The 72089-nt window shown below is 43.2% G+C and overlaps 4 protein-coding genes across 4 annotated transcripts; 3 read left to right on the forward strand and 1 right to left on the reverse strand.

The window, feature by feature from the left end:
* On the forward strand, positions 3598-6141 carry LOC8070433 (protein O-linked-mannose beta-1,4-N-acetylglucosaminyltransferase 2). The gene is made up of 4 exons (XM_002455247.2): positions 3598-3918; positions 3999-4064; positions 4177-4239; positions 4651-6141. The coding sequence occupies exons 1-4, from the start codon at positions 3807-3809 to the stop codon at positions 5814-5816; spliced, it is 1407 nt and encodes a 468-aa protein (XP_002455292.1). The 5' UTR covers positions 3598-3806; the 3' UTR covers positions 5817-6141.
* On the forward strand, positions 10052-13567 carry LOC8079052 (pectin acetylesterase 5). Its single transcript, XM_021455452.1, has 9 exons — positions 10052-10684; positions 10799-10974; positions 11176-11300; positions 11410-11470; positions 11591-11653; positions 11931-12008; positions 12374-12479; positions 12592-12740; positions 13224-13567. Exons 1-9 carry the CDS (start codon positions 10216-10218, stop codon positions 13362-13364), a joined length of 1368 nt encoding a protein of 455 aa, XP_021311127.1. The 5' UTR covers positions 10052-10215; the 3' UTR covers positions 13365-13567.
* LOC8079053 (UDP-glycosyltransferase 92A1) lies at positions 16583-18353 on the reverse strand. Its single transcript, XM_002457432.2, has one exon. The coding sequence runs from the start codon at positions 18256-18258 to the stop codon at positions 16804-16806; it is 1455 nt and encodes a 484-aa protein (XP_002457477.1). The 5' UTR covers positions 18259-18353; the 3' UTR covers positions 16583-16803.
* Positions 39889-45528, forward strand: LOC8070434. Its single transcript, XM_002455249.2, has 4 exons — positions 39889-40182; positions 40554-40610; positions 41122-41178; positions 44192-45528. Exons 1-4 carry the CDS (start codon positions 40041-40043, stop codon positions 45343-45345), a joined length of 1410 nt encoding a protein of 469 aa, XP_002455294.1. The 5' UTR covers positions 39889-40040; the 3' UTR covers positions 45346-45528.

The following is a 72089-nucleotide window of genomic DNA, read 5'->3' on the forward strand; positions in this document are numbered from 1 at the left end:
TCCGCGCGGGCGGAGCTAGAGTGGGCCGGCCTGCGGGCCGAATTCCGGCCACTCACTGCAGTGCTTTTCTTTTTTCTTTCTATGTAGTTTTTGTTTTATATTTGAATTTGTGTAATAAATCTTGTGTAGATCCAAAAATCATGGAAATTTTTGTGTAGATTCTATAAAATAAGTAGAACACAGGAAAAATATTAGATTTTATTTTATGCTAGTTTGCATGTATATATAAATTGCCTCTGTTTAATAATAAATAAATCTTCCATGATTTTTAATAATTTATGGGTATATCCAAAAATCATGAAATTTGACATGTGAACTTGTGTTACTGTTATCTAGCTTCAGGAATAATTTCAACTCTTTTTGATAAAGTATGATCTGTTCCATAATAAAGCTATTTAAAATAATTATAAAAGAAATAGAAATAATTAATTCCTTTAGGATTTGTGTGATGTTTTGGATTGATTGGCAACCAGTGGTTACTTAGCATGATATGCTCCCTGGTTATGGTTTATTTCCTATAAATGATCTTTGTTGTATGATGGTTTCACAACCTTGCTTAATGAAGATGATAAAACTTGCTTAGTAGTAATCTATGCTTTGATAGTTAGATTAGTTTGTTTCTATACCGTGAAGGTAAGTTGTACTCGAGGCAGTCATGTTTGATGTTATTATCCAAGAACATGTAACCTCTCTTTATCATGTCATGAGCATATAATTGATCATGCATATGCACCTTTACGTGTAGACTACGCTCCGGAGGAATCTAATCCTCAGTGGGTTGCTTCCGAGTTTGTGGATCCATCTGGTTTTGCTGAGTTGTCGGACTTCCCTTCCGGCCAAGGCAAGCCCCGGACATTAAACCCTATCCTTGTATTTTCATAAAGTTATTTATATTACTTGAGTTAATATGATGCATTAGGTGAATAGGAGTTGAGTGAATCCTATTTGCTGCATTATCTACCTTGATGATTTCAATATTAACCTTGATACCTGTTTTATGAAAATACTTAGTATGCTTAGCCCTGCTTATTAGATAGGTTTTCAAATGAGAAAGTTTGAAGGGTTGTTGTGGAATACTTTTATGATCAATGATGTTTCAACTTGAGACCGGTTGGTGGACTTGCTTTAAGAACGGAGTCTTAACGTAGTGTCTCCAACTGTGTCGATTAAAGACCGTTCCGTTGGTGGCCTGCTGTGATTGAGACCTTTGAGTACAGCCCACATGCGATGGTAAGCCTTACCTATAGCTATTCCGATACTTGAGAACGGCTAACCGCGTACTGGGAGTGGAGAGATGGCGAGAGTAGCGTGTACACACCTTACGGATCTGAGATGATCGGGAAACATCTAGATTGGCTGTAGGATGGTGGTGTACTGTACTCTCGGGTGACGCTGGACCCGTTCTTGTATGGGAGGATCTATAGAAAAAGTTGACATATGCAAGATTAAGTTCTACATATGTCGTGTGGTACTGAATCCCCAGCTGGGTTTAATCGATTCGAATCGCCGTGTTTCCTCGGATATGGAGCCTCAATCCTCACCCCATCATCGTAGTAATAAATGGAACTTTGGTATAAGAAAGAGGTGGTATGCTTATGAAAGTTTGATAATAGTTTTGGTTAGTTATAAATGATGATCTTGAGTTAAAACTTAAAAGTAGGTCTTACTTTTAGTAAGCTTTTATGCAAATGAAATGCTTTGATTCTGATAAAGCTTTTCCTTGAATCCCTATAACCTGCATACCTGAGTCTTCACCTCTTTTCTAGTCGGTTAAGTCTTGTTGAGTACTTTTGTACTCAGGGTTTATTTAACCCATGTTGCAGGTGAACCTTTTGATCAAACTTTTGATGGTCGTCGTTTCTTCACTCTTGTGGAAGAGAGTGATGATGATGAATCTGATGTGTGACCTTGGGCAAGTAAAGCAAGTTGTGTGACTAATGGTTTATGTAATATAAAGTTCCGAACCTTTTATGTACTAAACACTTATGGTTTGTAATCTTTGGTCTTAAGTTTCAATCTATGTTATATAACCTTTCCGCTTTTACTCTGATTTATCTTATCTATGAAATGTTGTAATACTGCAATGCTTAATGAGGGAATTCCTGGAATTAATGTAACGTGGATGATTCGGGTTTCCCGAGGACACCCGACAGACTCCTGGAGTCATTTGGAACTCGTGCACGCCGATCAGAAGTCCTTGAGACAATGATGGGTGTATGTGGGCCACTTAATTCAGGAGGTTCTGCCACACTTCTTTTATTTCCACCATGCGATTGTGCCCGTCGCTGCCGACCCTCACGCACCATGGCCTTCTACCCACCTGAATGGAGCCCTCTGCCCATCGCGACTCCTTCTCCCTACCTCCCATACAGCGGCAGATTCCTAGCTCGATGCAGCTGCATTTCGGCAGCGGCAGGGCCTCCCTCCTAGATGTCGGTGACCCGTGGTCAGAGCACCTCCCTCCCAATCGTCGGTGACCCATGGCCGGAGCACCTCCCTCCTAGACAACTGTGACCCATGGCCAGAGCACCACCCTCCTGATGCGGCCTCCCTCCCCAACTATGGTGCTTCGTGGCCGGAGCACCACCCTCCTAGATCCCAACCACCTCCCTGATGTCGGTTCCCCACGGTTGGATGCTAACCACGCTCCCCGACGTGAAGGCCCCACGGCTGGATCGAGCTCTTCTCGGTGTGCCTGACTATGGCAAGAAGAACACCAAAAGAGGATGACATATAGGTCTCACATGTCATTCTCTAGTAGAATGGATTTGGATGGCCTGTTGTAGTATTGCTTGAGACTATAATAGTACTCCCTCCATATCACTTTTAGAAGTCGTTACCCCTAGCACTTGTGTTGCCTGTCCGCACAGCTCGCCTGGCGTCTCCTCGGTTCCAGACGCCAACGACACCTTAGCATTAATGGCAGCAACGCCAACAACCCTCGCAGCAGTTCCAAGATGCCAGTAGCCCTCATAGTAGCGGTTCCAAGACGCCAGCAGCAAAAAATGTGTTGCCCAGGGGGTTGAACCCTACCCACTGGGTTCCAAAGCCGCTTAGCCAGTTGGACTAGTAATGATTCTTGTATACGAGATATCTGCAACCCTATTTAATAAGAGTAAATATGAAAAATTATTTCCTAATTAATAACACATTGGTAAGCACAATCATATTCTAAACGATTTCTAGTTCGAATATGGGGAGAGTATAAAAATGCTGGTTACCCAAATAGAAAAATATATAGTCTGTTTTAGGTTATATTGCTAGAGATTCTTAATTTCGTATCCGATCCGGTTTCTAGGGTGGGAGTATTTCTCTCCTCTCTCTTCCTTAAGACCTTCACACTGATTATTGTGACATATTTTATAGCTCACCTGTTACATGACCGCATTATACTCGCTCTTATATGCTCTTGCTATTCGTGCGAACACAACACCCTCTGTCAGTGACCACAAGATCATGCATACTGTAGGCTGAGACTTAATTAATATCCTAAACAGGGACGGCTCACTTGCAGAGATCGCATTAATGAAGCTTCGGAACAGCACTGCATCGGAGTTGACCCGGATGCTATAGAATTCCGAGCATTAGTACTTAATTAATAACAGGGACATTGTTCGAAAAAAACTAGTAGAGACGGCCTGGATCTCGAGAACCCTAAAGACTTGCTTAATTACCACCGTCTGGGTTTTAAGTTCTAGCCACGTACTGGGATCGGCCTGGAAAGAGACGACGACGACCACCACCACTAGCAGCAGCGGCAGGAGGAGGTGGCTGCTAGTGCTAGCTGAAGCTCCCCCCGGAAGAGCATGAAAAGCTTGGTGCACGGCCACGTCAACGTCGGCCTCATCGCCGGCGTCCTCTTCGTGCTCCTCACCTACCTCGTCGTCTCGCAGCAGACTGCCCTCAGCCGCCCCAACGGTAAGGAACCATTCGCACAATGTCACGGGGTAGCTGATTTTCTTAGTCAGTTTGCTTATTGGTTATTTCTTAATCTGCAGTTGTCACTACGGTATCACAGTGGCTATCGACTAATAAACAGCAGAATGAAGGTCCCGGTGAAACAGGTGAGCACTCTTTTACATACATACAGCATGGAGAAGACTGGGGCAGACAACGACTTGTAGCTAGTCATGGCCATCAACTGATGATTGTTGCTTGTTGTCGATTAATCTGCAGTTGTCACTACGGAAGAGCAACAGATCGTGGATAAACAGCTGATTCAAGGCTCAAGTGAATCAGGTAATCACCCGATCGAATTTTCGTGGTGCTCAATTTGGGACCGAGAGTTCAAGATCGTCATCGTAAAATGCAAACAAATTGAGCTTGTTTGTATATGGAAGTAAAAGTGTGGGAGACAGTGAACCGTGTCTCCCGATACTGAAATCAAAATTTAACTTGTATTTATCACGGCTAAATGGTCAGTAAAATTTTAGAGGTTCTGGCCTGGCGAAATAATTTTAGCAAATCTGAGTAGGAGCTAAGAAATTTTATCAGAATTGTGACGGATCTGACTTTTAACACGGCAAGGTCTCCATACTCTCTCTATAGAATATCTAGGCTAGAGTAAGATAACCTCAATTAATCAACCCCTTTTCACATAAGTGTTGAGTTAATCGCGGTGAATCTTGTGGTTTTCCTGCCGTGCAACAGAGAAGGTCAGCAACAAGGTGGTGTGCAGCACGGAGGAGCGTTTTTCTGACTACTGCGAACTCGATGGCGACGTCCGCATCAACGGCAAAGCCTGGTCGGTGGACATCGTGCCCCCGGGCTGGTCGTCGGAGCAGCGGCGGGAGTGGAAGATCCGGCCGTACTCGCGCCGGAGCGCGTCCAACGTCGACACGCTCAACGTGACGCAGCTGCAGGACCCGGCGTCCGCGCCGGCGTGCACGGTGACGCACCACGCGCCGGGCGTCGTGTTCGCGCTCGGCGGGTACTCGGGCAACGCCTTCCACGACCACGCCGACGTGCTCCTGCCGCTGTACCTGACGTCGCTGCGGTACGACGGCGAGGTCCAGCTCCTCGTCATCAACCGGGTGCAGCCGTGGTGGCTGGGCAAGTACAGGCTCGCCCTCCGGCGGATGTCCAAGTACGACGTGGTGAACCTGGACGGCGACGCCCACGTCCGGTGCTTCCCGCACCTCACCGTCGGCCTCCGCCTGCACATGGACTTCGGCGTCGTCCCCGAGATGGTTCCGGGGCAGGGGCACCGCCGCGTCTCCATGCCCGACTTCACCAGGTTCCTGCGCGAGGCGTACGCGCTCCCTCGCGGCGCGCCGGTGAAGCCGGGCAAGAATCGGCCGCGGCTCATGCTGATCCAGCGGCAGCGCACCCGGCGGTTCCTGAACGAGGCGGAGATGGTGCGGGCGGCGGAGGCGGCGGGGTTCGAGGTGGCGGTGACGGACCTGCTGATCGACGCGGCCGTGGACGAGCAGGCGCGGGTGGTGAACTCGTTCGACGTGATGGTGGGCATCCACGGCGCCGGGATGACGAACGAGGTGTTCCTGCCGCCCGGCGGGGTGCTCGTCCAGGTGGTGCCGTGGGGGAAGCTGGACCTGATGGCCAGGGTCGAGTACGGCGAGCCGGCGGCGGACATGGGGCTCAAGTACCTCTGCTACAACGTGACGCTGGAGGAGAGCTCGCTGCCGGAGCTGCTGGGGCGCGACCACCCGGCGATCAAGGACCCGGACTCCATCCACCGCAAAGGCTGGGCTGCCATGTTCGACATCTACATGACCAAGCAGGACGTTCGGCTCGACATCGAACGCTTCGCGCTCACGCTCGCGGAGGCCATGGACCACCTACGCAGCCTGCAGTAGTAGGAGCAGGCCACGTGTTGATCCCCGGAACTCGATCGTCTTGATTTTGCGTGAAGTCCGATCCTCGTATGGACATGGGGTGTAGCAACACAGCATTTTTTTTTTCGTTTTTGAAGATTAAATATCCCTACAAGTGGAGCAGTACAGAGATGCATGGTGGCCTATATTGATTCGCTAGAGTGACAGCAGAATGAATGGAACTGTTTGATCGGATCATTAATTACCCGACGACATGTCGATCGCATCGAGCACTAGAACTTTATTGTATACTGTACCATTTCGATATCTGATGTGGTTTGAAAATTCTAAATTTTGAATTTTAAAACCTAAGAATTTAAAACAAATATTCATGCTCTAAAGGATTCAAATAAAAAAATCTATTAACTATAAAGTTTTACAGCTCTATAATTTTGGTATAAATTTCTCTAGATTCTCGTATTCATACCCTTGTTTTGTATTGAAATTATGATTTCTGACTCTGTTTTTTAAAATCTTTGTGAATTCACTCTTGTGTTTTAAAGACAAAGCATCACGTTACCCCTACTCCGTCGCCACGCTAACTTATAAATAGTTGTTTCTGTGGTATAAATAGTTGTTTTACATTGCACCACTCAAGATGTCGTATTCTTTATATTAATTAAAGGATTATTATATGTGTAATGTAGCAGTATTGTTTTATTACGTAAAACATAGAATAATTAAAATTAAATTATCAATATTGATAAGGAGTATATAAAGTTTCTTGTCATAGAGTATTAATATAATTTAAAGTGAATTTAATATCGGCATGTTGTTTTTCAATGGACATATTTCTATACTTATTTTTACTTGTTTTATTTATGTGGACTCATGGTGGACCATAGCAGTATGTCTACTTTTAAGATAGTAGTGGTAGAAGTGTGTAGTTTAAAGGAAAATTATCAGTCGCGTCTCGCAGTCGGGGAGGGTTCGAGAGCGGCGGCCCGGAGTTAGAAGTCGCAACAGATACCGTGCATTGGAGTCCAAATTTGGAGAGGCCCGCGACTGAGACTCTGCGAGATGCGGCCGGTGGGCTGAAAGCTAGGAGTCGCCACGTCGTGGGGGTTGGCTGGGCTAGGTCTGAAGATCAGCTCCCGTAAAACTCGGGCTGCGGCCGCCGAAGGGGAGCGGAAGGACTTGTGTTGTGTTGGGGAAGGAGGCCGGCCTGGACGGACTAGGAGGAAGGCCGAAGGCGTGGGCCAACCGGCCGAGTGGATAAAGTAGGGGATCAAGCATCGGTGGGTTTTTTTTTTTTTAATTCTTCTTCTCTTTTAATAATAATAATAATAATAATAATAATAATAATAATAATAATAATAATAATAATAATAATAATAATAATAATAATAATAATAATAATAATAATAATAATAATAATAATAATAATAATAATAATAATAATAATAATAATAATAATAATGGAGCTCTTTACATGTATGGTCTCGAAAAAATATCTCTTTTTTATGATGTTTTTGAACTTACTTATTGACCTCAAAATAAAATTTTCTTTTTTCTATGACTTTCTGTTTATTTTATATACTTCACGGTGTTAAGTCAAAGGTTAAAAATAACCATTTTATCTTGCTCAAAGAAAGGAATAAACGACGAGGCTGCAGTAGAGCAGGCCACATGTTGATCTCTTGGAACTCCAATAATCATGGAGTGATGTAGGTTTGCGTGAAGTCCGATCCTTGGTATGGAGATGAGGTTTTTTAAGATCTATACATCCCTACAAACTAAGCGGTCACCTATACATGTCTCTTGTTTATGTAATCCTCACGCTCTCTACTGTTTGGTGGAGCCGTAGTACAGAGATGCATCGTTGGCCTATTGATTCGGTAGAGTGAACAAGGGCTCCTCCGTGACTATAACCACGTGTTTGGAGGATTGGGATTTAGTAACTTTACTCAAGCAAGTCACAATGTAACTTTTGCCTATGTATCCAACCGTGTGTTTGATGAGCTCCTCGCATCAGGGGTTGCCGCCGCACAACCTCGGATGGGCCGCCACTGTGAGGAGCTGCCACATGCGACCCTGGGTGAGCCGTCACACGACCGCCAAAGAGCCACCACACGAGTTCGAGAGACCGCCTCCACATGAGCGCCAGGGGCCGCCGTCGTGCGACTATCGAGGGGCCATCGTCGCAAGAGCTCCAAGGGGGCGCACAGAGGAGCAGGAGTGGGTTGTGGGCAATCTCACCAATGGCAGTGGAGAAGGTGCGGGACGGCGTGCAACAGAGGAGTCGTGGGGCGATGCAGTCTGTGGTGCGTGGCCACATGGGGCCTTTGGGCGGTTGTTGGGGGAAAGAGATAAGGAAGGAGGAAGAAAAAAGAAAAAAAACTAACACATGATCTCCACATGTGAGTTGGTGATCTTATTTTTCATATCTCTAAACCAAACAGAAAACGGGTTGATCCCATTCTTTCTCAACCCAACAGAAAATAGAGTCATCTTGTCCCACAAATCAGAGAGAAGACCGTCTCACTTCACCTTATCTCTCAACCAAACGTTACCTAAACAGTTGTGGATCTTGTGAGGGAGGACACTGTAACATCCCGACCTAAGGCTTAATAGGATACTCATACAAATAAGTTGTAACTTCTTTTCTGGAAGCCAATCTCCAAAGAACTCTAAAGTTAAGCATGCTTGGCCTGGAGAAATTTAGGGATGGGTGATTGACCGGGAAGTACTTCTCGGGTGTGCACGAGTGAGGACAAAGTGTGCAGAAAAAGACTGGTATTGGTCTGTAAGGGCTGACTATGTCCTAGAAAAGCTGCCAGATGTAAGCGGGTCCGGCCTCGTGGAGGCGGGACGTTACAGACATGGTGGTGGTGTGGATGCGGCGGATCTGGAAGAATTTGGTGGTGGGGCAACGAGGAAGGGGGGCAGGTCAGAAAAAATTATGCGACATCGTCTCATCATAAGTGCTGTGCCATATGGCCTAATCATGTTGCTACAGGTGGAGTCCTATCTCTAACTGTTGGGCGGACGTTGATGTAGGTGGAGCCTGTGTCAAACATGCAAAGATGTCGCATGGAGCCTCCCATGCGATGGTGTCGCATAAAATTGTTTTCCGCGGGCCGGGGTCGGGGTCCTCCGCCATCCACATGGGCTCCTCCGTGACTATAGTCGGCTTTTATTAAAATTTAAAAATTATTAACTATAAAGTTGTATATCACATTGACCTCTACAACTTCTGATATAATTTTTTTTATCTTCATCCAAGTCTATTTTTTATAAGACTTTTTTTTAGAAAATATATGATATTTATTACTTGACTATATTATCAGCTAGATTTGCCCTCTACGTTAAGAGCAAGTACAATAATTGGTTTGAAATCAAATTAATGATGATATGGAGAAGACAAGACGAGAGAGATGATAATCTGACTCTTATGCAACCACCAAGCTGGACACGAATGTATATAAAGTGGTGAGCGCAAATAACAAATGTTGTGGTAAGAAATAGGAAAGAGAAATTGTTTTATAGACAAATAAAAGACAACTATTATATAACTTGACTCTTGTAACTTGGCTTAGTCAAATCCTTTGATCTTGCTCGAAAGATGAATATAAAGATGCTTATGAACAACCTCTACTCAGGAGCTAGCGTAGCTACTTAGGTGTGTGTGGTGTGTGTATATATATATATAGAGGACGCACAATGTAGTTTATTGAAGATGAGAGTAACTACACGTACGTGTACAAAGGAATTTTCATATATATATATATATATATATATATATATATATATATATATATATATATATATATATATATATATATATATATATATATATATATATATATATATATATATATATATATATATATATATATATATATATATATATATATATATATATAAGACTTACGACATATAGCCGGTCCTTGCTTTGGTGATGAATGCTGACGACGCAAGAAGACTGAATAATGGAAATCACGAAACGAAACGAAGAAACAGACGGGCACCAACGGCCCACTAACTTATTATTATCAGCAAGTGACGACAGACGTCTGTTTGTAGTATATTTTCCAGGCCGGGAAGGAATGGACGTCAGCAATGAACCAAAAAAAAGAAATAATAAGCAGTGAATAATAATACTACTCCGATTTCCAACCGGCCGGCCGGCCGTCTCGATCTGGAACTCCATCGAGGTCACCACCATCCATTCGCGTCGCAGTTCAGAATCACATCCCGTGCATCCCATCGCACGCCACACCACACCACAACGCGTGGTTGCTAATTAATACCACCTCGTGTCTGCTTCTTAGTTCGCTTCTACTCCTACTCCATTATTCCATTACACCATAAAAAGTGCTTTTAGACCAGACACAGAGCCTGCTGGCGGCCAGGCCAACAATCCAGCTACCGATCGACGATGGCCACCACCGAACTCCGGTCGCCGCTCCTCCCTCTGCCGCCACCGCCGCAGCGCCAGCGACGAATAAGCGCTCGGGCAGCAGCGCTCGCCGTTTCGGCGACGGTGGTCGTCCTGCTCCTTCCCTTCCTGATCGCCAGCTTCGGCGGCACCACCAGCACGAGCAGACGGCACCCGCCCCGGCACCGATCATCCTCATCCTCATCCAACCTCGTCGAGCTCACCCTGCTGACCGCCGCTCAGGACAAGGGCGCAGTGTGCCTGGACGGAAGCCCGCCGGGGTACCACCTGCAGGCGGGCACCGGCGCCGGGTCAAGCAGCTGGCTCATCCATCTCATGGGGGGCGGCTGGTGCGACACCGTGCGCAGCTGCTCCGACCGCAGCAAGGGCTACCTCGGTTCGTCCCTCTACATGGAGAAACTGATGGACTTCTCTGGGATTCTCAGCAACGATCCGGCACAGAATCCTGGTATATCCGTATCTTTATCTTCTGTAGCTTTTTTTTCTTTGGCCAGTCGATGATTCCACTAGTTAATTAAATTGATTAATAAAGTATCTCTCTATGTATGTGTGTGATTGGCAGATTTCTACAGCTGGAACAGAGTGTTTGTTAGGTACTGCGACGGGGCATCATTTTCGGGGGATTCCCAGCTCGAGGCGGCTGAGCATGGGAACGGCACGCTCTTCTTCAGAGGCCTGCGCATCTGGGAGGCGGTCCTCGACGAACTCATGCAAAAGGGCCTCGCCCAGGCCAAACAGGCCAGTATATATATATATATATATATATATATATATATATATATATATATATATATATATATATATATATATATATATATATACACACACTACTTCATTTTGCTAATTTTCATTACAAGTGATTGATTTCATTTACTCGCTTAAGATGTTTGATGAACTCATCAATAAGCTAAATGCTCAATGCATCGCCTTTGGTTTCAGACCTTGCTCACAGGCTGTTCTGCTGGTGGTCTGGCTACGCTGCTGCATTGCAACGATTTTCGCTCACGGTTTCCTCCTGAGGTTACCGTGAAATGCCTCTCCGATGCTGGATTCTTTGTTGATGCGTAAGTCCATCGGTATCATACAAGCAAGATATCCACTTTGTAAACTGTAATTGAGTTTACTCGTACGAAGTACGAACTCAAATCTTGCCCTGCCACTGCGTGTGTGCAGAAAGGATTTGTCAGGGCAGCGCTCCATGCGGTCTGTTTACAACGGAGTTGTTCATCTTCAGGTGAGCGTCAGTCCTCGTCAAGTTCGTTCATGTTACTAAAGAAAGAATGAATCCTATCAGTGTGGGTGTGGTTTCAGCTAACTTAATGCATGTTCTTTCCGGTTTCTTATCTTCCACAAGAATGTTACTTCTACTAAAGTTTTGCCCAAGGACTGCCTCCTCGCAAACAAGGATCCCACACAGGTATTATATATATAATACTAATAGACCTCCCATTCATTAGAATGTATTCTTGTGTTGTTGTTGTTTTTTAAATGCATGTGAAATTTCTGTTTAATTCTTGGGTTCAAAAGAAGGCCTCACAGCATTATATCGATCTGCTTGGTTGGTAAGATATATCAATCATTAGTACTATATAGGAGTGACAATGTTGCTTGGCTGGTAAGATACTAAGATATATTATTCATTAATACTACTATATATAGTAGTGACAGTGTTGCTTACATGCCATGCCATGCAGTGCTTCTTTCCCGCGGAGCTTATTAAGAGCCTCAGCACGCCCACATTGATCGTAAACTCTGCTTACGACTCTTGGCAGGTACAGTAAGGCCTTGTTTAGTTCACCCAAAAAACCAAAAACTTTTCAAGATTTTTCATCACATCGAATCTTGCGGCACATGCATGGAGCACTAAATATAGACGACAATAAAAACTAATTGTACAGTTTACCTGTAAATCGCGAGATGAATCTTTTAAACCTAGTTACTCCATGATTGGACAATATTTATCAAATAAAAACGAAAGTGCTACAGTTCGAAAACCAAAAAGTTTTCGGAACTAAACAAGACCTAACTCTGTTTCTGTCACTCAAAGCTTTAGAATTACGAGAGCTCAAGTGAACAACCCCGACTGCTATCCATGCATGCTTGCATTTGGTTTTATTTCATCCGTGGCGTGTGGCAGGTACGTTTTGTTGTTGCGCCGGATGGATCGTCCCCCGATGAGTCATGGCGCAGCTGCAGAGCTGACGTTCGCAGATGCAATTCCTCACAGATACAAGTCCTCAATGGTTGTTACTGCCCTTTGATTGTGTCAATATAGTAACTATTGACTGTAATATTAGGGTTTTTCTGATCGAAGCCGCACCAAATACATCACTCTCGATCCTTGTCCGTTTGCAGCATTCAGGAAGGAGATGGTAGATGACCTTGAGGCTGCTGACGACAACACCAACAACAGCTGGTTCATCGATTCATGCTTCACCCATTGTCAGACTATCTTCGATGATTCAGGATGGAACAAACAGGTCGCCCCGAGGATCGGAAACAAGGTGAGGTGGAATTAATGAAGTGAATACCAGTGTGCATCTCTTTAGTTATTGCCTTGTTATTGATCGATGTATTAGAGTCTCTTTTACATCCATTAGTGTTTATAGATTAGCAGCTAACTAGATTCATAGCTAGAGACCTGTTAATAATAAATCAACTAACTAGCTAGAGAGTTGCTTATAGGTTCTATTAGGTACCAACTACTTCCTCTATTTCAAATTATAAGACTTTTGACATTTCTAGATTCATATGTATCTACATAATATATATCTAGGTGCATTCCAAAATATATGAACCTAGAGAAACCAAAATGTCTTATAATTTGGGATCAAAAAGCTCTACCCTGTTCGGCTGGCCGTAAAAGCAGCTAATATTGATTTGTTATGAGAGAAAAAATACTGCTGACTGGCCGTAAAATTTGTTAGTGGATTTAAACAGACTCTCTTGGATTGATACAATAACACGTCTTGATTTTCTTGGAGCAGACACTGAAGGAGGTAATGGGGGATTGGTACTTTGGTAGGAGCCCAAGCCCGGTGGTAAGACAAGTTGGCTGCGAGTATCCATGCAATCCCACAGGTTGCCAGCTTGCACAACAGAGCTCTTCTGCACGAACCAAAGAATAAATCATCTATATAGTAGTATAATATAACAACCCAACTGTCACACGCATTCTTGTATTGGGATGGATACATATATGTAAACGGACAATTCTAAAGATACAGATATATAGCACACACTACATGAGAACACTGAAAAATGACGGAAGGAAAATTGACTGGCTCTTGGCCCTGTTACTGATGATAAATAAAAAAGTGATGGACGACAACCAGTGTGTTCCTTATCAATAGCGAAAAGTGATGGATCACTTATAATGTCTTTGGTCCGAATCCGCGCTTGACAAACACCCATCACTAATGACAGGTAAAAGTGATGGATGGTGACTACATCCATCACTACTAATAGCAGTGATAAATTTTAGAAAGAGCTATCGCTTTTTCACAAGTAACGGTTCCTAGGGCAGCTCAAAAGTGACAGGTCACTATAACATTCACGCCTTTTTATTTTTTTAAAAAGTGAAAGGTTTTAGGTTATCCCCAACAATCTATCTCGGAGATAGCTGACGTTAGAATCTTGTTTTTTTGAATGAAAAGACGTTAGAATCTTGTTGATATGGAAGAGAGAGAAGGCTAAAGAAACTACGCGCTAGCAAGAATTCGTTGCTACACAATTTGTGTGCCTTGAGGGCACCTAGCACACCACGCCCCTCCGCGTCCCTCACTTCACTCATCTTCTTTGAAGATGCCATAAAAATTGAGAAAAACAGTACTAGTGTTGTTTAGGAGGGTGTCGGTGTTCGCTGCAAATAACTGTTCAGCGGATGAATCATTGTGTTATCTCTTTAACTGATGCAGATATCAATGATAACAAGCTAGCCATATTGTTGGGAACGCCCTTAGTGTTGTCTCTGCCTGGTGTGGTGGTGCAAGGCCAACACCGGTTGTGTTTAGGTGAGCAAGGTGAGCTCCTAGCATGTCATCTCCTCCCTAGCACACCATATCCACTCTCCTGTTTTTTCGAAACAGTGCGCTGCACATACTTCATTAAGGAGAGAAAAGTTCGAGCCAAAGCTACAAAGTAGATAAATTTGCCAAGATGGTTAGCTACACATCAGTCTGCAGTAGTGGTGAACACAGCTAGACCACGGAAGCCAGCTGCAATGCAATCGTATAGCTCGTCGAGCACGGCGGAGCAGACCTGGGCCGTCATGCGGGACAAGTCGTCGAACGTCCTGGCATTGCGCTCCTTCTAGAGGAGAGGCCATGACACAGTTCATAAGCTAGACAGGAGGCCGTGGCCTCTCCTCCTATAAGTTGGGTCTATTGTGATGGGGACAATGTGCCTAGAAACTTGATGCTCATTATGTATATGTTTAAACTAAAATTTTAGTGTTTGTGTGGGAATTGGAAGTCACCTTTGCTTTGGTAATATGTTCGGTCAAGGCCATGCATGAGCACACCGACGCTGTTGTGTCCGTCCTCACACGAATCCTCGTGCATGCCTGGTCAGCTCACTCCTCCATTTCAGCATGCCACAACTTCTAAGCAATAGAAAGGATGGCTGCGACACCTGGTGGTGCGTCTCCCAGATTCGCTACAATCATCCATCAAACTCTAAAGCTCAGCTATGCAATCGAAAAATAACCCCTCACAATGTTCGGATCGAAAAACATGAACAAACATAGATGAACCGAGACAGAAAATGAGAGGCACACAACATACTAGGGCCTGATTGGCTTACCAACAACGCCAACCGTGGTCACCGCCGATGTGGGGACGAGGCGGAGGGAGACGGAAGAAGGTGAGATAGCGAGAGAGCAAGTGAGTGAGCGAGTGAGCGGCGGCGAGTGAGCAATGTTGATGAATCTTAGCCCGACGGTGACACTCCCGCTTATATAGGATGGCCAGGACAAGCCACGGCCCACCACGACGCGCGAGGATGGAGCCAGCCCAAGCCCAGGTCACGGACGAATGACCAAATCGACTGTTCGACCGTAGCCAAACCCCGGTTATACGGCTGGCCAGCTTGGGCCTGGTCCCGGGGAAGGCACCCTGCTTGGCGTTTGTCGTTTATTTTCCAGAGATAAATGCATTGCAAGCTCACTATGTAATTCATTTAAGAGTTGTATTGGTACACTGCAAGTACTGAATGGATGGATCATGCATGTCGGGGTGGGGGGGGGGGGGGGGGGCAGATGCATGTATAAAATTTAAACTGAACGTTCTAGCATGTGATGCATTAATTGTCTTCTCTATTATTACAAATTTCTTATATTCTTGAGCCTTGTTTACCTCCACCTAAAAACCTAAAATTTTTCAAGATTTCCTATCACATCGAATCTTTAAATATATACATAGAGTATTAAATATAGATAAAAATAAAAACTAATTGCACAGTTTAGTCAAAATTTACGAGACAAAAATCTTTTGAGCCTAGTTAGTCCATGATTGGACAATAATTATCACAAACAAACGTAAGTGCTATAGTGTCACGAAATTTTTTCCTTCCACAACTAAACACGGCCCATGTTTACCCTGCAGTTTCATTTTCAGAGAGGAAACGGAGTTCTATCACCGACGAGAAAGGTAACTCATTCAGTTTCACTTTTTCACCGATATTGGGAATGCTCATCTGTGTGCCTTTTGTTTTCGAACTATGATCAAATGTTCATGGCATCATGATATTGACATCTCTACCAATAACTTCAGCAAAATTCTATCTTTATGTGTTTCCTACTTCACTTCTGTGTACGTAATGAAGTGGAAAGACTTCTTTCCTATTAAAGAGCTGAAGGAGCCACCATATTTCGATGCTCGGGCTGTATGTTACCCAAATTTGAAGACTATTCGTGATTATTTGGCTTGGAGACAAGTGGACTGTAAGCTACTGCAACTGCAATCAAAATTTTCTTGTATAGCAAATGAGACCTCCTATTTATATTGGGCAACATTTTTGCCCTGAAGTCCTACAAGAAAACTGCACCATTCCACCAAAGTTGTACAAGCCATGAAGTTTCGTTAACACAAAAAGAAAAGGGTGATCTATGTATGCATCAGAATTGAACAATAATTCGATTAGTCGACTGATATGCATATTCTTTGCTTGTGCCTTTTAGGCCATATAAATAATTAGTACAATACCTGCTTCTGGATGTTGGTGAAGTCTGGAAAAAGAGAACAAGAGGCTCAGCTGAAAGAAACTGCTTGCTCAACACAAATACATGCACTAAAAAAACTACCAACATATGATCATTATTGTTTGGAAAATTGACACATGATCAACATGTATGCCGCGGTTTGTAAATCGATCTGCAGGAAAAGCATATTCTTTTATTTCTATATTTTACAGAAGCTCAGCAACCATTGGTAAACACCTATAGCCTAGAGCTAGATCAATCTGTCTTTAGACATTTGCAGAAGCCGGCGAGCATAATTTAGCACCATTTGCAATGGCGCACAAGATTCCAGTAGTTTAAAGATCGAGCAATACACGAAGTTGTTCACTTCACCGGAGATTCATCGTCCGCAAGAAATCCTCCATCGCCTTCCTCGACGACCCGCTCCCCTCCTTCCAGGACACCTCCATCACCTCCTTCATCTCCCTCAACCGCCGCCGCATCTCTGCGGCCTTCGCCGTCTGACCCATCACCGTCTCCACCACGCCGGCGACCGCAGCGCTGCTTACCACAGTGTCCTCCACGTTCCCCCTCGCCACTTCCACGCACACACCCCACTCCTCGTCAAGCATCTTGGCGTTGTAGAACTGCTCGCTGGAGAGCGGCCAGCCCACGATCGGCACGCCGTGCGTCACGCTCTCCAGCACCGAGTTCCACCCGCAGTGGCTCAGGAAGGCCCCCGTCGACGCGTGCGCCAGGATCCTCACCTGCGGTGCCCACCCGCGTACAAGGAGACCTCGGTTGCCCGTGCGCGCCCTCTCCTCGAACTCGTCCGGCAGCCACTGGTCGGCCCGGAAGTCGTCGCCGTTGATGTCGTGTCCGACCGGCGGCCTGACAGCCCAGACGAACGGCCGGCCGGCTGACTCTAAGGCCAATGCCAGCTCCGTCATGTGCTCTGCTCGTATAGAGTTCTGAGAACCGAATGAGATGTACAGCACCGACGACGGCGGGTGCCGGTCCAGGAAGCTCACGATGGCGGCGTCCGCCTCCGTTGGCGTCGAGACTGGCAGGCCGGTGGCGCGCACGAGAGGGCCGATGGGGCAGACCGGGATCTTGAGGGTGCGCCGCAGCATGGCGAGACCGGTGGGCTCGAACTCCTCCACGGTGTTGATGAGCACCGCGTCCGTCTCATAGCCGAGAGGGACCTGCCGGCCGTAGAACCTCGCGCCGCGTTCCCTGACGGCGGGCGGGCCGGCCGAGAAGAGCTGCGAGCGGTGGATCACGACCTCGGGGTACTCGGGCAGGTGGACGCGGCCGGTGGTCGGGTCGGGCCGGACGGGCAGGTGGCTAAAGAGCGAGTGCAGGACGGCGGAACCGTACGCGCCGCAGGAGGCGAAGAAGGCGTGCGCGCACCCGCGGCGCCGGGCCACGGTCACCGTCCACGCCGTCAACGGGTCGGAGACGACGCAGACGTCGCGGCCACTGCCGCCGGCCGCGGCGACGGCGGCGGAGAGGTAGTCGTCGAACGCGGCCTCGAGAGCCTCGAACGCCTCGAGGAGGTCGAAGATGGCCATGGGCTGTATGGCGTCGGAGGATTCGCAGTCCGGAGGCAGGCCGTGGTCCGCCGGGGTGAAGGGCAGCGGGTGGAAACCGAGGAACGACGAGTTGGAGTTGGAGCGCGCGGTAGTCCGGAGGGCGGCAACGTTGCGCGGGGTGGAGACGAGGGTGATGGCAGCGTCGGGGAGAGCGCCGTGTAGGAGGCCGGCGAGGGACATGAACGCGGAGAGGTGGCCCTGACCGGGAAACGGGAACAGCAGGACATGCTTGGCGGGGGCGGCCATCATTGGGTCTTTGGGAGCAGCTAGCTTAGCTAGCTCTTTGGCTTGAGCTCCCGCAATGTTGAAAGAAGGAAGCGATGCTCCCTGCTAAAATGTCACAGTACATATAAATCGATTTCAGACTTTATTAGGCTGAAAAAAAAGAAATTGCTGAATTTTACCATTCTTTGAAGCAACGGTTATTGCATATATTTTAAGTTATAATTTTAGTTTTTTATAATTTATGTAGGAATAATTGTTCAAATTTTTATTCCGAAAATAAAAAAAACTGTTAGGCAAAACCACAAAGACCATTAATAATTACAATTATTTTTATAGTTAGATTAGACAAGGACAAAAATTTAATATGTCATTATACAAAGATAATAACTGATCATAAAAGTAACAATTTACTTGTACTAATTAGTTGTACAAGGATGTTGTCTAAAATTATTTTAAAATTTAAACACCTTAAATAACTATTTATGCGACGGAGACATTTTAGTTTGTGGCATAAGGCAAGCACTGCTACTAGAAACAATTTTACTTAGGCCTTGTTTAGTTCACCTTGAAAACCAAAAAGTTTTCAAAATTTCTCGTCACATCGAATCTTGTGGCATATGCATGAAACATTAAATATAGACGAAAACAAAAACTAATTACACAGTTTAGCTGTAAATCACGAGACAAATCTTTTGATCCTAGTTAGTCTATGATTAGATAATATTTATCACAAACAAACGAAAGTGCTACAGTACCGAAAACATTTCACTTTTGGGAACTAAACAAGGCCTTGTTCTAAGCATCGTACTGGTCCTTTCTCACTTCATGGAGATAAAAATGCAATTCTCATTATAGTTGTATTCTTTTATTGACAGCGTATATATAAAAAAAAAAATCTTCGCGGGTCCCCTAGAACAGCATAGTAGCAGGATATACCAATCACGCATTCATGATTCAGCAATAATCATGATTTGACCAAACCATGATTCTGGGCTGGCGTGATGCACTCGTTCCGTCTGACAAAATTAAAGAATGGTTAAATACATCACGTGGACCATTATACAAGTTTTACTTAGGCTTTGAAAACTTTTTGAATTTCGATACCGTAGCGTTTTCGTTTGTTTGTGGTAAATATTATCCAATCATAGACTAACTAGGGTCAAAAAATTCGTCTCGTGGTTTACAGGCAAGCTGTGTAATTAGTTTTTGTTTTCGTCTATATTTAATGTTTTATGCATGTGCCGCAAGATTCGATGTGACGAGAAATCTTGAAAATATTTTTGGTTTTCGGAGTAAACTAAATAAGGCCTTATTACTATAAGTTAATAATATTGACTGATCAACTAATATGGACTCACACGCATCACACTGTCAGACATGCCGATCTCCTCCTACGTTGGCCAAGTGCTCATCGCCAATGGACGATCGAGCTCGATCGCCCTCAAGGGGAGCAATCTGGCCAACGACGTAGTCATCTTCTTCGTCGTAGGAAACCGGGGCCCAGTTCACTCTACGCACGCAAACTTATCCTCCGGTGATTATTTGGTGATCCATCAACAATGGAGCAACTGCACGAGCACACGGTGGAGTGACTCGGCGTCACCGTGGCACGACGACGGGACCGGAGCGCGGTGGATTGAGCTGCTTCTGTTCGTGATCTTGAGCGGTGAGTATAGTATAGATGGTGCGATCCATATATGAGGCTTCGCGCGTGCACGAGACTGAACCCATACACGAAGAACCACCTCAAGCGATGGAGACTATTGAAAAAATCTTTAGGCCTTGTTTAGTTCACCCCAAAATCTAAAATTTTTTCAAGATTTCTCGTCACATCGAATCTTACGACACATGCATGAAGCATTAAATATAGACGAAAACAAAAACTAATTATACAGTTTGTCTGTAAATGACGAGACGAATCTTTTGATCCTAGTTAGTTCATGATTGAATAATATTTGTCAAATAAAAACGAAAGTGCTACAGTAGCGAAATCCCAAATTTTTTCGAAACTAAACAAGGCCTTAGCTTAAACGATGGACACTCTTGGATGCAGGGAGTATAACCGTTGTTGGTTGGGTGCAGCATTCTTGGTGGCCTAGTGTGGGACCCGGATCTCTAGATCGGTCAACAGTTGCTTGGCCTCTGGCGCTTAGCCATAGTGCTCCACCTGTGAATCATTTAATTCACTCGATATATATCCGATTAAAGGTCTCGTTTGGTTTCCTCTTATCAATTTTATTTAGTTTCTATCATATTAAATATTTGGATACATATATAAAGTATTAACTATTTACAAAATTAAAAAACACAACTAGAGAAATAATTTGCGAGACCATTTTTCTTAGGCCTTGTTTAGATCCAAAAAGTTTTTGAATTTTGACGCTGTAGCACTTTCTTTTTATTTAACAAACACTGTTCAATTATGGAGTAACTAGGTTTAAAAGATTCTTCTCGCGATTTACAGGCAAATTGTACAATTAGTTTTTGTTTTCATCTATATTTAATATTCCATGTATATGACGCAAAATTCGATGTGATAAAAAATCTTGAAAAGTTTTTGGTTTTTGGAGTGAACTAAACGAGGCCTAAGTCTAATTAGTTCATAATTGGACATTAATTACTATAGTTATAAATATGTTACAGTACCTATTAATTTAGTCTCTCCAACCAAACTCCTCATAAATATAGAAACCAATATAAAGACCTTGTTAAGTCAACGGTTCGCCACCGGGCTTGTCTAATTATAATTTTTTTTAAGATTATCTATCACATTACATCTTTCTTTGGACGTATGCATGGAAAATTAAATATAGATAAAAAATAACTAATTGCACAACTTTAATTTACGAGACGAATACTTTAAGCTTAGTGTTGGGAAGATGCTCTCCGCACTCCCCAGCAGTACGATGAATAGAGAACCTTCTCACTCGGTGCCGTGAGAGGTCTGAGCTCCGACGAGCAGCGGGCTCAACAGTAGGTGAACACAATGAATGCTCTCTCTCTTATTAATGGCGGTGTCACGCCCCTTATATAGGGCCTGGAAACCGACCTAATGACATTTACATAAATGCCCCGTGACGGTGGGGGAATATTCCAGTATATCCTTTCATCGCAGTCTACTGACCCTAATACACCTGCGTAATTTCACATTGCAAACCCTTCGTTCATCCTTTGACTGGGGCCTCAGCAGGTCGGAGGCTTGGATCCTCCGCCCAGTTGCGGATCCTCCGACGCTTTGGTGTCGGAGGTTCCGCAGCCCGGCTGGTCGGAGGTTGCTCGACCCGGCCACCCCGGGAGTTCCTCCTTAGCCTGGTCCAGTCGGAGGTTCCTTGGCCTGGCTGCGTTCTCCCGCCATCCTCGGACCCGGGAGGGTCGGAGGTTCCAACCTTTCCTCGCTCGTGGACCTCCGCCGGTGTCTCAGTCCCTGCACACACACTGCACGACCAGACGAGTCGTCAACATTAGCATTTCCCGTCGAAGGATATCCTCCGACGTTTCAGGCGTCGGAGGTTCCTCAGGTGAAGGATAACCTCCGACGCTACCAGGGGGAAGGATGCAGCTTTTCCCCAACAGTTCCCCCCTTTTTGGGCTAATGGCACTCCTGCGGTCCATGTGCTCAAAAACATGCTACGCTGCGGAGACTATGAGCATGGTTGCTGCCTTCCCCCCTGGTGCGCAGGATGTGTTTGTTAGCAGATGTTGGATAACTGTTTCTTTTACTTAGTCATAAATTTTCTTGGTTTCTTTATTTTGCCGGGATCCTCCGATCATTGCTGCTATGTTAGTCTGATATCCTACGCGCGTTAGATTGTGGAGGATTGCGGAGGATATTATTGCCGTTGGAGTTAGCCGTTGGCATTGACGAAGCGCAACGGTCTGGCCGATTCCTCCGCTTGTAGCCGTTGGGCGCGGGGAATCGCAACGGCCGCGCGGTCGCAGGCCCCCCCCTATAAAAGGGGATGCTGGGGAGCTTTGAGCTCTCACCCCTGCTGCTCATTGCCTGCACACCTTCCTTCGCTACATCTTTCTCTCTGAGCTGCTCGCGTGCGTTTTTGTTTAGTTCTAAAGTATTGTCGGAGGTTTTACGGTGGCTCAGCTTCCTCCGCCGCGTCCTTCGAGGTCAGATTTTTCTGGTCCTTTGCGCAATTTCCTTAGTGTGAGGTCCGGAGGTTGGCTGCGGAGGTTTGAGGAGTGGATGCTTGAGGTGGCCGCAGCTCGAGATCTGGAGGAGACGTTATCTGACGTCGAAGCTTCTGTTGGTGACTTGATCAGTGCGAAGGAGTTTGAGGAGATGGCGGCGATTACTTTTGAGTTCGGGCAGTCGACTGTGAGGATGGAGGATATCGCTGACATGGTTGAGGCTAGGTTTTTCAAGGATGGTCGGGCGGAGGCTCCTCCAGCGGGTCAAACGGTGCCTGCGCCTGGTGAAGGTTATGCGGTGGTTTTTAGGGATTTCTTCACCTGCGGGCTTCGGATGCCTCCATATCATTTCCTTCGCGAAGTGATGGAGAGTTTCAACGTGGAGCTGCAGCATTTCAGTCCCAATGGGATACTAACACTTAGCAAATTCGCCTGGGCGTGTGAATCCTACGGAGCCATGCCCCACATTGATACTTTCTGCTCGTATTTTGAACTTCAGCGTCAACCTAAGAAGGTGAAGGATGCCGAAGGTGTTGAGTGCATTGCGCAGTTTGGAAGCTGCGCGTTCATGCCGCGCCGCACAATGCCTGGGCCAAGGTGCGAGATCTCCTACTGCCAAAAGGGCAAGTGGGAGAAGGATTGGATGAGAGCCTGGTTCTACGTGAAGACCCCCGCTGCGTCGAAGACTTTAGATGACGGCAGCGTTGATAAAGTTTATCCTTACGCGTCGTTGATGAAGGAGCTGAAGCCTTTCTCGAAGGTTGATCCTTCGCAGGAGATGTCGGAGGAGCGACTGGCTTGTGATAAGGCATTTGCGCTGGCATGCCGATATTCCGGAGGCCGGGATTTGGTTGAGGAGATGGTCGCTGCTGACTACTGGCCCCTTGGCCGCAGGACCGATGAGTTCACCATTGAGATGGTGCAAGTCCCTGTGTTTGGTCCTCCGGAAGGTTTGCCGTTTCCCCGGTTTGGCGCGGGTATTCCGGAGGATGAGACCAAGGAGTCCTTCCTTGATCAAGTGGAGGTTTCCACTCGGAGGATCGTCGGGAAGATTTCGGAGAAGGAGTATCTCCAGCGGAGGTCTGCACTGGGCACGATGCCCCGCTTTAACCGAGTGTTTGAGGAATTGGGGATTGAATATGAGGATTACGTTGTTCCTCCGGATGTTTTGTTGGGGTTGGAGAAGAAGAAGGATTCCTCCAAGGCCGTTGCTGCGGCGGAGGCTAGGAAGAGGAAGGGTGGCGGCGCTGTGAAGCAACTTGCTAAGAAGCGCAAGGCGGAGGTTGTGTTGGAGACTCCTGTGGAGTCTTCCTCCGCTCGCTCTTCTGCTGCCGAGTCCAACTCGGTGGCTTCTGTTCCTGCGGAGGCTGCTCCTGCTGGTGGAGTTCCTGAGGTTGAGGCCTCACGCGCGGTCTCTTCTATACGTGCGCCTTTCACGTCCCTTCTTGGGGAGGAGTCTTCCGATGCGGAGGCTCCTGAGGCGAGTCCTGCGTGGGAGGCGAATCTTGTGGTGGCCGAGAGTCCTGCGCGTGAGGCCTTGGCTGGAGGAGGATCTCCGCCTAAGGAGGTTCAGGTGGAGTCCAGCGACGAAGCTGAGTCCGCCTCTGTTCGGAGGATCAGGAGGGCGGAGGCTCCCCTTCGTCCGGCTGGTGACGGTATTAATTCGTTGTACATGGGTAATGATTTTTTGTTGATTATTTGTTTTTCTGCAAGTTTTGATTGACTTGGTCTCATGTTTTTTGTTTATCTCTCAGCGGATGTTTTTGCTGGGCTGGCTACCGCGGAGGAGATGGCTAAAGGCGCCAGCGTTGCGCAGGAAGGACTTGCCGTTCCTCCGCCGCGTGAGCCTGCGCCTTCTGCGTTGGCCAACAGGCCTTCGCCTGCTGATGTTCTTGATCCCGGTGAGTTTCTTCTTTTTGGTTCAACAGTTTGGTTTGTTTTTTGGCATTTTATTCGAAGGTTTGTTTTTGTTATGCGCAGGTGCTTCTGATCCTTCGATCACAGGTTGGACTGATGCCTTGCGCGAGGTTCATTCCTTGGTCGGAGGTTCGTGTTCTGGCCTCCGCCAAAGGTTTTTTGTTTCTTACGATGTTTTTTCTTACTTGTTTTTGCTTTACAGATCGTTTTCGTCAGAAGCTCCGCGGCATGGACTTTGACACGCTCCTTCGCGTGCAATATGAGCACCATAGCCTTGTATGTTTGTGATTTGTTATATCTTCCTTCGCGGTTTTTCACTCGGAGGTTTGTTGTAACTATTTATTTTTGAGCAGGGTCATCACATGGCTGCCGCCTTGGAGGAGCGTTGCTCCCGGGAGGTTATCTGCCGTGATGAGGCGATTGGTGCTCTGAAGAAGGAGAACGAGACCTTGGAGGCTGAGAAGGCTCGTCTGTCGGAGGAGGTTAAGGAGTTTTCCTCCGTCAGGAAGGAGATTGATTCCCTGAGAAAGGAGAGGGATGACTATAAGGCTGGATCGGAGGTTCTGAAGAAGGAGAAGGAAGATGCCGAAGCTTCGGCGGCGGTCCTCCGCACAAGTGTCGCTGAGGCGGGGAGAGTTAGGGACTTAGCCCTGCAGCGAGCCGAGAAGGCGGAGGACATTGCTGAACGCCTTCGCAAGGAGCTTGACGCTGAGCGGACGTCTGCGGTTGAGCTGCAGACTCGCATACAGAAGGCGGAAGCGGAGGCTGCAGCTATTGTTGGGCTCTATGCCGACTCGCTCGCGAAGTTTGGGGGAAGCACCTCTGCTCCTCCGCCCGGCGGCGATGTTGGGGCTGCCCTCGCATGGCTGAAGTCTCATATCCGCATGCTCCCCGACTTTGTCGGAGGTGCTGTTGATTTTGGGGCTTTGGCCGCGGTTAGCTCCTTCGCTAGGCTTTTACGCCGCGGAGGTTGCTCTCACGCGGAGGGAGTCGCCAAGGAGGAATTTGCTGCGGCGGAGGACGTTGGCGAAGGCACCCCTAGCCTGCGCAAATCTGTCCGGAACTTTATCAGTTTGTTCTGGATTAGGTTTGGGCGGGATGAGGCGAAGAAAATGGCGGAGGATCGTCGAGCTGAGGTTTGTATTATTTGGTTATTTCTTTTTGTATTTTGCTTTGCTGCTTTGCGATGTTACTTAAGATGTGTATTTTGTAGGAGATTGCGAAGAAGAAGGCTAAGGTTGTAAAGGCCGGTCCTTCGCGTCCACCGAGGGAGACGTGTCCTCCGACCCAGGCTGAAGTGGAGGCTCGTGATGCTGGTGCCAAAGCTCCGGAGGGATCTGGTGCCAAGGTTTCAGAGACGCCCGAGGCTTCTGCTCCTCCTCCGCCTCAGGTGTGAGGCTTTTTAGTTTTTAGGTTTTTCTTAGCCTTTTTTGCGTCCAAGCATGTGACGCTTTTTTGTAAGTAAGGCCGGAGGTTTTGCTTTAATTTGTAAAGACTGTTGAAAATGTAATATATTAAGTTGTTTTCAGATAAGCCTTTGTTTTACACTTTGATCCTGCGCAGGTCTCTGGCGGAGGACCTGCGCAGGATCATTTCATTACTCCCCTTTCGATTTTTTACAAAGGGATTTATGTTTCTGGCGAATTGTGGGAGTACTGGCGAGTTGCCTTCCCTAACATGAGATTGGTGGATATGTTCGAGTTTGTTGGATATGATATTGATGGCGAAGGATCTGGATTTATCCAGTCGCTTGCGCGCCGAGGTTCATGGCCTCCGGCTTAGGTGGAGGTTTTTGTTTTTCTTTTCGTTTATCGTAGGTTTTGCTTGTATTTTTTGACATGATTTGATGTGTTTATGTAGTTGCCATATCCTATCCTTCGCATCTTTGGTGAGAGGGATAGGGTACGTTGGGTGGCGGAGGCTTCTGAGGATGTTGCTGAGCCTTTTCTTCAAGGTTTTCCGGAGGTTCGAAAGATTCGTTTGGCTTTTTGGTTTTATCCTTCGTTTGTGTTGGCTTTGAAGTTGTTATTTTCTGCGCAGGTTGTGAGTTCTGCTCCGTTGGAAGATCTTCCTTCGAACTTTGTCGAAGGAAGTTACGTTACCCCGGTGACGTTCAAGCGTGGAGATTTGTACGCGAGGGGTTATCTAATTGACTGGTGGCGCCATAAGTATCCTGCGCGTAGTATAGATGACTTAGTTGATTTCCTTGTTCGTGATTACTGTGATGATCTTAGGCTTTTTCCAGATTCGTATGTTAGAATTGTGCGAGGGTCTTAGAACCTTCGACGTTTTACGGTCGGAGGATGTTTCTCGTTTTTTGTTGTAAGCTTCTGTTATGTACATTGTATATGGTTAATAAAGATCAGACATTTTTACCACATGGTCTTCGCACCTTTTAATTTTGACAACCTTCGCGCTATAATTTGTACGTGACTCATAGATCCTTCGGTTGTTTAGTAGAAGGAGGATTTGTAAGTTGAACTTGTACAAGCTACCTGTAACCTTCGACTTTTTATGTGTCGAAGGATGATTTTATTCTTTTCTTGTAAACGAACTTTTGTAATGATTTCTTCATCAATAATAAAGTTTTTAAGTTTGATACAACCTTCGATCTCATTTTTATTACAACCTTCGCGCTACAGCATTTATATATTGCAACGTCACGGTGGTGTTGAGCATAAGGATCTTTGTGTTGCTGTGGCTTGCTTGTTCTTGATGCTTGATGTTGCGAAGGTGTTGTTGATTTTTTCTTGCGCGGAGGGTCGCCGCTTCTTGGCTTTAGAACCTTCGATTTTTTTTGGTGCGAAGGATCCTTCGCTGAATTGTGCTATTTTTTTCCTTTGCTCGACTCCCGTGGAGTGTTGTCGAGGAGAACCTTCGGCTATCTGAGTCAGAGGTTCTGAAGGGACGTTACGAGACTTCGTGCGATACCCTTCAGAGACCTCTGAGTCTGACTTCCATTGTTTCTGTTGTGGCTGTATACGACTTTGTGGTCGATGTTCATCACAACGCCGCAGTTCTAGTATTACGAAGCTTCGTGCGATACAAAGTTTTGTTGCTGTTGTGAGGCTAACTCCTGCTTCCATAGTGGCCTAGGATTTTTGCTTTTTGACTGCTAGGTTTGCACTCGATGATCGGTTCTTTGTATACTGATCCTGATTGAGGGTGGGGGGCAGGTTTAGTCTGGTTTTATAGGCTTTCGTGCATTTATTTTATGTACTTAGTTAGGTTAAAATTTATTTTCGGGTTATTGATGGTTGTTGTGGTAGTTGGTTTTGCTGTACCTGACTGAGGGTTATTGTAGTTTCGTTTTAATTTCACACTTTGTTTGTTGGGGGTCTGCTTAGAGTAGCAGGATACCTTCGACCTTATTTTGGTGAAGGTTATGTGAATTTTGTTGAGGTCTGTCTTGTGAATGTTAAACCTCCGCTGCCTTTTGGCAAAAATAATATAGTTCCTGATGCCTGATTTTCCTCAGGTCTTTGTCAGGTTTGAAGGTTTTGTTCCTTCTGGCCATGTTGTGATGCCTGAGGAGGACAGGACTTTTTCACTTTTTGGCCATGTTATCCTTGCTGCCCGGCTCTTGGCTAGGTCTTTTGCTAAGGATTTGGTGTTTTTTCACCTTTGAGGACGTTCCGAGCTTTCTTATCTTTTGGATGAAAGCTGCGGAGGGTCCTTGTGATCACGTGATGTTTTGTCGAATGCTACAGCCTCGTTGCTGGCTGTTTTTCGACTTTTTGGGCTTTGGTTCTGGGGTGGATTCCTCTTTATATTTCAGAGGTTTTTACATAGGTTCTGCCTCGTTAAAAACCTCACCTCCTGGTAGGAGTACCCCTGTGAGGAAAAGAGTGCAGACCTTGGAATGCGAAAAAGTAGAGAAAAAGAAAACAAGCGTATTTAGGGATGTGGATGCCGCCGCTTATTTTGCAGGGGTCATCCTTACACTCAAATGTAAAATCTACGTAGATTGTCGATGTTCCACGTGTGGGTGGAGGTTCTACCTTCGAGGTCTTTCAGGTAGAAGGATCCCGACCTGCCCGCTTGTATTGCTGTGTAAGGTCCTTCCCACTTGGGTTGCAATTTACCAGCGTTTGGGTGATATCCTTTTTTCCTGAGCACCAGGTCCCCATTTTGTATGTCTTTTCGTACTACCTTGCGGTCTCTCCAATTCTTGGTTTCTTGTTGATACCTGGTAATGTTCTCCACTGCCTCAAGTCTTATTGATTCTAAGGTTTCCTTGCAGTACTCTTCATCTTCAGCCAACTGCTGCTTCATGGAACGCAGGCTTTGATGCTTGATTTCTTCGGGCAACATTGCCTCTTCCCCATACAAGAGCTTGAATGGAGTGAACCCAGTTGTTCTTGAAACAGTTGTGTTATGTGACCATACAACTCTTGGTAGTTCTTCAACCCATTTCCCCTTGCGTAGGTTGAGTAAGGTCTTGGAGATTGCGGAGAATATTGTTCTGTTTGCTCTCTCCACGGCCCCGTTTGACTCTGGGTGATAAACAGATGCGAAAGCAATTTTGGTTCCTATGTGATGGCAGAATTCCTTGAAACTGTCTGAATCAAATTGCTTCCCGTTGTCAACTGTGAGCAAGCGTGGGACTCCGAATCTGCAGACTATGTTCTGCCAGAAAAATTTCCTGATTGTTTCAGAGGTTATGGTTGCCAGTGGCTTAGCTTCGATCCATCTTGTGAAGTATTCGATGGCCACGACGGCGAATTTGTTTCCCCCCTGGGCAGTTGGCATTGGTCCTACTAGGTCCATTCCCCATCTCTGCAACGGCCATGATGCTGGTATGAGCTGAGTTAGTGCTGAAGGTCCTGACTGAATTGGTGAGAAGGTTTGACAGGCTTTGCATGTCTTCACTATTTCTTCAGCATCTTTAATGTGAGTTGGCCAGTAGAAGCCTTGTCTTAATGCTTTAGCAGACAATGCGCGAGGTCCAATGTGAGACCCACACATCCCGGAGTGTATCTCTTGTAGGAGTTCTCTGCCCTCGTTTTGTGATATGCACCTCAGCAAAGGTTGGACTACGCCTTTCTTGTACAGGGTCCCGTCAAAGAAGGTGTAATTCCTTGCTCTTGCCTCCATCCTCTTGGCTGTTGCTTCGTCATCTACAGCTGTCTCGCCTTTGAGGCAATCAGCTATTGCCTGCCTCCAATCTTCGCTTTCTGTCAGCAGGACTGAGCGAAAGGCTTTTGGCAACGATTCGGTTGCGGGTGTTGCAACAATCTGGTGGAAGGTTCCTTCTGGCAAGGGGGTGTTGTTGGCTGCTGCTTTGGCTAGCTCGTCTGCCTCATAGTTTTCGGCTCTTGGAATGTAATGCAGAGTGAATCCCTTGAACCTTCTCTCCAGGCCTCTTACGACGGCCAGGTATCTTGCCAGCTCCGGGTTGTGTGCTAGGTATTCCTTCTCCACTTGCCCTGCCACCACTTGGGAGTCTGTTTTGATGAGTAGTGTCTTTGCTCCCGAAGCCTTAGCTTTGTTCAGCCCGAGGATGAGACCTTCATACTCAGCTATGTTGTTTGTTGCTTTGAATTCGAGTCGTATAGCAAACTTTAGTTTGAGTCCAGATGGTGCGATTAGAACGGCTGCCGCTCCTGCTCCCGCTTGACCCCAGGCGCCATCTGTATACAGCGTCCACGGCTGATCGATTACCTTCTCGTCGTTTTTGTTCGAAGGTGTCCAATCTGCCATGAAGTCAGCCAGGGCTTGGGATTTGATGGAGGTTCTGGGGACATAGGTGATATCAAACTGTGATAGTTCGGCTGCCCATTTTCCTATACGTCCGGAAGCCTCTTTGTTCCTAAGGATATCACCCAATGGCTGTGAAGTGGGCACTTTAATCTCATGGCTTTGGAAGTAATGCTTGAGCTTCCTTGATGCACACAGAACCGCGTATGCGATTTTTTCTATCTCCGTGTAGTTCAGCTTTGCTCCTGACAAAGCTTCGGATACGTAGTAAACGGGTCTTTGCACCGTTCCTTTAGTGTCGCTTGTCTCGTGCACTAGAACACCACTGACAGCGTGCTCGGAGGCAGCCACATACAATAGTAGTGGAGTGTCTGGTTCGGGCACTGTTACCACCAGGTTGGTTGCAATGTAATTCTTGAGCTGCCTGAAGGCCTCTGATTGCTCCGGACCCCATTCTGTTTTACCTTCTCCTCTCAGCACCTTGAAGAATGGGAGGCTTCGTTCTGCCGATCTTGAAATGAATCTGTTGAGGGCTGCTATTCGGCCGGTCAGTCTTTGCACTTCTTTCTTGTTTGAAGGTTCTGCCATTGACATGATTGCTTTTGTCTTGTCTGGGTTAGCTCTAATTCCTTCGGAGCTGATGATATACCCCAGCATTTTTCCCTTGCTGACCCCGAACACACACTTCTCCGGGTTAAGTTTCAGCCCGGCAGATCTAAGGTTGACGAAGGTTTCCTGCAGGTCCTTGATATGATCTTCCTTGCGCTTGCTCATGACGACAACATCGTCGACGTAGGCTATGATGTTTCTCTGTAACTGACTTCCTAGAACCTTCCCCATCATTCTGGAGAAGGTTGCTCCAGCGTTTTTGAGACCTTCTGGCATTCTGGTGTAGCAATACGTGCCGAATGGGGTCGTGAAGCTTGCCTTTCCTTCGTCTTCTTTTTTGAGCCAAATTTGGTGGTAACCGGAGAAACAGTCCAGCAGTGAGAATCTCTGACAACCAGCTGCTTTGTCCACAGAGGTATCTATCCTTGGCAAGGGGAAGGAGTCTTTGACACAAGCCTTGTTGAGATCCGTAAAATCTATGCACATTCTCATTTTGCCATTTTTCTTGGGGACCAGGACCACATTTGCCAACCATTCCGGGTATATGACCTCTCTGATGACCTTTGCGTCCAGGAGTCTTTGTACCTCTGCCTTCGCGGCTAAGGTTCTTTCTTCAGACATTTTTCTCTGTCTCTGCTTCTTCGGCCTCATCCTCGGATCAATGTCCAGCGAATGCTCTATTATGTCTCTGCTGACTCCTTGTAGGTCAGCGGCACTCCAAGCGAAGATATCTTGGTTCTTTTGCAACATGTCTAGCAATTCGAGTTCCTCCTCTCTACTAAGGGTGGCGGAGATGATGACCTTCTTATCTGGAACAGCTTCCTGTAGAGGGACACATTTCGTTTCCTCCTGATCAGCCAGGTCTGTTTTCCCCCTTGGCATGTCTGGTGGCTGGGAAGCTTCATGCTGCGTAGAGTCTACGGAGTTTATGTTCCGGAAGGACTTGTAGATTGCTTTCTCTATGTTTCTTGCCTCCTTTTGACTTCCGTGAACCGTTATCACTCCGTGCAGAGCCGGGATTTTTATGCACAGGTATCCCATATGAGCGGCTGCATTGAACTTGTTCAAGAATCCTCGCCCGAATATGGCATTATATGGGTAGTGCAAGTCTACCACATCGAAGGTGACGTACTCTGTTCTTGCGTTTTCCGTTGTGCCGAAGGATACGGGCAAGGCGACCTTCCCCAGAGCATGTATCTGCTTTCCTCCGAACCCGATCAGAGGTGACTCCGAAGGTTGGAGTTGGGTTCTACTGAGCTTCATTTGGTCAAAGGTTCCAGCAAATATTATGTCTGCGGAACTTCCTGAATCCACTAAGATCCTGCTTACTCCCCAACCCGCAACATTTGTTGTTATGACCAAGGCGTCTATGTGAGGGTAGCTTTCCAATCTTAGATCTTCCTCGGTGAAGGTTATTGGGGTTCTGGACCAATCAGTGCATCTCACTGGCCCTTGAACTGCAATGTTGTTGACAAGCCGGAGGTGATCCTTCTTCTGTTTCTTTGTCTGGAACTCCATTGAGGACCCTCCAGCTATTGGTAAGATCATTCCAATCGTAGGCAGGGGTGTATGAGGGCCGATCTGATTATCAGGGTGGGGTTCGGTTTTTGGTGGTGGTGGGGCTTGGAGTAGCTGTAGATGGTTTGGGGGAGGAGGTAGTGACTGCTGGTGGGGTTGCGGGGTTTCGATGTACGTGATATGTGGAGGTCGTGGAGGAACATAGTTTGGTGGAAGGTTGTGGTCCGCGGTTTGCTGGGCTGGGCGCCAAGCTGGCAGGAAGCTGGGATAGTAAGCGGAGGCTAGCGCGCTGGGCTGAAGTGGAGCTGGGTGCTGCTGGCTTGAACCTCCGACATATGAATGGTAGAAGGTTTGAGGGAATGTGTGATTTACTTCCCGAGGTTGAGCAACTGGTATCGGAGGTTGCGGAGCTGACCTGCTCTTGATCCTCTCCTGAGTTTCTTTTGCATCTGGGCAATCTCTGGTGGAGTGACCCTTCTCCTCTCCATGGAAGAAACAATACTGTTTCCGTGGTCGCTGGCTTTGATTTTTTCGCCATCCCGCATTTCGACCCCCTCTTCCAGCTTGATTGGGTATGCGTTCCGAGTTTCGCGCTTCCGTTGGTGGATGGTTATTTTCCGGCCTGTCATTTTTCGGTTGCTCGATATTCATCATCTGTCCACCAGCCTCTCGCTGTGGCCGGCGTTCATCCTGGCTGAGGTTCTTCTTCTGTGATTTCTATCATTGCTCTGCCTCTTCTGAGAGTTTTGGTCTTCCAACCTTTTGCGGTAGTCGTTGTCTGACCTGCAATACTTCTCAAACTCGTGGTACAGCTCATGCATGGATGCTGGCTTTTCTCTGGCCAAATGAGCCGCGAAGGGCCCTATGCGAAGACCCTTGATGGCCGCTTCAATGGCAACCTCCTCCGGCACGCCGGGTGCTCTCGCCTTAGTCTGCACGAACCTTTGGAAGTACTCCCGCAGTGCCTCTCCCTGATTCTGGCGACACTGGAACAGGTCCGTGGAGGTTAGTGATTCGACCGCGAATCCCTAGAAATTCGCTAAAATCTTGTCTCGAAGGTTCTCCCATGAATAGATCGACCCGGGTCTGAGCATCGAGTACCACGCCAAGGCATCTCCCTCGGCTGCGATCACGAAGGATTTTGCCATCACAGTTTCATTCCCTCCAGCTGAGGCCACGGCTGCTTCGAAACTCATCAGGAACTGGCGCGGATCGGCCTTTCCGCTGAATTTAGGGAGCGTGATAGGTTTGTAGGTTGTTGGCCAAGGCGAGGTCTGCAATCCTTCGGACAAAGGGGAGCGAAGGTCCAACATGCCCCGCAGCATGCCACCGTAGTTTGCCGGTTGCGCGTCTAATGTTGGGCCGGCGCTGGTCAGAACAGCGGGCTGGATTGTCGGCTGAGGTGGAGGTTGCATGCTAAGGATTTCTGCCTGCAGGAGTGAAAGCTGCTGCCTGATCTCGGCCGCTTGCGTCGCGGCTACCGCTGCCTCTTGGCTAGCGGTGTAGGCGGCAGCGATCCGGTCTCGCTCTTGCTGAAGGTTCTGCAATTGTGTTTGCAGCTGCTGGAGCTCTTGCGTGGCCGAGGGTTGCGCCGAGCCTGCGGCGGGAGGAGGTTCCTGGCGTGTTTCCGGCTGCTCGTTCTCTGGCTGCTCGCCCTCAGAACCTTCTCCCTCCACGGTCGCGTACGTGCTCCGCACGGCCCTCCTCGGCCTTCCTCTCCTGGAGGGCTCTCCCCGAGGTCTTGTGGTGCTTGTTCTCTTTCCAGCCATCGCAGGTTATACTCCAAGCCCCACGGTGGGCGCCAATGTTGGGAAGATGCTCTCCGCACTCCCCAGCAGTACGATGAATAGAGAACCTTCTCACTCGGTGCCGTGAGAGATCTGAGCTCCGACGAGCAGCGGGCTCAACAGTAGGTGAACACAATGAATGCTCTCTCTCTTATTAATGGCGGTGTCACGCCCCTTATATAGGGCCTGGAAACCGACCTAATGACATTTACATAAATACCCCGTGACGGTGGGGGAATATTCCAGTATATCCTTTCATCGCAGTCTACTGACCCTAATACACCTGCGTAATTTCACATTGCAAACCCTTCGTTCATCCTTTGACTGGGGCCTCAGCAGGTCGGAGGCTTGGATCCTCCGCCCAGTTGCGGATCCTCCGACGCTTTGGTGTCGGAGGTTCCGCAGCCCGGCTGGTCGGAGGTTGCTCGACCCGGCCACCCCGGGAGTTCCTCCTTAGCCTGGTCCAGTCGGAGGTTCCTTGGCCTGGCTGCGTTCTCCCGCCATCCTCGGACCCGGGAGGGTCGGAGGTTCCAACCTTTCCTCGCTCATGGACCTCCGCCGGTGTCTCAGTCCCTGCACACACACTGCACGACCAGACGAGTCGTCAACATTAGCATTTCCCGTCGAAGGATATCCTCCGACGTTTCAGGCGTCGGAGGTTCCTCAGGTGAAGGATAACCTCCGACGCTACCAGGGGGAAGGATGCAGCTTTTCCCCAACACTTAGTTAGTCCATAGTTAGACAATAATTATCAAATACAAACAAAAATGTTACAATAACCGAACCCAAAAATTTTTGCAAAGGCCAAATATCCCACAATAGCACATTTTTTTAGATAATGGATATAAATATCCGGCCTCTACATCCGAGGATGTACACCGCCAGTTATTACAAAGTTTTGGATAAAGGAAAGAGCAAACATGGTCTTAAAAACAAATGACCATGGTACTAAAGCAAACAATAAAAATGTTTCCATCCTCTATTAGAAATCTCTAAAGCAATCGTCTCCAATTTCTTGCTTATCGTCGAGAGGATGTCTTTAGTTTGCTCATCACGCTGCAACGGGGTCTAGAAGCGCAACCAGTATGCTCTCCCGAAAATAACCTATATAATAGAGTTAGTTTTGAGTTTGTTAAAACTAATATCATTTCGGCATCTCCAAACAGCCCAACATATAGCAGCTACCCCAACCCAGATCAAACTTCTAAGCTTCTTATTCTGATTATGAAGCCAAGTTCTAAGCTTCTTATTCTGATTATGAAGCCAAGTACCAAACATATGACTAATAGATCTAGGTGGGGTTAAATTAGTAGCAAAGAAAATTATCCTCCAAATTGTTTTGGTTAAGGAACAATCGATGAATAAGTGTTGGATAGTCTCATTCATGTTACAACAGATATATTTCTGACTCCCTTTCCAGTTTTTTTTTGGCGAGGTTATCCTTAGTTAGGATAACGCCTTTTTGAAGAAACCAAAGAAAATTTTTGATCTTTAGAAGAATTTTAATTTTTCAGAGTTTCTTATGCATGAATGGTGTTTGTGTATCCATAAGATGAAGATACAACAAGCGGACAGAAAATAATTCGGATATAGTCAGGTTCTATTTAAAATAATCGGAGCCATCCATCAATTCAACATTAGAAACTTTTGCTACTAAATTGAGCCATTCTAGAAGTTTATTACCCACCAGTGCCCTACAAAAAGAGATATTTAGGGGACTTGTAGACATCACCTTCGAAACAGTAGCGTGTCGATCGCGCACTATATTATAAAGAGAAGGGTATGTAACTTTTAGAGGCTTATCACCTACCCATGTGTCCTCTCAGAAACGTGTATTGGTCCCATCTTTAATAACAAAGGAACCTTTAGCCAGTACCTCATCTTTGATGCGCATGAGGCCTCTCCAAAAATGCGAATCATTGGGTTTAGCATCACTTGAGTAAGGGATTTCAAGCTCAGGTATTTGTTTGTTAAAAGGGATTGCCATATGCCCTCCATGTTTAGTAGATTTACCAATCATTTTGCCAATAAACACATATTTTGCAGTTGTAAATCAAGGATATGCCTACTACTTTCTTCATTTGAAATTAGAAAATGTTTTAACTTTCTCTAACTGTGCACATAATTTGATATACTCCCTCCGTCCCAAAAGGAATGACGTTTTTGACTTTTAGAAATCGTGTTTGACCGTTCGTCTTATTTAAAAATTTTATGTAAACTATAAAATAAATAAATCAATAGTAAAGTATCTCTAATGATAAAATAGGTTTTAACAAAATATATAACATTTATGTAAAAATTTTGAATAAGACGGATGATCAAACAAGATGTCTCAAATTCTGAAACGACACTCTTTTTGGAACGGAGGGAGTACACTATATCTAAATTCATAGTAAAAATAATATATTTAGAAAAGTCAAAGCGTCTTATAATGATTTGAAATGGATGGAGTAGGTAACAATCACCGGATTTGACCTTATTACGTACAAATTTAATTTAATATATCTAAGTGACAAATCATGGTTGGAAAATGAGTTAGAAACACTGGATGTCAGAATAGCTAGATCTGGGCATCGAATCGTGATTTTGAGTAATGGATTAGCACCTACTTAGGTCTAAGTTTACCAAATAGTAGTGATTCTGGTCAAATATTAGCTGTTGCAGCTGTGCCATGTTAAGAAACTGAATGAGGCCAATCTTAAGAAATGAGCATGATGCCGGATGTGATCAATTAAGTCAACATGCGGCAAATGCTTGGCACCAACGTCTCGGATATATATATATATATATATATATATATATATATATATATATATATATATATATATATATATATATATATTTGAAAGATATGGTTTCCCAACATTGTATTAATATGAAGAGTTAGCAAAAGTCACAACACACGTGAGATACGCCTCTCCCTGCAACCTAGCTTTTTTTCCCCCATGATCGTGGCAAAATAGAAGGCATTTGGTGCCTCTTAAATTAACATTTGAGATTAATTTGCTTACAGTTCACAATAACGAGCATTGGTCACTGAAAGTCGGCCCACATATGTTAGCTAATACAGTAAGCTTTATCTTAGCTTACCATCTTATTCTTAATGATTCAACTCCTTAATAAAAACATCCATATTAATCTTTACCTAGTTATTTTTGTTAAGCAGAAAAAATAAATTCTAGAAGCTTTCATAAAATCTAGACTCAGTTGTTGGCAACAATATAGTGGGCTTTCTATACCCATCTTTGTCATTAACTTCAACAATGATGTGAGTACTGAGTTAGTCACATGGGTTGCTTTTTGTTTCATCTACTTTAGTCATCCCCCATTGAATATCTGAGCATATGTCCCACTTCTTTTTTTTTGAAAAAACTATATGTCCCACTTCATTACCATAATGTTTGCTTTTAATTGAGCGGACACTTGTTTTTCAATGATATGAATAGATTGATATTGATCCTATATACATCATGTTCTATGACTTTTTGTAGATACTTTTATTTTTCACACACATCTTGTATTAAAGCAATGTCTCTATATTTCTCTCTCTCTTTTTCCTATTGTATTTTGTATTGAAACATTTACATGCATGTAAAATGCAATAAATCTAGTTGCATTTATCCGGCCTTAACAAATGGCACTGGGCGACTAAGACGAGTATAAAGCTATTTTGTGTAGTACCAGTGGTGGGTAATTCGTCAACATGTATATATGGAGCCATATTGTTTTATTGTTATTCGTTTTGTATTTTTCTGCTGAGAGCAAAAGGGGGAACGAAGTTTCTTTGTAATTAAAGTACTAATGTAACAGCTAGATCTTTTCCACCATGCATATCACGTATAAATGCATGTGGGAGCAATGAACATATCATTTTTTTTATATACGTATATATTTTCTTAACTAGTGAGAAATAACACAATAACAATTCATGTTAAATTATATTCTCTTTGTTCCAAATTGTAAATCATTTTAGTTTTGCCTTAAGTTAAATTTCTCCAGGTGGCCAATTTATAGAAAAATGTATTAACACATTTACAGCATTTACAATATCAAATAAGTGTTTTATCAAAATATGTTAACATTTACAACATTTATCAGGCGAGCTGGTCGGAGCGCCGTGAGTGGACTGTGTGGAGGATCTGGCCATACTCACGCAAGACATCAAGATGGTCACCGTGACGAAGCTGGAGGACAAGTCTGCCACCCCGGCGTGCACGGAGACCTAGCTACAACATACCGGCGGGCTGACAGGCAACTTCTGGTGGCCGGCAGCCTGCAGCGGCTGTCCAAGTACGACGCCGTGAACCTCGATGGTGACGACAACACGCAACACATGCACACGTTCGGTGCTTCCCGGCCGCACGTCACCATGGGGATCCACATGCACAACGGCAGCCTAAGCATCGTCCCGGAGTGGGCACCGAGCGACCGCAGCCTGTCCATGGCCGACTTCACTGGCCAGGTTCAGCCGCGAGGTCTACACGCGCTCCAGCGCGACGCGCCGGCCAGCATGGTTCCAATCCGGGAGCGGGACAAGAGGCCGCGGCTGCGGCTGCGGCTGGTCACCGAGGGCACAACCGCCGGTTCATGAACGAGCAGGACATACTGCGAGTGGCGGAACTTACTTCACTGGCCTGTGGTTTGAATATACTCGTATTCACCTGAGTCTTAAATAGATTAGAGTGGAACTTAAACTATTTTCCACTCCAATCTACTAGAACACACATAGATTGAGGTGAATTTGAGTGCATCCAAAGGCCATTCACACTATGCATCGCAAAAGCCATAAAGAAAATGGATGTTAGACAAACCGATTGTTCCTTTTCGAAAATGAAAGAACACAGGTTGTAGCCAAATTTACCACGGTAAAAATGTAGCCAAATTCCTATACGTTCATCTCATAGTAAAATTGTAACCAAAATTTATATGACCATCTCATGATAAAATTTTGGGATGTCTAAGTTATGATTACTTAGGCTAGGGTTAAATTCAAAGTGCGGCGCTGTAAATCGTGGTGCCGAGCTCTGGCCATGTCAACGCCACATCACAAGCCACACCAACCCTGACCTCCAACCTTGGTGCCATGATATATGGTGATGAGACTAGTTACCTTAGTGCCGAGCTTAGGGTTTAAAGATAAGGTTTTAACGTCTAGGGATATAAATGTGAAATTTTATAGAAAAAATCTAAATTGAGAAAAAAATCAGACAAAAACCCTCTTTTTGGATGGTATAGCTGTAAAGGGGCAGTGACTCGCTTCCTTCCCCCGACTACACAAACCCGCCTTGAACCGTTTGGTTGAAGGACATAGAGTTTTTTTCTATGTGAAGTTATTTGATACTATCTTGGCATCTTTCATTGTCATCTTTAAACATCTCTATAAGAGACTAACTAAAATTATATTCTAAACTACAAGATTAATCATTGTTAAAATAAAAACCTCACCCAAAGTACAGAGTTTCAATATAGCCTTTGCATAAGATAGCCAGTGAGGACAGCGTGCTATCTATGGCAAGCGAAAGTTTAAGAATAGTAAATTTGCTATTTTAGCAAACTAGATAACACACCTGTTAGACTTTTATATTTTGCTTTAAAAATCTTAAAATAGTCTAGATAACATAGATATCATATCTATTGGAGTTGCTCTAGCCATGGTTACATTCTTTGTCTGCGCTCTAAAAATTTAGAGCCCCTTGAACATTTTGAAATATGTGTGTGCAATGTATAAAAAAGATCAATCTTTTTAAAAGCCCACATTACCTTGCCACTGACAACATACATGCATGTTGCTAAATTCCTATAAGCATCAGTTTCTATGAAAGAAAAGAATCGCAATGAATGACACCGTTCCTTTCGTTTAGCGTGTGCTTTTTTTATTATTATTTTCAGAGTATAATATTTTCACAATCAGAAGCAAGTAGAACGATCAGCTAGTACTACTAGTAGCTAGCTAGTAGTATAGTCAACCATTTGGACACTTGACTTCACCCCATGAGATTAGCCTCGAGCTCGGCATACTCCACGAGTAAAAGTAATGATAACATGGTATGGTAACGCGCAACAAGCGCCAGCAACTAGCTAGACAGCTACGAAGAGCAGCGAGCGCGGCGGCGGCAGCGGCAGCAGGAAGTTCCGATGCGCGGCAGCGAGGTGAAGTCGGGGAAGAGCCAGAAGAGCTCGGCGCAGAGGCACATCAACGCCGGCTTCGTCGTCGCCGGTCTCCTCATGCTCCTCATCTACCTTGTCGCTCAGCATTTCGCGGTCGGCGCTTCCCATGGTAATGATGAATCCTTCATTTCACCTCAGTTCTTTACAGAAATTGTTCGTCTCCCAAGTTGATGAACTCATCCACAGTTAAGTTAGATTTTGTCAGTCTTCAATCGATGAGTGCTAATCCAGTAATCTTTCTCTCACGTGTTAGCATATATATATACGCCGATCTTTATCACTCATGATCCGTTAGGAACACTTGTCACTGTTGTGTCTATATATTGGCCCGAGCTATGGTAACAGTTGTATGATCGTAGAGGGGGCATTTTCCATCCCAAAAGCTACTAGCTTATGAGATGATGGGCTTTCTGAGACTTTGAAGTTTTGAGATATATGGCCTGATGATGATATGTTTTTTTTTTGCTTGTTAACGTGCAGTTGTTATTACGGAAGCACAAGTTATCATGGATAATGTAAAAGCGCCCGATGAAACAGGTAAACACCCCTGCTGTTGGTATCATATTTGCAGTTTGCTTGCTCATTTCTTTCAGATCATGCAGCATCCAAAGCTCAGCGTGACAAGGGAAAAACAAAACGAGCTAGCATGGTAGTTTCGAAGTCAACACATCGGGAACAGTGGATACTGTCTCCGGTGTAACAATATACATATACTACCTGAATCATCTGACCTTTGATCGGCTAATAAACCTATGGTCCATTTATTAGTACTTGTCAGTTGTCACTGGCACACTGCTGTCTCTAGATATATATGGCCCGAGCTATGGGAATAGTTGGATAATCCGAGTGCATTTCATAGTAAAGTCTATTCTAAATTATAACTCATTCGGATTTTTGTAGATAATAACTTTATTATCTAAAAAACCCAAAATGACTTGTAATTTAGAATAGAGGGATACTTATGAGATGAGAGGATTTCTGACATCTTTAAAGTTTTGAGACATATGATCCTTATGGAGATATATCTTTCTTCTTGCTTAATTTGCAGTTGTCATTACAGAAGCGCAACGAATCATGGATGATATCAAAGCTCCCAGTGAAACAGGTGAGCATTCCTATCGTCTTGATCATAATTACTTTTCTTACTAGACCATCAAATTATTTTTTAGCATTGACAATAGTGAAAATTTAGATAGAGATTTAAGGGGTTGTTTATATTATCTATCATAATGGCAGAGTGGATAATTGTTATATAAATTTAGGAGCTCCGTTAGATTATTTCTCATGATATCATCATTTATAGATGTAAATTAGTGAGTTATTTTAGATTATGTTTCATAATCACATTTGTGGGTAACTTATATTACTAATTAGCGGTTAATTTATGTTGTTTTTTAATAACGATAGAGGAGTGTAACTTTTAGAAAACCTAATATGACCTGTTTGATAGCGCTTCTCCACACTCCTGGAGCTCTAGCTCCTAGCTCCTTGCTTCTAACAGCTTCAGCTTTTTGAATAAAGCATTTGGTGGCACTTCAAGCGACACCAACACTCATGGCATGGTTGGGTGAGTGCTTTGTGGATGACTAGATAAACCACCCACAAAACAATATCATCTCTCCTCAAATCAAGCATGGTTGCTTGCGAATCAAGCTCCTACCCCCTCAAATCGAGCTATGTCGCCCACGAATCAAACTCGTCCTAGTAATCATGACTGGCTACCCACGAATCCAAGTCTAGCTCTCACGTATCGAACTCCTCCACCTGGTGTCGAGCCTAGCTACCTGTGTATCAAGGTCCTCCTGCTCCTTGAAACGAGCTCCTCCCTAGGCTATGGCGGCCATCACACACAATGGACTTGCCCTCCCTATGCATTTCTTCATCGCACATCATAGAGAGGAGCGGACCTTGGCACATGGAGAGAGACAAAGAGGAGTGATGGCTGCCTCCTGACCCAGCATGACGGGGATGAGAGACGGTGAAGGTGAAGGTGATGATGTGACAGGTGAGGGGCAGCAACAAAGAGGATGGAAGCTAGAACAAATCTAGGGAGTGAGGTTTCTCCACTCCCCCCACATGTAGTTTAAAATGATTGAAACGGATGGAGTGCATCTCGTGAGGGGTAGCAGGTGAAATTGTTGTTTGGCCGACTGCTCGGCTTCTTGGGTGGAGCAGAGGATAGGATGTGCTACCAACAAATGGACTCTAGATCCAATGACTATTCCTATCTATGTTAATTAGATTATTGATATTCATGCCTTTATAATATTAAGATTTATATGCATCTCATAAGGATAAGATAAACTTTTAATTGGATCCTCCAATTAGTAATATAGCAAAATTTCTCTCGGTTAGAGTACCTAAACCTCATCGTAAAAGGGTTAAAAGAAAAGAAAATGGTTGTCGTATCTAAAGCTCATCGTAAAGACCAATGACTGGAGTATCGGATCGAAGTCAACACATGGGAAACAGTGAATACTGTCTCCGATGTAATATCATATTTGATTCATCTGATCTTTGATCTTGTCCAATAAATAAAAGCCAACTGAACTTTTATGTGATAAAGTATTTTGTTTGAGGCAACTTTGTTGGCTGGTTAGCATGAACGAACGTAACCGTGTGTTTGGTTGAGGGTTTGGTGAGCTGGGTTGGACAGAGCTAACCCGTCCAGTGTTTGGTTGTACTTCTACTTTTGGGGACGGAGCCAACCCGTTTAAGTGTTTGGTTGAAGGATTGGGGACAGAGCGGCTCCGTTTAATGTTTGGTTAAAGGAATTCAGTGTTTGGTGGGAGCCAACCCGGCTGGAGCGGCTCCGTCCGCCAGATTTTGACGGACGAGTCCAACCCGTATCCGAGAGGAATATTCCACCCTAGAGCCAACTCAACTCTCCCTCCTCCAACCAAACAGCCACGGGAACGAGTTCGCTCCGACCCGGCTTGCTCCGCTCTCCAACCAAACACACGGTAAGAAGGAAGGTAAGGGCAAGTCGATGAATGAAGTTAAAAAGGTTGTGCTGTTTCCCTTATCCTTTCTTTTTTTAACTTGGTGAACCTCTCTTTTGTTTTTTTAATAAACTCCTGTAGGGGCCTCGGCCCCTCCAATTCAGTCAAAAAAAATGAAGTTAAGGCATTTTTCAGCTGCCGAAACGAAAAGTTTTCGGCCAGTGTAGCATTTTCGTTTGTTTGTGGCAAATATTATCCAATTATAGAGTAACTAGACTCAAAAAATTCATCTCGCGATTTATAGGCAAACTACATAATTAGTTGTTATTTTTTACTATATTTAATGCTTCCATGCATGTTCCGCAATATTCGATGTGACGGAAATTTTTGAAAAGTTTTTGGTTTTGGGGGTACGAAAATTTTTTGGGTGTCACATCGAATGTTTCGTATGATGTTGGGAGAAGTATTTGGATACTAAAAGCAACTCCAACAGTTTTACAAATAGGTTTGACATTCTTGTTTTTTGCCAAAACTCTCAAAATTTTCTATCCAACAGTTTGGCAATTGGGTTTGGTATTTATAGCAAGTTGGCAAATTCACCTCCTTTCTTGGCATTTATGCACACCTAGAAACTAGAATAGACTTGACATTTTGCATGCGCGTGCTTTTAAAGCAAGCTGACAACCTGATGCTTCTTCGTTGATCTACAGAACTAGTAGAATTTTGTTTTTGCCAAGTCAAAATTGCCAAACACTTGGAGATGTCCTTTTTTTCCCTTCCCATATCATTTTGAGAGTTGGCAAATAACAACATTTGCCAAACAAAATTTGCAAAACTGTTGAAGTTGCCCTAATAAAAGAGTAAAAGACTAATTACATAACTCGTTTGGAAACTATGAGACAAATTTATCAAGCCTAATTAATCCATCTATATGTGACATATAGGTTATTGTAGCACTTAAGACTAATCATGGACTAATTAGGCTTAAAAAAATTGTCTCGTGATTTCCAACTAAACTGTGTAATTAGTTTTTTTCTATATTTAATATTTTATACATGTGTTTAAAGATTTGATATGATTGGTGAACATTTTTTAAATAGAAACTAAACAAGGCCTAACGAGGCCTAAAAAAACATGATGTGATTTTTTTTACGTCCCTTGGCGTATGTGCAACAGAGAATGGCAAGGTGGTATGCAACATGGAAGGCCGCTCGGACACCTGCGAAGTCGACGGCGACGTCCGCACCAACGGCACGGCCCTGTCAGTGACCCTCGTGCCGGCGAGCCGGTCGGAGCACAGCGAGTGGATGATCCGGCCGTACTCGCGCAGGTTCGCCAGCCTCAGGAAGGTGACGGTGACGCAGCTGCAGGACCGGGCCGCCGCCGCGCCGTGCACGGCGACGCACGACATGCCGGCGGTCCTGTTCGCGATCGGCGGGTACGCGGGCAACTACTGGCACGACTACGCCGACATCCTGGTGCCGCTGTTCGTCGCGTCGCGGCGATACAACGGCGAGGTCAAGTTCCTGATCAGCAACGCCCAGTTCCAGCCCCAGTGGCTGGTCAAGTACAGGGCGTTCCTGCGGGGGCTGTCCAGGCACGACGTGGTGGACATGGACGGCGACGCGGAGGTCCGGTGCTTCCCGCACGTCACGGTGGGGCTCCGCCTGGACAAGGAGTTCAGCATCGTCCCCGAGCTGGTGCCGGGAGACCGCCGCCTCACCATGGCGGACTTCACCCGGTTCCTGCGCGAGACGTACGCGCTCCCGCGCGGCGCGGTGGCGGCGTCCCGGTCCCGGGGACAGAAGCCGCGGCTGCTGCTGATCCACCGGGGCCACTACCGGCGGATCACGAACGAGGCGGAGGTGGCGCGGGCGGCGGAGGCGGCGGGGTTCGAGGCGGTGGTGGCGGAGCTGGGCGGCGGCGGCGGGGGCGACGAGGCGGAGCAGGCGCGGGTGGTGAACGCGTTCGACGTGGTGCTGGGCATGCACGGCGCCGGGCTGACGAACGCGGTGTTCCTGCCGCCCGGCGGGGTGCTCATCCAGGTGGTGCCGTACGGGAAGATGGAGCACATCGCGCGGGCGGAGTTCGGCGAGCCGGCCGCGGACATGGGGCTCGAGTACCTGGACTACAGCGTGAGCGCGGAGGAGAGCTCGCTGATGGAGACGCTGGGGCCGGAGCACCCGGCGGTGAAGGACCCGGACTCCGTCCACCGCAGCGGCTGGGGCCAGGTGTTCGAGCTCTACCTCGCCAAGCAGAACGTCCGCGTCAACGTCACCCGCTTCGCGCCGACGCTGGCGCAGGCGCTCCATCACCTACGCCAGCAGTAGAGGGGCAGGGCAGGGCAGGGACACGGATACGCCATTACCAATTTTTTGCATATAGTACGACAGCCATTTCAGTGGTACACTGGTACTAAGCTACTACTGGAGTAATACAATACAATACTACACAATGGGTCATTTGGTTATTCGCTTGAACTTATCTACCGAATCTAACAGTCATTCAGCATTGTTTTTCTTTCACGATATATTATCCATAGCTTTTTAGCAAAGCGAACGGGCTGTTAGTTGTAAAGCAGTTCGCATTCGTCTTGGAGTGATGCCTTCTTTTCTAAATTTCTGTGCTACTAGTTTTGACGGTGCATAAAAATGCATTTTCGGTCAATTGGTTTCGTAGAGCGACAGTCCAGCGGAAGTTAAAGGTTGTATGATCTGATTATTTTCCGTCATGTTTCTGTCAATAGTAGTCATAAGAGTTTTTGCTCATTGGGCGCTCATCATGTTTCCTTTACGGGACTGATTCCAACAAGCCTATAACACGGGCCCAGTGATCATGAAAACAGCAACAAGGCCTGGTAGCCCATGTACGAGGCGCAAACCCACCGGTGGGTCATGTACGAGGCATTCGAATCTGGGTCAAATAATGGCCCTGCAATGGGGAGGAAAACGGGGCGAACTCACAGCATCTCCAAGAGACTCTCCAAAAAGACTAGCTAAATTTCCTAATTTAGATCCTCTTTAAAATAGAAACGATAAAAAATTAGTAGTGGTCTTCAACAGACTCGGTAAAACTAGGACTCTTCATATTCAATTGTGCCACGTCATCATTTTTTTCGGACCGGCAAACGGCGCGCGGCATTTGTGCGGTGGGCTTCGTCTCTCTTCTCGTTAAGTCTTTGCGCCGCCACTTGGAACGCACAGCTTGAGCAAAGGGCATCGTCGCCCAGACATCTGGCCACGTAGGGTTTCGGCAGTTGAGGACGTCCAGCCGGCCGCACGGCTTGAAGGCCATTGCCGGTCGCACGGGCCATCGCTGGACATCGCAGCACCTGCATTCGGCTGCCCCATCCTGCATTGAAAGGCATCACGGCCATAGAGGTTTGTCCACGATAGAATTTTGCAATTGGTTGGTAATTATATTGGTTGATTAGATAATAATTTGTCCTTTTGCCCTATAGCCCAAAGCGTGCCTACGATGGATTCCGAAGATGAACTCAGTTATATGAATGATTTGCTCGAGTCCTCGTCTTCGGATGATGACAATAATTTATATATTGCTGCTGCAAACATAGTAGCGAATGACACTATCAATCACCCATGTCATGGTGGTTCCGTAGATGGACATCGCGTATTGAACCGTGATAGGCAGTATGGCCACAACAGACTTTATGAAGACTATTTCTCAGATAATCCTACATATGGGCCGAACTATTTTAGGCGCAGGTTTGTACTTTCCCCCATAGATTGAAATTTGTTTCTAAATGTGTCCAAGTGTGCCTAATTAATTTACCTTGTGTCATAGATTTCGAATGAGACGCCTTGTGTTTCTTCGTATAATGAATGAGGTTGAGAAGCATGATGACTACTTTGTGCAAAAGAGAAATGCAGCCGGTACCTTAGGACTATCTTGTTTACAGAAGGTGGTTGCCGCATTTCGGATGATAGCTTATGGTGTAGCGGCTGATGCTACAGATGACTATGCATGTATTGGGGAGAGTACTGCTCTAGAAAGTTTGAGAAGGTTTGTCAGAGCCGTTGTTTAGGTATTTGGACCTGATTACATGAGATTACCTAATGAACAAGATACTGCTAGATTACTTGCAATTGGTGAGAGTAGAGGTTTTCCAGGAATGCTTGGTTCTACAGATTGCATGCATTGGACCTGGAAAAATTGCCCAGTTGGATGGAAAGGTGTTTATCGGGGACATAAAAAGGAGGCTACAGTTATACTAGAAGCAGTTGCCTCTTGAAAGGACCTTGATGTCACCGAGGAGGCCTAGAGGGGGGGGGGGGTGAATAGGCCTGCGAAAATTCTGCTCAAAGAAAAATTAAAACTCAGGGCGGCACTGCCTCCCTTTGAGGGCGGCACTGCCTTCCTACAACCGTGAGTCCAATGGAGCCCAAACTTGGTGAAGATGTACTTGAGATATCCAGTGACAAATCTGCAAAGTTTCAACTCAAAACTCTATCAGATTAGAGGGCGGCACTGCCGGCCTTGGAGGGCGGCACTGACGCCCTGCGCACGAGGAACTTAGTATAATTCAAAATTCAACCAAGGAAATTTAGATCAGATAAATTTCCTAGCTTCCTGCAAGTATGTTAGTCACTGAATAACAGATATAAGCAGCAGCACAAGTACCACCAAGTAGATCGGCCACAATCCCTACAATCATCTCAACAACAATATTGCAAGAATATAAATCAGCACACAATATTTATCCCGTGGTTCAGCGTCGCCACTAAGGCTGGCCTAAGTCCACGTAGTTGAGGTGCCCACACAAGGACCGGCTTGCCACCAATGGCTTGCCCTTCCCTCGTTCTCCAAACAAGAGTGTTACCTTTTGAAGGAGGGGTGATTTCACTAGCTGCAAGAGATGATTACAAACTGTTCCCGCTGCTCACCACAAGCATGGGAGCTCGCCGGGCGACGCCTAGCTGTCTAGGAGGCTTCACCTCCAAGAGTAACAAATGCACAATGAAGATCGACGAAGCTCAGCAAGTGCTCAAGGTTAGGATTGCTCTAATCTGCTCTCAAGCTCTTAGTCACACAGCCCCAACACTAAATTATGCACTAAGCACAATACTCTCACAAAGAGAGGGTTGGGGAGAGGCTTTGGGAAGGCTTTGGAAAGTCTGGAGCGTCAGCAGCACGACCAAAAGCAGTGGGATGAGTATATATACTCATTCCACTCAAACTAGCCGTTAGGATTCGAAAACTAGCCGTTGTGACTGTACAAGGGTGGCACTGCCGCCCTTGTAAAAACAGCACAGGTCACCTTACGGAAAAAGCCATAACTTTTTACTCCGAACTCTGTTTGCAGTGATCTTGGACTTTTCGGAAAGCTTGTTTCAAGGGCTATCCAACCCTGCAGAGAACAAGCTCCAAGATCAACTTGTGCATGTGCAGTGCTAAGTGTTTTCTCTCATGTTAGCACTTGGGTTCAGTTAGTTTGAGCACTTGAGACTTGTCTATCATTCGTTTTGCATCCCCCTTAATAGTACGACATACCTATACTCAAGAACAAGAGAATATAACCAATTTAACCACTTGAGTCTTCAATGTCTCCATATGCCATTTCTTCTCAATATTACTCCATAAAGGGTTGCAATCAACTTTGTCTCCTTTTCTTGAGCAAACACACCTTGAGCATGTGACTTGAACCATTTCAACACATATGAGTTCACCTCCATGGCTTCAAGTCACTTCTACTAAAGATTTGATTCTCAACACAATATGACTCCTCATAGCTTGATTAGTTCCTCGACTCAATGCAAGTACTCTCTTCTTCACCTTAGCCATGGTACCTCGGTCCTTAAGCCGTCGCTTATCCCTTCACCTCCGCTTAGTCCCTCGAAGCCCTTTCCTTGCTATCTTCAACTTATCAAGCCATACTCAAGTCATATCACATTAAGTATTCATTGAATAATCATTTCTTCAATATGGTGATCCTTGCTTGAATATCTTCTACATATAAATATTGAGATCAATCAAGCTTCAGTTTGACTCACATAGAGACATATATGGATCAGCATCAATATGATCAAGCCAATTCACAGTTCCTTATATCCTCTCTATTTTGGCTTGACACTCAATACTCACTTCAATCTTGATCTTTATACTTCTAGCTTGATCAAACCTAGTTCACTATCAAGCTTTTCTTGTTCATGAAAAGCAAGCCATTGTAGACACCAATCCAAGAACATCAACTCATGTCTCTTTTGCCATTTGTCAAATATGCTTGCTTTCTCATGATGTTATGATATCCACAACATATAAGCCATTCCATAGATTTTATTTGCATTGTTGTCTTTTGCTTGACCTAGATTGTTTCCATAATCCTCTAATACAACAATACACAACTTGGCCTTCATTTCAACACTATGTGGCATATCATCAAGTTTGCCTGCTTGTTGAGCCTTGAACATACTTGTTAATACACAACCCACAAGTATGTGCAATAGACTCAATATCCTGTTCAACACTTAGCAAACTTATTAGACCTTTAATCATGTTGTCATTCAATTCACCAAAACCCACAAAGGGCTAGATGCACTTTCAATCTCTCCCTTTTTGGTGATTGATGACAACACAATTAAAGCTTACAAGAGATTGTAAACATTAAGATTTTGAATCCTATGATATAGTGAGCTCCCCTTAAATATGTGCATAGAATAGAATTTCAAGTTTTGGCCTCAAATGCCAAATGCACATATTCAGGATGAAGTGTGGGAACTCTTCTATATCTTAGCATCCGTGGGGTGCAAGGTGTCAACATGATAACCGTAGTGCTCAGGGCAAGTCATGCACTCAAAGTTTGCTGGCCAGCAGAGGGCGGCACTGTCGCACCAAGAGGGCGGCATTGCCGCACTTGCCAGAACAGCCCAGAAGTAAAGGCAACCACCTGTCAAGGCATGAACATTTCACACTAACATAAATAGTCCTTATCAAGAGCATAAACTATCCTTGCACACACCACACAATTTGAAAAATCTTATATGCCTCTCCTTTACCCCTTTCAATCCACATATCAATCTCTCCTCATATCAATCTCTCCTCTCTTACACTCTCTCCCAATATTTCTCCCCCTTTGGCATTAATCTCCAAAAAGGATCTCTCAACCGAAAGGAAGAAATAATGGTAGACAAATGAGGGCAAGAGGTAGGTAAAAGTTTAGCATATAGGATTTCTCTCCTAAGTTTTCTACCAAACCAAGTATGCAACACCTTAAGTCAAGATTCTTGAGAAGTTAGTATATTTAGCTCATACCTCACTTAGATGATAGTTCTAACATGAGACAAACTCACTTTAACACCACAAGAGGTATCAACCAAATATCTAAGTCATTCTCTAATCGTCACCATAAGAACAAACTCATGGTGTGGCTCAAATATTGCATACACATGCACACACTAGCATGTAAGGGCCTAGATGCACAAAGGTAATACAAGAGTTTATGGAGCGATATACCTTTGTTCTAAACCTTATAATCTCCACTGTGATCATGATATTATAAATTTAGTGCTTTGATGGGCTTGGCAAAATACAAAAGACTTCATTTGAGCTCATCTCTCTTGATCATCATCTTGAAGGAGATATCATAAACTTGTGCTTGATTTGAGTTGAAAGTTCATTGCCAGCTCTTGTTGTCATTTTGAGATACCAACTGAAGACATATTTCTTGATATGCCAGATTGAAAGATTATCCACCAATACCCAAATGAAATATGATCTTCACAATTTTGACACCAATTGAAGAAATCTTCAAAAGTTGATGCCAATTGGAATGGATGCTTGTATCTCATATTGTCACCTGAATAATGCTCACAAGACAAGAGATAACATCAAATTGCACAAGCTAGAGTTTCACAACTAGTGACCTTTTGGATGTGGAAGGCATGTAAGTCACTAATTGCAAAACCTCATAACATAGACTAAATTCCCCCTTTTTGATAGTGCATACATATATGTGTGTGGAAGGAAAGAACATATGCACTGTTGGTCAATTAAGTCCAAATAAGGGAATTTAAGCTATATTATGGAGAGTAGCTACTTAAGAGGTAAAATTGCAATCCAAGTAAATATGAGAGATAACTTTACCCATTTGGATTGAGTTAATGTAGCATACCCATGAGAAACTCATTCTCACCAAGAGACTACACAAATTCACTCGAAGAAAAGGTTAGTCTCAAAGACACAAGACATAGAATAGACTCCCCCTTAATATATGCAGCAAGTACTTGAATTACTTGTAAAGTGCATTTGAGTCGGTTTAAGAGTCAAGAGGAGTTCATCCTATATCTTGGTCAAGGCATCATAAATTTGCAATAATTCAAATTATGCCAAGGAAACATACCACCACCAAGGTAGATAGATCATCACACAGATTTTCATTGATATGACCATCATAAGTGAGACTCCAATGATTTGGATAGACATATATTTCTCAATTGATGACATGTGGTGAATTAGAGCTCTTATGATCATCAAAGATATAAATTATGTTCCTAGTTCTTTCTTTACCTAAGGCAACCCACATAGAGAGCAAAAGGTAAAATTCATGAAATTTGTAAATTATGAACTAGGAGTTACCACTCTTTGTTGACAAGATTCTGGGTAATCAATGAGATGAGTCGTGAACACTTGAGAGCTCTAGAGAGGAGAAATAGCCATGAAAGCTCATTCTTCAGTTATTTTCTCCAACTCATTCAAATTCAGTTCCACTAAGGATTGGGGCATTCGACATTAAACTGGGAGCACCTGGTTTATAAAAAACCAAGATCTTAGAATAATTTTGAAGCACTAAGAGAATCCATTGAAATCATCCATCTTCCTTTTTTATTGTGTGGGACTGCACAACATACACTTGAAAGAAACCAATAGTCTCACAAGATATAGTCTAAACTCCCCCTTAATATGTGCATACAAGAGTACACAGAGTACACTCATGCATATCAATACCATGAGGTCAAGGGAGAAGTTTACACTGCATTCCAACTGGTTTCAAACTCCTTCAAGCTGCTGTAATCCAATTAGTTTCAGCTAGTTTCAGTTGCTTCCAATTGATTTCAGCTAGTACCATCTGATTGTAACTCATTTTTGCTACTTGTCACTGCTGAAGCCAACTAGTTTCATCAAGTTTCAACTAATCTTAGCTGCTGTTTCTGAAAGACTGCATTTGAATTCTTCTAACAACTAATTGCAATTATTTGCTATTGCTTGTATTCTGATTGCAACTTGTTTGGATCCTTGTATGAGTTCTCTTCTTCCAATGAAACTCCTTTATCCAAACTGATGCTGCTCATTTTTAATAAATCTTTCATGACCAACTTGAGAGCCAATTGAATCTTGTTGTTACACTGCAATCTAATTCTAAACAGTCAGTTTTCAGATTCTGTCATCCTCAGAGAAAAATTCATATCTCTCAGACCACTAGCCCAATATGCATGAAATTTGGTAGAGGTCTTCATCTATGAGTCCTCTAACTTCTGTATAAATTTCATCTCATTTGGACTCCATTCGATCATTCAAAATAATTTTCTACCAAAACTGCTATGGTCTGAATTCTATAGTGCTGAAGCTGACAGAAGTAACTCAAAACTGATTTTCTTCTTAACCAATCTTCATGCATACTGTACAGCAACAAGTATCACATATGTGTGTCATGCTCATAAAGTTTCAGGTAAATTCATCAGTGTTTGGACTTCCAAATCCATGCTTGAAGGCAGCCAATTCAGATTTTCAAATTTCTGGACAGATTTGATATTTCACAATTCTTCTTTGCTTCTTGTCCAGTCTTGAGGTGGATTTGGTTGAGAATACTCACAAGATGCAATTTCCATTCAGTCCTCTTATCAGTACTTGTCATCTTGTGAATTCTTCTAATATAGCTCATCCAATTTAACCCTCAAACTTGATTTCATTCAAATTCAGATTTTGATCAATATGACCTCTAGCAGCAATATCTTACTTTAGGTGAAGAGTAACCTTCAAGCTTGTGAATTGTTCAATTAAGCCAAGCACAACCTCTTATTGATTTTCTATGCAAGTTCAAGCTCAAGAGGGTATTAGAAACACAAGCACTAGTTTCTCACTTAGTTACCCTTTATATGTGGATGGCAAGTGGGTCACTAAATAGAGAAACCTCACAATATGGACTAAATCTCCCTTGATGTCTCATGCACACTCTTTGAGTAGAAATAAAAGTGTGAATGTGCATGGTTGGTCAATTAAGTCCAAAGGGCAGATTTAAGCCATATTATGGTGAGTGGCTAATCATAGATGAATCAATTCCAAAATAGCTAGAGAGAATACATCACATGGTTTTGGAATAATGATCTTCATATAACAACACACTCCATTTGAGAAACACATTCTCATTTAGTGAGACTACATAAATCACTTAGAGAAATGGTTAGTCTCACAACTCTAGTCATAGAGTAAATTCCCTTTTGATAAGTGCTCTAAGCATTTGAATTTCTCATATAACACTTCTATTCATTCAAGAACTTGGGATTTTCACTCTATGTCTAGGTCATGGCAACAAATAGTGTAATTGAAATATGCCAAGAGATACTCACAACTATTGCAGCATGTAGATGCCCTTAAGATGAAAATGAGAATTTTGGCAATCTACCATATGACTAGATTCCATCAAGTAGAGAGTTCTTGAATTGTAAATAATAAGTGCCTCTACTTGAGCTTTCTTGAAATTCTTGGTTTGAGGTCCACAGAGGGAACTCCTTAAAGTCATCTATGTTGCTTGGTGTGGATGATCTATTCAATTCCAATCATACTTTTCTTTCATGACCAGCAACCAATGAATATGTCCAAGTGCTTCATTTATCCTAAGTGACTACGCAAGACACAAAGGAGTTTAGTTTTAAAATAATTGCACTTGAGATATTGTTGTTACCACCCATCTTGAGATATAAAGGATGAGGTGGTCTCATCATTTTCACTTTGCTCATCATCATGTTGTAGGCTTCATCCATGTCTTGGAATGATGTCTGTTGCTGCTATCTATATAGGGGCGGCACTGCCGCTCTGAGGGGCGGCACTACCGCATCAGAGGTGTCAGCGGAATTAGGTGCAGCAGCAGCTTGAGGATATCCTTATCAGTGTTACTTGGACTTCTTTGGTCTCATATCACCAGTGGCAATTTTCTTGATTACCTCATAAGATGATTCCTCATTACCTACAACATAAGCAAGATTTTGCTCTACTAGAGAGCCATTAAAAGCATCATATGGCAAATGATTCATTTAACGTGAAATACTCTAGCCACTCTTGATGATTCACAAATACACACGTACTTGTGAACTACCAAAGACTACACAAGTCAAATGGCTAGCTAGCAAGGGTTAGGTACTAGTTACCAAGGTGAATATGAAGTTTGAAATAATTTCATTAATTTATCTTCGGGTCAACCATATAAGAAGAAACAATATGAATTGGTTGATAGCTTGAGTGAATATTCTCAGTTAACTTGCTCAAGCATCCCGAAGCATCATATCACCTTCAAGTACCTACAACACTCATCAAGCACAATTTGGTACCCAAACTATGTTGGGTCCATCATGGTTAGTCACAAGAGACTTAGGCACCCAAATGGCCTTTGTGCTAGCACTTGGTGAACCAATCACCTTTCTAGCACAAATGTCATTTTCAGGCCTCCTAAGCATATTTGAATCAATTGATGAGTTGGGCTTGTGAGTGTTACCCATGGGACAATCTATGCTTAGGTGTCCCTTTCCTCTACAAGTGTAGCATAGGCGGCTCTTGTTCTTGTTAGCCTTCTTTTCTTGCATTTTGCTTGCTACCTTGCTGAAGAGCCTCTTTGTTGATGATGACAAACTTTCACTTTTCTTGTTGGGACATGAGTCAATTTCATGTCCCTTCTCTTTGCATTCATAACACTTCCTCTTGCTTCTTATTGTCTTGTTCTTTGGAAGTGTGGTTTGATCATCAACCTTGTTGGAACACATAAAAGGAATATGTCCCATACTAGAGGACTTGACATGAGCCATCTTCTTCTTCTCTTGAATCTTGCTCATGCTCTTCTCTTCTTTCTTTAAGGTGCAATCTTTCACATGGTGACCCTCTTTCTTGCACTTGAAGCAAGTGATGAGAGTCTTCTTTGGTTGATGCTGCACCTTGATGGCTTTGGGAGCTTTGCTGTTCTGCCTAGACTTTTTCATTATGAGCCTAGTTTGATTAGGAGACAGATTGGTAGCCTTCCCATTTTTGCGGGGCGCGGCACTGCCGCGATCTGTGCAGGCTGAACTGTACCAAACTGCTCCTTCCTCTCAAACTGCACACATTCAAGGCCATTCACAATTTTCTTGCCAGCATATTGAGTTTTGTCATTCATGCACCCTGCTGCTATGATTTCATTGAGCCTAGCAATCTCCTTTCTCATGACCTCCATATTAGCAAGGTTAGTGGCATAAATATTCAAATCAAGATTAAAGCATTTTCGACAACCTTGGCTAGTGGAGGGAGTAGAGGCATCCTTTGCCTTAGAGGGATTTGAGGTGCTCTCCCAAAGAAGACTATATTGCAGCTCAAGCTCTTTGTGCTTTTCATCTAAGTCAATACTTTTGGTTGAGTGCAGCATTTGTCTTCTTTATGAGAGCATGGTCATCTTGCTCTTTAGCCAAAGCCTTGTGCAAGGAGGCCACCTCACTTCTCTCTAATGCAAGAGCTTCCTTACAAGCAATATAAATATTTTCTTGTGCAATAAGATCATCATCTCTAGTTGCTAGTTCAGCTTGAATGCCCTCTAAATCCTCCATTAGTTTAGAGATGAAGTGTTTGGTCTTAGGATCCAAATTTTTAATTATGTCATCAATCTCTTCATCACTAGATTCATCATCACTAGAGCTATCACTAAGATCACTACTAGAGATGTCACTAGGAGGTGAAGGAGGTTTGGCTTTTGATTTTACCTTCTCACCTTTTGCCATGAGACACATAAGAGAAGTGGCATGGAGAGTTGAGCTTGTAGGTGAGGTGGATTCATCATTTGGCCTCCACCGATCACAAGCTTCTCCTTCCTTCAAAATGTTAGAACAACAAGAACTAGAGGAAGTAGAAGTATCATATGTAAAAGCTTTGTTCTCACCATCTATTTCATTACCATCAATTAAGTCATGTGTTGGTGAGGAAGTGGATGTGGTATGATCCATTAGGCCTTTTGGGAGAATCACTTGAGGCTCATTATTTATTGGTGAAGTTGAGCACTCCTCAAGTGGTTCCTCCAATGAGAGCAAATTCTCATCACATTTGGAGCTGCCATATCTTTCTTTGAGCGTGGTCCAAATGATATGAGCATCATCAAGTGGTTCACCATCTCCAAACATGATGGCATCAAGAACATCTTCACTCAAAGCACTAAATAAGACATTAGTAGCTTGAGCATTGTATTGTAAGCATTTCACTTCCTCTCTAGATAGATAGTCCAAATCATCACTAGGAGGTGAAATACTTACATCTACAATCTGCTCTATTTGAGGACCCATGGCCCTAAAAATATCAAGCATACAAGCAGACCAAGATGTATAATTTGAGCCATCTAAAAGTAAAAGTTCTAGAGATACCTCCTCACTTGTCGACATCGTCTCTCAAGGCGGTTAAGCCTGAAATTGAGAGCCTTGCTTTGATACCAATTGAAAGGACCTTGATGTCACCGAGGAGGCCTAGAGGGGGGTGAATAGGCCTGCAAAAATTCTGCTCAAACAAAAACTAAAACTCAGGGCGGCACTGCCTCCCTTTGAGGGCGGCACTGCCTTCCTACAACCGTGAGTCCAATGGAGCCCAAACTTGGTGAAGATGTACTTGAGATATCCAGTGACAAATCTGCAAAGTTTCAACTCAAAACTCTATCAGATTAGAGGGCGGCACTGCCGGCCTTGGAGGGCGGCACTGACGCCCTGCGCAGGAGGAACTTAGTATAATTCAAAAATTCAACCAAGGAAATTTAGATCAGATAAATTTCCTAGCTTCCTGCAAGTATGTTAGTCACTGAATAACAGATATAAGCAGCAGCACAAGTACCACCAAGTAGATCGGCCACAATCCCTACAATCACCTCAACAACAATATTGCAAGAATATAAATCAGCACACAATATTTATCTCGTGGTTCAGCGTCGCCACTAAGGCTGGCCTATGTCCACGTAGTTGAGGTGCCCACACAAGGACCGGCTTGCCACCAATGGCTTGCCCTTACCTCGTTCTCCAAACAAGAGTGTTACCTCTTGAAGGAGGGGTGATTTCACTAGCTGCAAGAGATGATTACAAATTGTTCTCGCTGCTCACCACAAGCACGGGAGCTCGCCGGGCGACACGTAGCCGTCTAGGAGGCTTCACCTCCAAGAGTAACAAATGCACAATGAAGATCGACGAAGCTCAGCAAGTGCTCAAGGTTAGGATTGCTCTAATCTGCTCTCAAGCTCTTAGTCACACAGCCCCAACACTAAATTATGCACTAAGCACAATACTCTCACAAAGAGAGGGTTGGGAGAGGCTTTGGGAAGGCTTTGGAAAGTCTGGAGCGTCAGCAGCACGACCAGAAGCAGTAGGATGAGTATATATACTCATTCTACTCAAACTAGCCGTTAGGATTCGAAAACTAGCCGTTGTGACTGTACAAGGGCGGCACTGTCGCCCATCATGGGCGGCACTGCCGCCCTTGTAAAAACAGCAGAGGTCACCTTACGGAAAAAGCCATAACTTTTTACTCCGAACTCCGTTTGCAGTCATCTTAGAGTTTTCGGAAAGCTTGTTTCAAGGGCTATCCAACCCTGCAGAGAACAAGCTCCAAGATCAACTTGTGTAGGTGCAGTGCTAAGTGTTTTCTCTCATGTTAGCACTTGGGTTCAGTTAGTTTGAGCACTTGAGACTTGTCTATCATTCGTTTTGCATCCCCCTTAATAGTACGGCATACCTATACTCAAGAACAAGAGAATATAACCAATTTAACCACTTGAGTCTTCAATGTATTCATATGCCATTTCTTCTCAATATTACTCCATAAAGGGTTGCAATCAACTTTGTCTCCTTTTCTTGAGCAAACACACCTTGAGCATGTGACTTGACCCATTTCAACACATATGAGTTCACCTCCATGGCTTCAAGTCACTTCTACTAAAGATTTGATTCTCAACACAATATGACTCCTCATAGCTTGATTAGTTCCTCGACTCAATGCAAGTACTCTCTTCTTCACCTTAGCCATGGTACCTCGGTCCTTAAGCCGTCGCTTATCCCTTCACCTCCGCTTAGTCCCTCGAAGCCCTTTCCTTGCTATCTTCACCTTATCAAGCCATACTCAATTCATATCACATTAAGTATCCATTGAATAATCATTTCTTCAATATTGTGATCCTTGCTTGAATATCTTCTAGATATAAATATTGACATCAATCAAGCTTCAGTTTGACTCACATAGAGACATATATGGATCAACATCAATATGATCAAGCCAATTCACAGTTCCTTATATCCTCTCTATTTTGGCTTGACACTCAATACTCACTTCAATCTTGATCTTCATACTTCTAGCTTGATCAAACCTAGTTCACTATCAAGCTTTTCTTGTTCATGAAAAGCAAGCCATTGTAGACACCAATCCAAGAACATCAACTCATGTCTCTTTTGCCATTTGTCAAATATGCTTACTTTCTCATGATGTTATGATATCCACAACATATAAGCCATTCCATAGATTTTATTTGCATTGTTGTCTTTTGCTTGACCTAGATTGTTTCCATAATCCTCTAATACAACAATACACAACTTGGCCTTCATTTCAACACTATGTGGCATATCATCAAGTTTGCCTGCTTGTTGAGCCTTGAACATACTTGTTAAAACACAACCCACAAGTATGTGCAATAGACTCAATATCCTGTTCAACACTTAGCAAACTTATTAGACCTTTAATCATGTTGTCATTCAATTCACCAAAACCCACAAAGGGCTAGATGCACTTTCACCTCTAAAGATCTTTGGATCTGGCATGCGTTCTTTGGGATGCCAGGCTCACATAATGATATCAATGTTCTTCAAAGATCTCCTATATTTGCAAGGCTTGCTGAAGGTGAAGGTCCACAGGTTATTTACAACATCAATGGAAATGACTATACAATGGGTTATTATCTCGCAAATGGCATATATCCATCTTGGGCCACATTCGTCAAAACCATACCAGAGCCACAAGGCAACAAGAAGAAATACTTTGCCAAAGCACAAGAAGCTTGTAGGAAGGATGTTGAACGGGCATTTGGGGTTCTGCAAGCTCGTTTTGCAATTGTTCGAGAGCCAGCTCGTGTGTGGGATGAGGAAACACTTCAATTAATCATGAAAGCTTGTGTCATTATGCATAACATGATTGTTGAGGATGAGGGTATCGACGAAAATGATTTTAATTATGATGACATAGGAGAAAAGGTGAAAATATCACATGATCATACACCTGAACTAGAGGAGTTCATTCAAAATTACAAGAACATTCAAGACAAGGAAACTCACACATAACTTCAAGCTGACCTTATTGAGCACCTATGGCAAAATCATCCAGATCTATATAAGAATATTATTGTTGAATGATTTTATTTACTGTTAGGATATAATTGTTATATGCTTTTATTCACTTTTAAAAACATTTGTATTTTCATTGAGTTATGGAACAGAGTGTGCACAAGGCTATCATGATTTTGTATTTTCAATCAGTTCATGAACAGACTGAGCAAAAGGCCATGCCTCAATCTGATTATGACAAGAACAGGATGCGGTATTCACATGTGTCTTTCTGGGACAAGTACTGCAAATATATTAATAGGGATTGCAAATGTGGCAATCTGAGAATTAGTTCTATGTGGCAATCTGTGAACAACTATTTTAAATATATACATAGGATAACTAGAAAATAAAGACATGAACACATCTAATTATTTAGGCGACTTGCACATATGTCATTCTTGAGCACTTTGTAGTATTGTTGTTGGTCAGGGCTCATGTGACTTGTGTCGACTTTCATAATTCTCTCTTCTTCCAATTTCTTGTTGAACTCAAATTCTCTCTTGTTGAACTCAAATTGGTCCCTTTGTAACTCAAGTTTTTCTTTCTCCAGTCTGATCCTTTCTTCCTGCAATGCAAAGGCTTTCTCCAACCGCTCCTCTTTCTTCAACTCCTTCTTTGCATCGGCTTCTTTCTTTTTTGCCAAAAGATAATCCAATGCTTCGATGCTAGAATGTTGTCGTAATTTCTGCTTCTCCTTCTTTTGCCCTGGAGGTCTCTGAAGTGCATTATTTGAATGTTGAATCTTGGCTCCCTTGACCCACGGAACTACTGGCGAACTGGGGAATCTGAGAATACCGGGCGTCGTACCCCCCGCGTGCAGCCGCCAGAATTGGAGGACGCGGCGGTCGGGACATGAGGGCGTCTGAGAGAGACGGGGACGGAGAACCGACGAGATGAGATGAGCCCCAGGATGCCTGCAAGAGTTGAGGGGTGGGGGAGGTGTCCTTGGAGCAAGGCGCGGTGGGAGGCAACCTGTGTTCTGCCGGCGAAAGTCAATGGAAGGTCACGTGGGACGGGTCTATTTTCACGGGAAATTGCAGGACAACGCGCGGGAAGGAAGCCTCGAGCGCGCCAACCACCCGGATGCCGAGCGATGCAGGCTGTCCAACAATAGCGAACGGAGGGGAAGAGTTGCAGAGCTAGCCATTTTGGAAAACCAGATAGAGAGCCTGTTGGAGGCCTTTTTTCTTTCATAATGGCTAAATTTAGCTTTGCAAGATCATTTAGAGAGTCTCTTGGAGATGCTCTCAAAGTCAGTTTTATCTCGATGCTGCAATGTTATTTTTCATTTGGAAAAAAGGGCTTTTCTTCTTAAAAAAATGGAAAAAGGGCTGCTACCTGCATCTGCATCAAGAACAAGAGTTGAACGGGGAAGACGCAAGCGACCGCGGAGCGGTGGCCCAACCTCAAAGGTCAAAACTAGTTCCATTCCATGGCAAGCATCTCATCCATCCGCGCGGTGTACTTTTTCGGCTCGCGCTCGCCGGATCGGAGCGCGCGTCCTGTCGACGTCGCATCAGTATGGTATCCGTCCAAGTCCTGTACTACATAGGCTTCGGCCTTGTTTAGTTCACCCCAAAAACCAAAAAGTTTTCAAAATTCCCTGTCACATCGAATCTTGCGGCACATGTATGAAGCATTAAATATAGATGAAAACAAAACTAATTGCATAGTTTGCCTGTAAATCACGAGACGAATCTTTTGATCTTCGTTAATCTATGATTGGATAATATTTGTCACAAACAAACGAAAGTGCTACAGTGGCCGAAAACTTTTCATTTCGCGAACTAAACAAGGTCGTCCTCAAAAATTTTGCAAAATTTTTTAGATTCTCCGTCACATCGAATCTTTAGACGTATGCATGGAGTATTAAATATAAATGAAAATAAAAACTAATTGCACAGTTTGGTCAGAATTAATGAGATGAATCTTTTGAGCCTAGTTAGTCTCTAATCTATACCTATTTATAAAAGGAGAAAATTTTAGTCTGCCCCGTACCTTTTCTGCCCGCCTATCCGATGTCCGCTTCTGGTACGTTGTAGTAGAGGAGAAAAAAAGAATAGAAACTTTTCTAGGGTTCCTAATACAAAATCTCCTATACACATTAGAGTATGTTAAAAATAAAAAAAGTACAGGGGCCTAAATGCAAATTTATAAGCCAACCCCTACATAGACTACTGCAAGAGGAAGAAAAAAGAATAGAAGTTTTTCTAGGGTTCCTAATGCAAAATCTCCTATAAAAATTAATAAATATATAGTAATTCATAGAAAAATCTAAAAATTACAAAACAAATTTTTTTCAGCTCCACATATTTAGATCCATATAGTAAACAAAAAATATCACAAATTTTAGTATACTTTTTTTGCTGGTAGATGCTTGCCTATGCTTTTTAGTATAAAACTAAAATTGTAGTTATCTTGCTCTAATTATTATAAAAATTTTATAATAGCTAATGTGATGCTTGATTTGTGGTAAAAGTTTTAGCACAATTCCTTTATATCTCACTGATTTACTAATTTAACTAAATTTATGGTTGAGGATGCTTCCACTACGTTTGCATGGTGTGTTGTTATGTCATATGAACACTTTATAAGTCCATGTTCATAATCTACATACATTTAACCCATGTGTTTATAATCTACATACATTTAACTGATATATCATATTTCATAGAAATCCTAATCTAAATAAAAAATAAAGCTACCAACAAACTTCTCATGTTTTAATATAATACTAAGGTATATTAAGAGGTAATATTAAAGTAAGAGAAGGTTTGATGCTTGATTTGTGGTAAAAGTTTCAGCACAATTCCTTTATATCTCACTGATTTACTAATTTAACTAAATTTATGTTTGAGGATGCTTCCACTATCTTTGCATGGTGTGTTGTTATGTCATATAAACACTTTATAAGTCCATGTGTTTACAATCTACATACATTTAACCCATGTTTATAATCTACATACATTTAACTGATATATCATATTTCATAGAAATCCTAATCTAAATAAAAAAATAAAGCTACCAACAAACTTCTCATGTTTTAATATAATATACTAAGGTATATTAAGAGGTAATATTAAAGTAAGAGAAGGTTTGACTAATTTCTATTTTTATTATTAAATAAATATGTCTCAAAGCTACATATTATTTTAAATATTAACTATCTAATACTATAGATGTCATGGTTATCAGTAAAATAAATTATGGACTTTAATTTTTATAAAAAACATAACTATAAGTAGAATGTAACATTTATGTCATAACTTTCTATGGCCATTTGATGCTTTTCTCCAGTTGCAATGCACAATAAAAATCAATCTCAAGATTTACATAGACTTCAGCTTACCAATAAAAAGTATATTGTTAGCTTCTTGTCTTTTCACGAACAATACACAAATTGACAGAAACTTATACAATCTATATAAAATCAAAATCAAATCTACAAATTATAATTCAAAAGTTTATTAGGCTCCTTTCAACCAGAGAGTATAAGTGCCATTGCGCATGAACTAAAAATTCTAAAAAGTCTAAGAGCATGTATATAAACTATATATGGACAGTCTCCTTTAAAGTCAGTTTTAAAAGCTTAAAAATTATCAAATTTAATACAAAGGATAAAACGTAAATAAATATAACAAAGTGCTTATTTTCTATAAACATCTATTTGCTCTCGTAGCAACGCACGAACATATTTTGCTAGTTAAATAATATTTATCAAATACAAACAAAAGTGTTACTATTTCTATTTTGCAAAAATTTTTAAAAGTAAACAAGGCCATACACGGCCCGGACGTCAGATTTCATCGTAATTGTCGCCCCGGCCGCCAGTTCAATAAAGGCCGCAGCTCTGTACTGATGATGGGTGGAGATCAAGGTTGATGGCGATGTGACGGTCGAACCGAACCACCGAAATAACCGACCGGATCGAACTATAGCAAACGAAAGAAATTAAATTGAAACCCCTTCCAAATTCCAATTCAACAAACCTAGGCCTTGTTTAGTTCACTCCAAAAACCTAAAACTTTTCAAGATTTCCCGCCATATCGAATCTTGCGGCATATGCATGGAGCACTAAATATAGACGAAAACAAAAACTATTTACACTGTTTGTCTGTAAATCGCGAGAACGAATATTTTAAACCTAGTTACTTCATGATTGAACAATATTTATCAAATAAAAACGAAAATGCTACAATATCAAAATCCAAAAGCTTTTCGAAACTAAACAAGGCCTTACGTGCTTCGTTGGATGCCAGCGCGTTAAAAAAAAACAAAAATTAGGCTGCCTAATGTTTACCAATGTAATCGACTTCTCCCCCCCCCCCCCCCCCTCTTTTTGTTTCATTGTCATTTCAACTCAACCTAGCTGTGATTTGAATCAAAGATGTGCTCATTTTCTCGTAAATAAATATTACTTCATACCCATGCAGAAAATCGTTTTAGACAAGGTTTGGGTTAAACACTAAGAATACAAATTATGAATAACATTTAAGTTATTAAGTTTAGAAATATGAAAACCATATGAATATATTTATCTTGAAAAATATTTTTATAAAATTATACATATACTATTTTTGATAAATATTTTTTAAAAAAACAAAGAGTTAAAGTTAGGTTTTAGAGACCGTGTCGCTATCTTAAATAATTTTCTTTACACGTCAGGGTCGGAAAAGGGCAATCACTCATTCTTAAAACCAGTATTCTTAAGTTAAGATGCGTCGGGCGGAAAAAGCACTTTCCCATCTTCTTGACCCGAAATAAAATGGCTAAGGAGACGAAGCTTTTCTTCTGCATCATGGTTAGGTGCTCCACCGCGGCTCAGATCTCCCGATCATCACATCAACTCTTGCCGATTAATCTCAATGGGTTTAACCACATACTATTAGTATTAACTTTTTTAATGCATTACTTTTACAATATATCTAGACATAATGTATATGTAAATGTATAGTAAAAATTATATATCTAGAAAAGCCAAAGCATATCTAGACATAATAGTTAGTTGAGAGAATCCACTTAGTCACGTTTTGACCCCAATCTATTTTTTTTATAAATTTTAGGAGAAATCCCAATCTATTTTTGTTGTAATTTTTTATTTTAGACCTATTTTATTCGTTCCAACAGAGAGTTGAACCCAGACTTGCTGGATGCTACTTAGGTGCTCCAACCATTACGCTAGAGGCCCTTTTACAACCTAGTTAGTCACTTGCTTATGAAGCAATGGAGAGATTTGCTCGCATCAAGCCCGCCCAAACCTGGTACCTTTGCCATCTCCAGGATCGGAAGTCAACGGTGATTCCACACTAGTGATGATATATCATACTCTCTCTCTCTCTCCTGAATATAAGACATGCAAGTATTTCAAAACTAACAATTGTATTTTAATTGTTATTCAAAAGTAACAATTGTATTTCAAAACCACTTTATTATCTTTAATTTAACTAACAATTAGCCTAATCATCTCAAAAAATTGTATTGCAAAAGTAGTTAAATTAGATTTGTATTTAAATTATTTTTTAATGATCAAATTTTTGTTCTTATAAATTATATATTATGAGAAGTTATTGTTTACTTTTTTTTAAGATCACACCAAATCAAATTGCATCTTATATTTGGGGACAGAGGAAGTAAGAGAGTGTTTAGTTGGGGGTGTTAAAATTTAACAGGCTGTAGCTCTTTCGTTTTATTTGGCAATTAGTGTTCAATCATGGACTAATTACACTTAAAAGATTCGTCTCACAAATTACTCTATAGCTGTATTTTTAGTTTGGTAAATAGTCTATATTTAGTACTCCATATATGTGTCCAAACATTCGATGTGATAGAAGTTAAATTTTAACAATAATGCAAATCAAACGGAGCCTAATACAGTCGTGGAAATCAGGTAGGTCCACGTGCTGCGGATGAACGAGCGACAAAGCTTTGTTTGTGCAGAGTTTGTACCCGTAGGGTAGGAGTATATAATTTGTGGTCAGAGTTGACAAATCTTTTTGGGTCAAACATTGTCGTAGGAGTACACGTATTAACTGCATTCTGCTACTCCTATAATTAACTGATATATCAGAGAATTGTATGGCCATGCATTTAGCTTCCAAATGGCTGTAGCAGGGCACTCACAATGCAGACTCAATCATAGAGTCTAAAGTTATTTATTATCTCGAACAATGTAGACTTGGAGTCTAAATAAGACTTGGAGTCTTATTTTTTCTACCTCTTTCTTCAATAAATATGCTTCCACATCAGCAAAATACCATAAATAATATGTAGTTAATTGTCTTGGACTCTGTGATAGAGTCTTGCATTCAAAGGCAGAAAGATATACTCTAGGAGATTTTTGAGCTACTAGCTAGTATACGTTTTAAATTGCTAGTGGTTCCATGTACGTGCCGACCACTCAGTGCCCATGATCATGGTGCATGTAGAATGGCACTACTAGTACACTTGAAGCATCCTCCAAATAATGCATGCATTCTGGCCGTCTGTTGTGTGATGAATTAATCTGCCACTCCCTTTTCAACAACAACAGTTAGATCTAAGAACCAGAAAAGGTGGTTGCAAAAAGGCAGGCGGACTATTATGATCACGACTTACTGGAAGGAGCTCACAATCATGCTAGGCAGGGATGAGAACTCCACTCAAAATCCTCACTTTCTCTTCAAAAATCAAAATGAAAACTGATCCCCATTGTCAGATAAAATTTATCGGATGAAATAAATTACTGCATGCCTTTTATTGCACTCTGAAGAATTATTCATTGCATTTGTCGACGATAAGGGCGTCCGCAATGGTGTTTAAATCCCTAGCTATTTGATCATAGGAAGAATGTTATTGGCTCTCAATGGTAATTTGCAAATAGCTAGCTTAAGAAGTCGCTAGCTATTAGAAAGTCACTAGCTGTTGTGGAGAGTATTGTGAGAGAATTATTTCTAGAAGATTGTGCTAGATTAGCAATTTATGAGTCGCTAGCTACTAGGAAGTCGCTAGCTATTTGATCTCTCTCCTCGATAGCCAATGAGAATGCTACTTTTTTATTATTTTTATACATCATCTCGTTAGCTATTTGTAAAGTGCTATTGAGAGCCAATAGAATTTCTCCTAGCTAGCTATTTGATAACCATTGCGGATGACCTAATATAGAGGGATCATTTGCGATCACTTTAAGTACTTTATTCTAGGTATAGGAGTACTAGCATAAATATATACAAAAAGATAATTGTTTTAGATTGGGGTACGGTGCACATGTAATGAGTATATCTGGATAGTTGGCACCATGTTGGTCGTCAAATCAAAATGATGAGATATGGGTGGAACATGCCTGGCGAGAGGTCCTCACGTCCGGACTTCATTGACTCCAGAAGGCAGAAGCTAACGCTATCGATCGGTTGGTTGTTCTAATCGGCGACGAAACCATGTGCTGTTCAGATCTGATCTGCTTCTTCAGCGGCATCGACGTGTTTGCGTTTGATGAGGACAGCCTGACACCAAATCGATCTGATTGTGATCGTTTGCATGCATGTCTTATTCCAAATAATACGGAAAGCGTGGGTTGTTCTTTTTAGCCATTTCAGCACCGGCGGCCGGCACAGCGTGTGGGATTGCTTAATCGTATCTTTAATTATAAATAATATCTTTACGTACTGGTCACGAGCCATTGGGGGGAGTTCCGATCCTGTTTATATACATTGATTGAGAATCAAATTTCCACATAATATACTACGTATTTGAGATCATGAGATGGGACGGGGTTGTGAGAGTCATTTCTAACACAATAATCCATTGTCCGATCGATAGGCAGGCTAGCAATTTTTAGCTAATATATATACAATACAAATCACCGACAGTGCTAATTGCAAAGATCAAGAAGGAGGCTTGACTTTGGTGTAGTGCGGGAGCCAAGCGATTACGAGAAATTTTGCTTATGAATTAGGTTGTTTGCCTATTTTGTCTTGAGGGCCTAAATCTCTTATTTGGGCCTATTGGTTTGTTTGTTTTCAATTTTTTCACTTGTACATTGATTGTTTTCTCTTCTATATTAATATATTTGCCTAGCATTTTCTGTCAAAAATCATAAGCGAACAAAAAAGTTAAAGTTGCTACAGTTTTTCTTATCTCAAAGTATAAGTTGAACGCTTGTGCTTAGTGTACATCTCACAAAACCTTTTTTAAAAAGGTAAGATACATTTTTCAACCTTCAAGTTTCACGTCAGTTTGATTTTTAACTCCGAATACCAGATAACGGACGTTCTGAAACTATCAAAACACCCCAAAGAACTAGTAAACAAGTTTCAAGGGTAGTTTTATTTTTTTAGAAAAATATGTAAAATCTGGTTTTATCTCTAAAAATTATCGGAGGGTGTCCATTTCCCGGTTTCATAGTTTGGGTTTGAAAATTGGACTGACGTACAACTTGAACATTAAAAAAATATTTTATCCTTTCTAAAGTAAGATAATGATTTTTGTCATAGATTGCACTGTTCTTCACCTTTTTGATCCACCTAGCTAATAGTTAGCTGCTAAAAAATAGTTGGGTGGATACAAATGAATACTGCTAATAGGTTAGCTAATTAATGATGATCACTTATAGCTAGGTCTATCTCACTAGCGATCCAAACTCAGCTAATTAAGAGGTGTAATACGACAAAATCAGATGCACCATATGTGAGTTTTAGAAGTCAAATCCCACATATAGCTACAAATAAAGGGTAATATCAAAAGACAATGCATAAATATAACGTACATAGTATAAAAGATATAACCTTTGATAGCAAACAGCGGATAGACAACTCCAAACTTCGGGTATTAACTTCTCTCTACAGGATCCAACTGACTGGTTGATCACAAGCCTAAACTTCTCCTGAGGTTTGGGGGAAATAGCAAGAGTGAGTCCATGTCGAACTCCACAAGTATAACAACTAGATTGTATAGCTCCCACAATCTCATGATCAATGTGACATAAATAATGTAGAGTATTAAACAATAAACAATGAGTATATTTAACACACAAGAATCATCACCCTTAATGTAGATGTCCCCAAGGCCGCTCCTGACCGTGAGCTCGGCTAGTATACTAGTTTTTAACACTCTGCAGAGGTTGTACATCTTTACCCATGAGTCATGATTTACCCTTTCGTCCGAGGTGATCAGCCTCTTAACCCACTTCCAAGGAAGGTCGGCAGGGATCACTATAAATCCTTTCAAAGGTTTCATCTAACAAGTTAGAGCCATTAGATTCACTCGGCAGGCAGATATAGAGCCCCCCTTCCATGGCACATAACCCGCAGCCTATACACACGGACAGAGGCCACACTATACCCAACGTGTCTAGCCATTCTTACGCCATTTAAGGTAACCGCTAACAAGCTAGAAAAAGATCCTCGTACTGAGCTAAAGCCAGAGCCATTATAGCCCTCATGGTTGCACTGTTATCCCGGGTGATCACGTACAGATAAATCATCAAGTTGCTAAAAAGTCATTTTTATCGTTTATTACTTAACATTAATCTAGTCACAGGATCATGGTCACAGAAATAAAATCCAAATGCTATACTTGCCTTAATCCAGTTGCTCCTGCTAGTCCTGCTGGTTGTCAAGGTACTGATCTTAACCTCCGAAGTAACACTCTTGGTCATCCACGAACTGCTCACCGTCTACACTCGATCATCGAATAGAAACACACAAGCAATCGGGGCCAAACATACACGAAGCAAACAATAGAACTAGATTAGAACAAACACCAAACAATAAAATGGTTTGAAAACTAATCTACGCATTACTACAAACACACACGCGAAAAGCATGCTAATCGAAGCTACGGGGAACAACTACCGAAAGGTTCACGAGTAACGTTTATATGCTTTGTTTTATTTTAATTACAAAACTATGTGAATTATATTAATTTAGTCAATTTATATTTTAATTGAAAAGCTAAATTACTAGTCATAATTTATTTACAAACATGTCTCATATTATTTAAGTCTTATTTAAGTCATAAATAAACACGTGAGGGTATCTATCTCTTCGAGTTATATAATGGAGTTTAAAATTACATTGAGATAAAACATAGTTAAATCAACATAAAACTAAAGATACTAGTTTAAGTTGAGAACATCTATTCTATCTAGGGAACTACCGGAGTGGCAATGGACAAGAAGTAATAATTAGATAATTACATTAGTCACATTTACCTTGGATAAAGGAAAGCATGTCCTAATAAGACCAGAAGAGGGTAGTCACAGCTGGATAAACATATCGCTCTCCTAGAGGGGCGATGGCCGACTGTTGGCATAGGGCAGCAGCAGCGGCGGCTTGGCTACTGCAGGTGGACGACGATGAAAGCTGGACATGATCTGCAATTTGGACCAGTAGGCAGGCAGGCAACAAGACCTGGAGGCTGTTCGGCTGCTGAGCTAGCTGGAGCCATGGCCGGTGGCATCGAAGACTGCTGCAAACACACACAGGAACAATGTTCAGATACACGTACGTAACAGGTTGCATGTACAGAAAGATTGGGAAGGAAGTGAAAACATGCATGGCCGGCTGTGCTATTTGCTCAGATTTGCCTGTGTTGCAGTGGGAGGATAAAAGACGAAAAACAAATAGGCTTGTAAATGCATGGAGACAAGGCAGTCTTAGACTTACGTGATTAGAGATCTGGCCGGAGGTTCGATCGAACCACAGGATTAGGGCAGTGGTAACCTTGTGGTATAAGTAAGATGGCGCCAGGGTATTCACGTGGGTACTTCGACGACATCAGCTCGGATTAGATGAGAATTGGTGGCATAGTTTCAATATGTGAAAATATGATTTGCATGCACCGTTAAGGCCGAGATCAAGGAAAAAAGAAAACAAGATGGGAAAAGTCCTCACCAGGACTGGGCGACAGCAGTGACGGCCATGAGGATGTGTCGACGGTTTAATTAATGTACTCCTACGGCCTGAGAGTGGTCTAGGGTTGATGTCATGTATAAGAAGATCGCTCCAAGCATCACGCATGTGGCGATTGGTATATAGGGAAAAGAACTTTCCACATCAACGTCAATTAGCAATATGGTACTAATTGAGGTTGTAGACTCCACTAATAGGCCTAAATAAATATTAAAGCCCATTAGTAAATAAAGACATGAGTCTTTAGAAATTATTATGATTATTGCACATGGGCTTTGATGTTGGAAAAAGAGTAAGAGATCTATTCTTTTTCGGAATTAATTATTTTTATGGATAAAATAATTCTAGAAAAATTATTATTTAAGCCAAAAAATACTCCGAAAGCTCCAAAAATTCGAGGAAAATTCTCAGAGACATTATGGAACATGAGGAACTCAAATGAAGTATTTAGAGCCCATGATAAGATTATTTTAGAGCATCTAAAAATTAGATTATACTAACAGAAAAGTGAGAACGGAAGCTGAAAAATTCCCAAAAAGTTTGTAGAGACTGCTTGATGGACGAGGAACTAAAAGAAGTGCTTTGAGTGATAAAGAAAAGATTTTAGGAAGCTCCTAATAAAAACTTGAGCTTAGAAACAAGGAATTTGGTTGTAGATAAAGATAAAGACGTACCGATCAAGCAAGACCGTTCTACTAAACACAATTTAAGGATTTTGTTCACTCTCAACACACAAAGGAGCAACAAGCAAACATTACATCAAATCGAATGCACCAGCGTGTATGCACAACAATGTTTCTAAACCTTATGATAAATTTTAAATTAGTGAAAAATATTATTTTTCCTATATTTTCGTGAGCACGAAAATACAAAATAAATTATTTTAGCTCTATTTTGAAATAAGCAAAATTTAGGGTGTTACAAGAGGTTGCCAAAAAAACACTTTTGTCCTCCTACCTACCTGTATTCACATGCTCTCCTAATAGCAAATGAAAAAGGAAATGTGTTATAGTTGAAACAACATATGCGGCTATCTTTTATTAGCTAGTGGGTGTAAAAACAACATGGCTATTAGTTAGCTAGATTATATTAGCTCTGAAATATTAGCCAACTATTACTATGGCGGTACCATGGTATACAGAGTAGTTTAAGGCTGCACCATGGCGCTCAAGATTAGTGGTGGAGTTTGAAATGAGATCTAAGGGCCAGTCCGATCCACCGACTAATTTTTAGTTGGCTAAATTTAGCTAAAGACCAGCTAAAGTTTAGCTGAGTTTAGCTATTTTAACCTAGCTAAAACTCAACTAAAATTTAGCTTGAGTCTACTAGTTTGAGGATCCAGACGCGCCGGCTAAAGTTTATCTAGGATCACTTTTAGCTAGCTAAAGTTTAAATTAGCTTTGAAATTTTAGCTAGATAAACTTTATTTGGGTGGATCCAAACGAGCCTAAGAGGGAATAAGGGTGCTAAACTCAAGAGAATGTTAATGATTGAACCTTATAGTGTTTATTCTAAATAATAAATCTCAAGAAGCACATTCAGGTATGCGCACTAACCACATTCAAGATCTGATCAGCACCCTAACAACGCGGCACACTAGCA

Source organism: Sorghum bicolor, chromosome 3 (genome assembly GCF_000003195.3).
Source record: "Sorghum bicolor cultivar BTx623 chromosome 3, Sorghum_bicolor_NCBIv3, whole genome shotgun sequence".
NCBI classification, from domain to species: domain Eukaryota; kingdom Viridiplantae; phylum Streptophyta; class Magnoliopsida; order Poales; family Poaceae; genus Sorghum; species Sorghum bicolor.

Coding starts and splice junctions, on each gene's coding strand:
- LOC8070433 (XM_002455247.2), top strand. CDS start 3,807: ATGAAAAGCTTGGTGCACGGCCACGTCAACGTCGGCCTCATCGCCGGC. Junction 3,919..3,998: donor TGCCCTCAGCCGCCCCAACG/GTAAGGAACCAT, acceptor CTTAATCTGCAG/TTGTCACTACGGTATCACAG. Junction 4,065..4,176: donor TGAAGGTCCCGGTGAAACAG/GTGAGCACTCTT, acceptor ATTAATCTGCAG/TTGTCACTACGGAAGAGCAA.
- LOC8079052 (XM_021455452.1), top strand. CDS start 10,216: ATGGCCACCACCGAACTCCGGTCGCCGCTCCTCCCTCTGCCGCCACCG. Junction 11,654..11,930: donor CAAACAAGGATCCCACACAG/GTATTATATATA, acceptor CATGCCATGCAG/TGCTTCTTTCCCGCGGAGCT. Junction 12,480..12,591: donor ACAGATACAAGTCCTCAATG/GTTGTTACTGCC, acceptor GTCCGTTTGCAG/CATTCAGGAAGGAGATGGTA.
- LOC8079053 (XM_002457432.2), bottom strand. CDS start 18,258: ATGATGGCCGCCCCCGCCAAGCATGTCCTGCTGTTCCCGTTTCCCGGT.
- LOC8070434 (XM_002455249.2), top strand. CDS start 40,041: ATGCGCGGCAGCGAGGTGAAGTCGGGGAAGAGCCAGAAGAGCTCGGCG. Junction 40,183..40,553: donor CGCGGTCGGCGCTTCCCATG/GTAATGATGAAT, acceptor GTTAACGTGCAG/TTGTTATTACGGAAGCACAA. Junction 41,179..44,191: donor CAAAGCTCCCAGTGAAACAG/GTGAGCATTCCT, acceptor TATGTGCAACAG/AGAATGGCAAGGTGGTATGC.